The 72,089-nt window shown below is 42.6% G+C and overlaps 2 non-coding genes across 2 annotated transcripts; both read right to left on the minus strand.

Annotated features, from left to right (window-relative positions):
* Positions 1-28,804: 28,804 nt before the first annotated feature.
* TRNAR-UCU (transfer RNA arginine (anticodon UCU)) lies at positions 28,805-28,876 on the minus strand. Its single transcript has one exon. It is a non-coding gene; the product is annotated as a tRNA-Arg (tRNA).
* A 32,092-nt stretch (positions 28,877-60,968) lies between these two features.
* TRNAR-UCU (transfer RNA arginine (anticodon UCU)) lies at positions 60,969-61,040 on the minus strand. Its single transcript has one exon. It is a non-coding gene; the product is annotated as a tRNA-Arg (tRNA).
* Between the last annotated feature and the right edge of the window lie 11,049 nt (positions 61,041-72,089).

Here is a 72,089-nt window from a genome sequence, read left to right on the forward strand (position 1 = left end):
TATACAAAAAAATTGGGCTAACTTTACTGTTTGTTTTTTTTTTAAATTCATGAAAGTGTCCCTTTTCCCAAAAAATAGCGTTTAAAACACCGCTGCACAAATACCGTGTGATATAAAATATTGCAACAATCGCCATTTTATTCTCTAGATTCTCTGCTAAAAAATATAATGTTTGGGGGCTCTAAGTAATTTTCTAGCAAAAAATACGGATTTTATCTTGTAAACACCAAATGTCAAAAATAATCTTAGTCATGAAAGGGTTAAGGTTAAGTATAAAAAGGGAGAAAAAAATGCACTGGACTGCATCAAAAACACATCAAAAACATGCATGCAGAAAAGCACCTGGAACTCATCCGGACTGCGTTTCTCTGGTGTGAACCGGCCCCTAATGTACACGGGATGTTTGAAAACCTTGACAGATAGTAACCGACATTTAAAAAATGTCCCCTTTGCCGCACAAACACCTGTAAACGAATCGCAGCTAAACACAAGTTACCGCAATTACAAGCTGTTACAGGCATTTGGCGTTTCTAATAGCTCTGAACATCGCATTTTTTTTTGCTTTCCAAAAAATGCTTCAAAACTCAACTGCTTAGAAAGGACTATAAATGCCCCCCTCGTGTACATGTACTCATAAGATAACAGAGCAGAGTTCAGGGGCAGCTGAAAAAAACGCCCAACTGATCCTAAACGTCCGTTTGCCAGCAGCAGTGTACATGAAGACAGTCGTTTTTTTTTTTTTTTTTTATTTGAAATTTGTCAGTTAGAAGCAATCCCAGGTTATGTGACAGAACTCTTCTGTATAGCTAATGTAATAAAACCAAATATAGAAATACTGGGATAATTATTAATTAGCAGAATGATGATGGGAAGAATTACTTTGCTTTGGCATTTATAATTAAAACTGGTGATGGGACACAAGTGTTTGTCAGTTACATCAGGCAGCCAGTGAGATCTAGGCATTCCTCCCACACACCTGATTCATGTCTCCTGCTGCCCAACTGCCAGTTGAAGGAGTGAGCTGAGATTATATTTGAATAATAAAAATGTATCCAGTATAGAATTCTCTCCATTTTATTACATTATAATTGAATGAAATCCTATATACCTTCTGCGTGTCTCTGTCTGGGTTTTAGGTGAATGCAGACAGTGTTTAGAACTGCCCTGAACCCCCGCCTGATAGCCTTACACATCCCCCTACGAGGGGCTTTGGGCTGTGCGGGGGGCTGGTTTTCCGCTATTAAGGTTGCAACCATTTTCGATTGCATAATTGGGTCTCCTTTGATGATAAACAGAAGATCCGCTGACTTTATAGCACTTCTCTCGCTATGAAAACGCGCTATTATAAAATAATAAGCAACGTGTCTCAGAGCAACAGAACTCACGTCCTTTCCACACAAGAGAAATTCTGTGAGTGAGCCCAGCTCCTGCCAGAGCTCCTTATATCAGGACTCTCCCACTGTGACATCATCAAGTCACATGTGACATGCCCATATATGGGCATGTCACATGTGACATGCCCATATATGGGCATGTCACATGACCTTTTTCTAACTGACAAAGAATTAAAATTTGTAAACATGTTAACCCTTTGCTGCCCAGGACAATTTTGACATTTCTCACACACTTGTTAAAATGAACATGTTTTTTAGCTAGAAAAATGGCTTATAATAGCCAAACATAATATATTTTCTGAAAGCAGTGGCTCTGGAGAATTAAATGGTGGTTGTTGCCATATTTTATGTCACACGATTTTCACGCAGCTGTTTATTAAATGCAAATTTTCAGGGAAAAAAATACACTTGAATGCATTTTAGTGCACACAAACACCGTGTAATACCTATTTTATTTTTATAAAATAAAAAACATGAGGTTAAGATGAATAAATGCCCAAAAAGTCAAGATTTAATAATTTTTTCTATTTTTTTCTAACTGACAAAAAATTCAAATATGAATATGGTCATATCACATGACTTTTTTTTTTTTCTAACTGACAAAAAAATTCAAATTTGTAAACATGTTAACCCTTCACTGCCAGGGGCAATTTTGACATTTCTCACACACTTGTTAAAATAATCATGTTTTTTAGCAATAAAATGGCTTATAATACCCAAATATGATATATTTTCTGAAAATAGAGATTTGGAGATTTAAATGGTGGTTGTTGCCATATTTTATATCACACGATATTCGTGCAGCTGTTTATTAAATGCAAATTTTCAGGGAAAAATACACTTAAACGCATTTTAGTGCACACAAACACCATATAATACCTATTTTTTTTTTTATAAAATATAAAAAATTAGGTTACGATGAGTAAATAGATACCCAATAAGTCAAGATTTAATAATTGTGCACATCTGAGAAACAATTTATTTTTATTTTATTTCATTTAAATATATTTTTTTTACACGTTAAAAATATAATAATTTTTTATTCAACTTTATTAATATATAACAAAAAGAAAAAAAAAGTTTTGACCAGAGATGAACCTGTAATCAATAAAGTGTATCTCATAAAATTAGAATATAATCAAAAAGTTAATTTATTTTCAAAACTCAACTGCTTAGAAAGGACTATAAATGCCCCCCCTCATGTACATGTACTGATAAGATAACAGCAGAGTTCAGGGGCAGCTGAAAAAAACGCCCAACTGATCCTAAACGTCCGTTTACCAGCAGCAGTGTACATGAAGACAGTCGTTTTTTTTTTTTTTTAATTTGAAATTTGTCAGTTAGAAGCAATCCCAGGTTATGTGACAGAACTCTTCTGTATAGCTAATGTAATAAAACCAAATATAGAAATACTGGGATAATTATTAATTAGCAGAATGATGATGGGAAGAATTACTTTGTTTTGGCATTTATAATTAAAACTGGTGATGGGACACAAGTGTTTGTCAGTTACATCAGGCAGCCAATGAGATCTAGGCATTCCTCCCACACACCTGATTCATGTCTCCTGCTGCCCAACTGCCAGTTGAAGGAGTGAGCTGAGATTATATTTGAATAATAAAAATGTATCCAGTATAGAATTCTCTCCATTTTATTACATTATAATTGAATGAAATCCTACATACCTTCTGCGTGTCTCTGTCTGGGTTTTAGGTGAATGCAGACAGTGTTTAGAACTGCCCTGAACCCCCGCCTGATAGCCTTACACACCCCCCAACGAGGGGCTTTGGGCTGTGCGGGGGGCTGGTTTTCCGCTGTTAAGGTTGCAACCATTTTCGATTGCATAATTGGGTCTCCTTTGATGATAAACAGAAGATCCGCTGACTTTATCGCACTTCTCTCGCTATGAAAACGCGCTATTATAAAATAATAAGCAACGTGTCTCAGAGCAACAGAACTCACGTCCTTTCCACACAAGAGAAATTCTGAGAGTGAGCCCAGCTCCTGCCAGAGCTCCTTATATCAGGACTTTCCCACTGTGACATCATCAAGTCACATGTGACATGCCCATATATGGGCATGTCACATGTGACATGACCATATATGGGCATGTCACATGTGACATGCCCATATATGGGCATGTCACATGACCTTTTTCTAACTGACAAAGAATTCAAATTTGTAAACATGTTAACCCTTTGCTGCCCAGGACAATTTTGACATTTCTCACACACTTGTTAAAATGAACATGTTTTTTAGCTAGAAAATGGCTTATAATAGCCAAACATGATATATTTTCTGAAACCAGGGACACTGGAGAATTAAATGGTGGTTGTTGCCATATTTTATGTCACACAATATTCACGCAGCTATTTATTAAATGCAAATTTTCAGGGAAAAATACACTTGAATGCATTTTAGTACACACAAACACCGTGTAATACTTATTTTATTTTTAGAAAATATACAACATGAGGTTAAGATTTATAAATGCCCAAAAAGTCAAGATTTAATACGTTTTGACTTTTTTTTCTAACTGACAAAAAATTCAAATATGAATATGGTCATATCACATGACTTTTTTTTTTTCTAACTGACAAAAAAAATTCAAATTTGTAAACATGTTAACCCTTCACTGCCAGGGACAATTTTGACATTTCTCACACACTTGTTAAAATAATCATGTTTTTTAGCAATAAAATGGCTTATAATACCCAAACATGATATATTTTCTGAAAATAGAGATTTGGAGATTTAAATGGTGGTTGTTGCCATTTTTTATATCACACGATATTTGCGCAGCTGTTTATTAAATGCAAATTTTCAGGGAAAAATACACTTGAATGCATTTTAGTGCACACAAGCACCATATAATACCTATTTTTTTTTTTTTAATATAAAAAATTAGGTTACGATGAGTAATTAGATACCCAATAAGTCAAGATTGAATAATTGTGCACGTCTGAGAAACAATTTATTTTTATTTTATTTCATTTAAATATATTTTTTTACACTTTAAAAAAATAATAATTTTTTATTCAACTTTATTGATATATAACAAAAAGAAAAAAAAGTTTTGACCAGAGATGAACCCGTAATCAATAAAGTGTATCTCATAAAATTAGAATATAATCAAAAAGTTAATTTATTTCAGGGTCAATTTGGTTGTTTTTCAGGCAGGCTGGTACGTGTGCTTGGAAATATTTTGTTTGTGCAAAGCCTAGTTATAGGTTGGTGTGGTTGCCACTTTTTTGTACAATACAACGTAAATACCTGAAAAGGTTAGATGTACAAATTAATTAGCATTAATGCAACTAACATGAAAAAATATATCTTGTGCTGGCTGGGTGTGCTTTAATACAATAACAATTATAAGACCCCTTTTACACTGGGGCACTTTGCAGGCGCTGCAGCTTTAAAAAAAGCGCCTGCAAAGCGCCCTGAAACAGCCGCTGCTGTCTCTCCAATGTGAAAGCCCCGAGGGCTTTCACATTGGAGAGTTGCGCTGGCAGGACGCTAAAAAAAGTCCTGCTAGCAGTATCTTTGGAGCGGTGAAGGAGCTCCTGCCTATTGAAATCAATGGGGCAGCGCGGCTATACCGCCGGCATAGCGCTCAGTGAATCGCTCTCCTATAGAACACCCGTGTGGGCGTGCTCCCGAGTCCTGCTTCTGCCTCTATTGACACAGAAAGCAGGACTCTACCCCCCCCAATGGCTGCGCTGCTATCAATCTATCCAATCAGGACATGAGACACCAGCTAGAGCTGGTGTGCTTGTCCCCGGGGAGAAGAAAACCGGATTCAGGTAAGTAAAAGGGAGGCACTGGGGGGCTGCAGCACTGCAGAAGGTTTTTCACCTTAATGCATAGAACGCATTAAGGTGAAAATTCACCAGGGTTTACAACCCCTTTAAGGACAGGTGTGCCTGGAGATAGCCCACCCCCCACTTCTGACACTTTTTGTTTACAAGTTAAATTCAGTAAATTCAGCAAAAATCAGCAAATTTTGCTAGAAAATTACTTAGAACCTCCCAACATTATATATTTTTTGTTAGCAAAGACCCTAGAGAATAAAATGGCATTCAATGCAATTTTTTATATCACACAGTTTTTGCGCAGGGTTTTTTTTTAGGTGCCATTTTTAAAAAAAAGTACACTTTAACCACTTCAGCCCCGGAAGGATTTACCCCCTTAATGACCAGGCCATTGTTTTGCGATTCGGCACTGCATTGCTTTAACTGACACTTGCGCGGTCATGCGATGTTGTACCCAAACAAAATTGACATCCTTTTTTTCCCACATATGGAGCTTTCTTTTGGTGGTATTTGATCACCTCTGCGGTATTTATTTTTTGCGTTATAAACAAAAAAAGAGTGGCAATTTTGAAAAATAAAAAGCAATATTTTTTACTTTTTGCTGTAATAAATATCCCCAAAAAAAGATATAAAAAAAGACAAATTTCTTCCTCAGTTTAGGCCGATATGTATTCTTCTACATATTTTTGGTAAAAAAAATTACCAAAAAGCTATATTGATTGGTTTGCGCAAAAGTTATAGCATCTACAAAATAGGAGATAGATTTATGACATTTTTATTATTATTATTTTTTTTTTACTAGTAATGGTGGTGATCTGCGATTTTTAGACAGGACTGTGACATTGCGGTGGACAGATCGGACACTTTTGGCACTTTTTTGGGACCAGTGACATTTATACAGCAATCAGTGCTATAAAAATTCACTGATTACTGTATAAATGACACTGGCAGGGAAGGAGTTAACACTAGTGGTGATCAAGGGGTTAAATATGTTCCCTGGGAGGTGTTTCTAACTGTGGGGGAGTGTACTGACTGGGAGAGGAGAGAGATAGTTGTTCCTGATCACTAGGAACAGATGATCTCTCTCTACGCCCCTGTCAGAATGGGGATCTGTTTGTTTACATTTACAGATCCCCATTCTGGCTCTCTGTGGAGCGATCGCGAGTGGCCGGCGGACATCTCGGCCGCTGGTCACGCGCATCGGCTCTGGCGCCGCGGGCACGCGCGTGCCCATTGTGTCTATTACACAAACTGAAGAAAAATGATGGCAGCTGGTCGGCAAGTGGTTAAATAATCTAATTTCTTCATCAATTTAGGCCAATATGTATTCTGCTACATATTTTTGGTAAAAAAAAAAAAAAATCCCAGAAAGCGTATAGTGATTGGTTTGAGCAAAAGTTATAGCATCTACAAAATAGGGGATAGCTATATGGCTTTTTTTTATATATATATATATATCTATATATATATATATAGATATATATATATATATATATACAGTGCCTTGCAAAAGTATTCGGCCCCCATGAACTTTTCAACCTTTTGCCACATTTCAGGCTTCAAACATAAAGATGTAAAATTTTAATTTTTTGTGAAGAATCACCAACAAGTGGGACACAATTGTGAAGTGGAACGAAATCTATTGGATATTTTAAACTTTTTTAGCAAATAAAAAACTGAAAAGTGGTGCGTGCAAAATTATTCGGCCCCCTTTACTTTCAGTGCAGAAAACTCACTCCAGAAGTTCAGCGAGGATCTCTGAATGATCCAATGTTGTCCTAAATGACTGATGGTGATAAATAGAATCCACCTGTGTGTAATCAAGTCTCTTTATAAATGCACCTGCTCTGTGATAGTCTCAGGGTTCTGTTGAAAGCGCAGAGAGCATCATGAAGACCAAGGAACACACCAGGCAGGTCCGTAATACTGTTGTGGAGAAGTTTAAAGCCGGATTTGGATACAAAAAGATTTCCCAAGCTTTAAACATCCCAAGGAGCACTGTGCAAGCGATCATTTTGAAATGGAAGGAGTATCAGACCACTGCAAATCTACCAAGACCTGGCTGTCCCTCTAAACTTTCAGCTCAGACAAGGAGAAGACTGATCAGAGATGCAGCCAAGAGGCCCATGATCACTCTGGATGAACTGCAGAGAACTACAGCTGAGGTGGGAGAGTCTGTCCATAGGACAACAATCAGTCATACACTGCACAAATCTGGCCTTTATGGAAGAGTGGCAAGAAGAAAGCCATTTCTCAAAGATATCCATAAAAAGTCTCGTCTAAAGTTTGCCACAAGCCACCTGGGAGACACACCAAACATGTGGAAGAAGGTGCTCTGGTCCGATGAAACCAAAATCAAACTTTTTGGCCACAATGTAAAACGATATGTTTGGCGTAAAAGCAACACAGCTCATCACCCTCAACATACCATCCCCACTGTCAAACAAGGTGGTGGCAGCATCATGGTTTGGGCCTGCTTTTCTTCAGCAGGGACAGGGAAGATGGTTAAAATTGAGGGGAAGATGGATGCAGCCAAATACAGGACCATTCTGGATGAAAACCTGTTGGAGTCTGCAAAAGACCTGAAACTGGGACGGAGATTTATCTTCCAACAAGACAATGATCCCAAACATACAGCAAAATCTACAAAGGAATGGTTCAAAAATAAACGTATCCAGGTGTTAGAATGGCCAAGTCAAAGTCCAGACCTGAATCCAATCGAGAATCTGTGGAAAGAGCTGAAAACTGCTGTTCAAACGCTCTCCATCCAACCTCACTGAGCTCGAGCTGTTTTGCAAGGAAGAATGGGCAAGAATTTCAGTCTCTCGATGTGCAAAACTGATAGAGACATACCCCAAGCGACTTGCAGCTGTAATCGCAGCAAAAGGTGGCTCTACAAAGTATTAACGCAAGGGGGACGAATAATTTTGCACGCCCCACTTTTCATTTTTTTTATTAGTTAAAAAAGTTTCAACAATCCAATAGATTTTGTTCCACTTCACAATTGTGTCTCACTTGTTGGTGATTCTTCACAAAAAATAAAAATTTTATATCTTTATGTTTGAAGCCTGAAATGTGGCAAAAGGTTGAAAAGTTCAAGGGGGCCGAATACTTTCGCAAGGCACTGTAGATATATATATATATATATATATATCTATATATATAGATATATATATATATATATATATAGATATATATATATATATATATATATATTTGTATTTGTAATAGCAAGGGTAAGTGATTTTTAGCTGGACTGCGACATTGCGGTGGACAGATCGGACACCTAACTGACACTTTTTTTTGCTAAAAATATGAGCTGTCACCGTACAAATGACACTGGCAGGGAAGGGGTTAACATCAGGGGCAATCAAAGGGTTAACTGTGTTCCCTCAGTGTGTTTCTAACTGGGGAGGGCTCACTGCATGGACACTCTGATCCGTCTTCCTGATTAGCAGGAACACTAGGTCAGAGTGTCCATGCCTGTCTGCTTGTTTACATCTGGACAGAATCAGGGGGCCCGGTGGACATCACATCCGCCGGGCCTGCTGATTGGCTCCCCCTGTGGCCAAACAGCGCACGATCGCAGTTCCGGTGACGCACGCGCGCCCCCTAGTGGCTATTGTCAAAATCACGTACAAGTACGTGAATTTACGCACTAGAGCCGCTTGCCGCAGTATATGGTTGGCAGGTGGTTGGTAGTGGTTAACATGAACTTTAAGACCCCTTTCACACTGAGGTGCTTTTAAGGCGCTTTCACGCTAAAAAAAAGCGCCTGAAAGGCTCACGAAAACCTATTTTCATTAAAATCAATGAATGCTTTCACACTGGGGTAGTGCGCTGGCAGGTGTAGTGAAAAAACGCTCCTCTCCATTGAAATGAATGGAAAGCTCTTCAAAAGCGCTTGAAAAGCTCTTCAAAAGTGCACAGTGTTTTACTGGCAGTTTACAAGCGCCTCAGTGTGAAAGGGGCCTAACAAAAAGAAAAAAAAAGTTTTGACCAGAGATGAACCTGTAATCAATAAAGTGTATCTCATAAAATTAGAATATAATCAAAAAGTTAATTTATTTCAGTAAGACCCCTTTCACTCTGGGGCGTTTTTCAGGCGCTTTTGGGCTAAAAATAGCATCTGTAAAGTGCCTGAAAAACGGCTCCCCTGCAGTCTCAGTGGGAAAGCCTGAGGGCTTTCCCACTGAGGCGATGCACTGGCAGGACATTAACCACTTAACAACCGGCCCATAGCCGAATGACGGCTGCAGGGCGGTTGCTTAACCCCAGGAGGGCGTACTATGACGTCCTCCCAGAATTCCCCTCTCGCGCGCCCCCTGGGGCGCGCACCCGAACATATGCGTGACCAGGCCCGGCGCATCACGGATGCCGGTAAATGGGCGCTGATCGCGGCCGTTTACCATGTGATTGCGCCGTCAAATGACAGCGCGATCACATGTAAACAGACCGGCGTCATCTGATGACGCCGGTTCCTCTCCTCCCCCTCTCCTCCCCTCCTGTGTACCGATCGGTACACTGTGAGTGGAGAGGGGGATGGATGGATGGCTGCAGCGCTGTGGGCTGGATGTGTAGTGCCCACAGCGCTGCACAGTGACATCCAGCCATCCATCCATCCATGCTCAGCCATCCCCACTACTATGCAATGCTGTGCAATACTCTGCAATGCCCCACATTACCCTGGAATACCCCGCAATACCCAGCCATACCCCGCAATACCCCGCCATACCCCGCCATACTCCGCAATACCCCGCCATACTCCGCAATACCCCGCCATACTCCGCAATACCCCACCATACTCCGCAATACCCCGCCATACCCAGTCATACCCTGCCATACTGAGCCATACTCAGCTGTACTCGGCCTCTGTATGTGGCCAGGCTGTGGAAGTCTCACACATGTGGTATCGCCGTACTCAGGAGGAGTAGGAGAATCAATTTTGGGGTGTCATTTTTGTAATGTACATGTTATGTGGTAGAAATATTGTATATATGGACAACTTTGTGTTAAAAAAAAAATGCGTTTTAACCACTTCCCGCCCGCCCGCCGGCCGTCATACAACGTCCTTGACTTTGTGCGGGGATATCTGAATGATGGGTGCAGCTACAGGCATCATTCAGGTATCAGCTTTTTCAGCCGGCGATTCCCTACACCATAAGAATGATCATAGCGGCTGTTCCATTGCTTGATCTTTCTTACGGGAGGCGAGAGGGGATGTCCCCCCCTCCTGCGCTTCTACCGACTCACCGCTACGATCGAAGCCAGGATCGTTTTTTTTTTTTTTTTTATTATTTCAGGCTTCCCAGCCTAGAGGTGAGATGTGGGGTCTTATTGACCCCATATCTCACTGTAAAGAGGACCTGTCATGCCATATTCCTATTACAAGGGATGTTTACATTCCTTGTAATAGGAATAAAAGTGGTCAAAATTTTTTTTTTTTTGGAAAAAAGCATCAAACTAAAATAAATAAAGTAAAATGAACAATAAAAAAAAATAAAAATTTTTTAAATCGCCCCTGTCCCTGTGTGCTCGCATGCAGAAGCGAACGCATACGTAAGTCCCGCCCACATATGAAAACGGTGTTCAAACCACACATGTGATGTATCGCTGCGATCGGTAGAGTGAGAGCAATAATTTTGGCCCTAGACCTTCTCTATAACTCAAAACATGTAACCAGTAAAAAATTTTAAAGCTTCGCCTATGGGGATTTTTGAGTAGCAAAGTTTGGCGCCATTCCACAAGCGCATGCAATTTTGAAAGGTGACATGTTGGGTATCTATTTACTTGGCGTAACTTCATCTTTCACATTATGTAAAAACATTGGGCTAACTTTACTGTTTTGGTTTTTGTAAAGCACAAAACTGTTTTTTTCCAAAAAAAAAATGCGTTAAAAAAATTGCTGCGCAAATACCGTGCGAGATAAAAAGTTGAAACGACCGCCATTGTATTCTCTAGGGTCTTTGCTAAAAAAACATATATAATGTTTTGGGGTTCTATGCAATTTTCTAGCTAATAAATGATGATTTTTACATGTAGGAGAGAAATGTCAGAATTGGCCTGGGCACTCCAGAACGCCTGAAGGTGCTCCCCTGCATGTTGGGCCTCTGTATGTGGCCACGCTGTGTAAAAGTCTCACACATGTGATATCACCGTACTCAGGAGTAATAGCAAAATGTGTTTTGGGGTGTAAATTGTGGTATGCATATGCGGTGTGTGAGAAATAACCTGCTAATATGACAATTTTGTGGAAAAAAAAAAAAAGTAAAAAAAAACTTGATTTTGCAAAGAATTGTGGGAAAAAATGACAACTTCAAAAATCTCACCATGCATCTTTCTAAATACCTTGGAATGTCTTCTTTCCAAAAAGGGGTCATTTGGGGGGTATTTGTACTTTTCTGGCATGTTAGGGTCTCAAGAAATTAGATAGGCCGTCAGTACTTCAGGCGTGATGAATTTTCAGATATTCGCACCATAGATTTTGGACTCTATAACTTTCACAAAGACCAAATAATATCCACCGATTTGGGTTATTTTTGCCAAAGATATGTAGCGGTATAAATTTTGGCCAAAATATATGAAGAAAAATTATTAATTTGCAAAATATTATAACAGAAATTAAGAAAAATGTATTTTTTTACAGATTTTTCGGTCTTTTTTCTTTTATACCGCAAAAAATAAAGAACCCAGCGGTGATTAAATACCACCAAAAGAAAGCTCTATTTGTGTGAAAAAAAGGACAAAAATTTCATATAGATAGTGTTGCATGACTGAGTAATTGTCATTCAAAATGTGAGAGCACCAAAAGCTGAAAATTGGTCTGGTTAGGAAGGGGGTTTAAGTGCCCAGTTGTCAAGTGGTTAAAAAAACTCCTGCAAGCAGCATCTTTGGAGCGGTGTGTACACCGCTCCTCCACTGCTCCTGCCCATTGAAATGAATGGGCAGCGCGGCCAAACCGCTGCTAGCGCCCAAAAAAAGGGTTAAAACCACCCCGCTAGCGTCCGAATACCTCCGCAAAAACGACGGTAAAGCGTCGCAAAAAATAGCGTGAAAGCGGCCTAATTGCATTCAAAAAGTGATATATTTTATACAGATGTGTTACACACAGAGTGATATATATGGTTTACAGCTCAGAAAATTATAATATTACATATAAAACAATAAAAATATAAGACCAATAAAAAAAAGGATTTTTTAATACAGAAATGCTGGCTTAGTTAAAAGTCTGTCCATGTACAGTACAGTATAGTAAGTCCTAGCATGACCCCATAGACCTCTATGGAGGATTCTCAGTGTATGAACAACAAGTCCCAGCATGTCCCCATAGACCTCTATGGAGGATTCTCTGTGTATGAACTACAAGTCCCAGCATGTCCCCATAGACCTATATGGAGGATTCTCTATGTATGAACTACAAGTCCCAGCATGTCCCCATAGACCTCTATGGAGGATTCTCTGTGTATGAACTACAAGTCCCAGCATGTCCCAATAGACCTCTATGGAGGATTCTCTGTGTATGAACTACAAGTCCCAGCATGTCCCAATAGACCTCTATGGAGGATTCTCTGTGTATGAACTTCAAGTCCCAGCATGCCCCCATAGTTCTCTACGGAGGTCTCTCTGTATGAACTACAAGTCCCAACATGTCCCCATAGACCTCTATGGAGGATTCTCAGTGTGTGAGCAACAAGTCCCAGCATGCCAGCTCTCCTTGTAGTCTCCCTGGTGGGGTCTCTGTATTACACACACTGCTGACCCCAGAAACTGACTTCTGATTACTTTATATGAGAAGTATAGGTGATAGACTGGTGTTTCATCAGAATGTGTAACGGAAGTGATGTTCCATCGCCGCCATCTTGCTACACCCCACACTCGGCCACAGTACACATACAGTGAAAAAGCAGGAAGCGAACATCTTGTTACACCCAATGGAGTTATACATTTCACTGTTATTTTTAACAGTAAACTCAACTTATATCGTGAAATACAGTATTTACAATTCTGTCAGACTGTGTAGATGTTGATTTTTGAAAGCAGCAGTGTTCTGTCAAATTATAAAACCTGTGAGACCAGCAGGCTTGCCGGTGCTTTCAAAAATCAACATCTAAACAGTCAGACAGAATTGTAAATACTGTATTTTACTATATATGCTGAGTTTACTGTCAAAAAATAACAGTGAAATGTATAACTCCGTTAGGTGTAACAAGATGTCCGCTTCCCGCCTTCTCGCTGTATGTTTACTGTGGCTGAGTGTGGGGTGTAGCAAGATGGCGGCAACGGAACATCACTTCCGTTAAGCATTCTGACGGGTCACCGATTCTCACGAAACACCGGCTATTGCCTTCAACAAAGATGGCGCCGGAAGAACGATGACATCACTTCCTTTCCAGGAATCATAGTTAGTAAGGTTGAATAAAGACACCAGTCCATCCAGTTCAACCTGAGTGAGTGTGTCTACAATCATTCCTATTTTTATTTAAGGTACCCATATAGCGCCGCCAATTCACGCAGCACTCGTACTGCGTACACCCACATCGGTCCCTACCCTCAAGGAGCCTACAATCCAAGGTCCCCAACTCACATTCATATACTAGGGCCAATTTTGAACAGAAGCCAATTAACCTACCAGCATGTCTTTGGAGTGTGGGAGGAAACCGGAGTACCCGGAGGAAACCCACGCAAACACAGGGAGAACATGCAAACTCCAGGCAGGTAGTGTCATGGTAGGGATACGAACCAGCTACCCTTTTTACTGCTAGGCAAGAGTGCTAACCACTACACCACTGTGAAGTCAGTGTTTCTCAACTCTAGTCCTCAAGGTGCCCCAACAGGTCATGTTTTTCAGGCTTCCCATTATTTTCCACAGATGATTTGATCAGTTTCACTGCTATAGTAATTACCACAGCCGTTTCATCTGAGGGAGATCTTGAAAACATGACCTGTTGGGGTGCTTTGAGGACTGAAGTTGGGAAACACTGCTCTAAGTTGTAAACAAGGAAGTGAAGGGAGAGGAATGGAGGCGGGGCTGTGAGCAGACATCCAATCATGGCTCAGCAAGGAGGAGCGATCTCTTCTTCCGGGACCAGTGGGAGATGAGTGGGGGGGGGGTTCAGTGTTGGGCCAGATGTTAAGAGGGTTACAGTGGTGGGAATGATGAGCAGGGGGGTTCAGTGTTGAGACAGATGAGAAGGGGGTTCAGGGATGGGACAGAAGAGCAGGGGGGTACAGCGGTGGGGCAAATGTGAAAGGAGGTGCATTGGTGGGACAGATGAGCAGGGGGTTACAGTAGTGGGGCAGAAGAGCAGGGGGAACAGAGGTGGGACAGATGTGCAGGAGGTACAGTGTTGGGGCAGATGAGAAAGGGGGTTACAGTGGTGGGGCAGATGATCAGGGGGTACAGAGGTGGGGCAGATGTACAGGGGGAACAGTGAAAGGGCAAAGGAGAAAGGAGGTAAATTGGTGGGACAGATGAACAGGGGGTTGCAGTAGTGGGGCAGAAGAGCAGGGGGAACAGAGGTGGGACAGATGTGCAGGAGGTACAGTGCTGGGGCAGATGAGAAGTCTATCACATAAAATCCCAATAAAATGCATTTATGTTTTTGGTTGTAACATGACAAAATGTGGAAAATGTAATGGGGTATGAATACTTTTCAATGCAATGTATCAAGCTTATGATCTACCACAACCTCCAAATCCTTCTCTACTATGGATCCCCCCACATAGCCAGGAAGGGAATCACATGGTTCCTATGATAGGTTCATAGTGATCTTTGACCAGGACATAACCATGCAGGGACCACATGGCCCCTATAGTAGGTTCATGGTAATCTACAACCAGGACATAGCCAGAAAGGGATCACATGGCCCCTATGATAAGTTCATAGTGATCTCCGACCAGGGCATAGACAGGAAAGACAACAAGTGGAGAGGCGCCTCTGGGTGCAGTCGTTTTTATGAATAAAATTACTTTTAATAAAACAAAGGTAAACTCACATTTAAGTAGTTAAAACAAGCATAATAGTATATGTCAAGGATGGCGCCGGTCCTGTGCCTGTAGACAGTCTCTGCCGTGGTGTAGACAGCTCTTCCGGGTATAATAAGCCAGCTTCATACACAGAGGAGCGGCCTCAGAACGAGGCTTGGAGCACACGAGACCTCTGGCTGCAGGGGGGTGACGTCATCAGCAGTGGACGCGCTTCCTGGGCATGCACGCTTGGATGGTTAGCAAGCCGCGCCCCTTTTTCAACAGACAAGTTTACTGGCCATGCTGAGAGGTTTACATAGGGAGAGGGGGAGGAGACTGGGCGGGGACAAGAACTGAGGGACGGAGAACCAGGGATGTGTGAGAGGGAGAGTGGGAGGAGACTGGGCGGGGACAAGAGCTGGGGGATGGAGAACCAGGGATGTGTGAACAGCCCAATGCAGTGGGGGATGATAGTGACTTAAGTGGGCGGTGCAGTAACGGAAGAAACAAAGGGGGACTGGAGGTGTCACCAGGGGAACTATGTGACCTGGAGGTAAAAGAACGATGTGGGGGAGGGTGAAAGAGAAAGAAGAAAGGGGAAAAAAAGTGAAAAGTCCCTAGAAAAGGGAAAAAAATGAAACAGCAGGAGGAAGGGTGAGGAGGGGGAAGAGAGAGGGGGAGGAGAGGGGACGGAGGAGGGGAAAATGGGTGAAGACTGTGAAACGTCTATCTCACATGTCTGGAGATCAGTACCTATATAAAAATCTAAAAAGTGAAATATATCCTAAAGGATCCTAAAAAATATATGTACACACTAAATGTGTACATATGTGACATGCATATAAAAAACACTATAATATATAGATGAAACAAATAGTTAGAAATACCTTACAAGACATATGAAAGCTGAACATAATGATCAAATAAAAAGAATACATGTATACTAAAAATTCATGTATACAAAAAATTGCACTAATGTGGACAATATGAAGATTATAATGTATGACTAGTAATGAAAGTAAAAGAAAGGACCGTCATTCACGGAACCCATGGATAGTGGATGTCAATATTATAGGAAGTCCATGGTAATAGAAAAATGGAAAAATTTACATGTATACATAAAAATAGAAATAACATTAATATGGAAATAACAGTGTATTATTAATAAGTGGATATCAGATGATATGAGTGGCTGAATAGGCATTGAAACAATATTGGAAAAAAAGGGAAGGACCATGAATTACGGAACCCGTGGATAATGGATACCTGTGTAGTTGGAAGTCCATATACTATGTTCTCAACAGTGATGAGACTGGGAGAGGAAAGAGTACCAAGTGTTACAGTACGGTGGAAATTTCCATTCCTTTGTTTATACCCCCAGGTGAAAGAACATCTAACTGATAAATCCAGAATGTTTCGCGGGCACATAGTTTCTTGAAACGTTCTGCAGCTGGTAGAGAGTTAGGAATTTGTTCAATAACCCACACTTTGAGCCCTATGGTGGATTTTTGGTGGGCATGGAAGAAATGTTTGGGCACGCTATGTGCAACCTTCAGGGGATCAATCCCGCCCTCAATAGATCTCCGATGTTCACCAAACCTAGTCCTAAATGCTCTTATTGTGCAGCCTACATACAGTAGGCCACAGGGGCAAGATAATCCATAGATCACAAAGTCGGAGGAGCAGTTGTAAAAATCTTTCAACGTGTAGGTGACCCCTTTAGTGGTGAATGATTTCTGACCATGGTGAACAAACCTACAGGTTTTCCACAAAGGTTTACGACACTGAAACATCCCAACTAATGGGATAAGTACAGGTTTGTTGGGAGAGCAGTGTCTAGACCGAGTTTTACTGGGGGCTATTTTCATCTTGAGGTTGGGAGCTCTACGATATGTGACCTTGGGTTTTTCAGAAAGGTATGGTTTTAACAGTGGATCTTGTAATAAGATATTCCAATGATCCGCTAGGATTTTTTCCATTTTTCTAAATTGATAATGGAAAGTGGAGGTGAACCGCACTGTGTGATGATCGGGGTCCCGGGATGGTTTCGGAGGTTTGCCTTTTAAATAGTGCTTGAAAGCCTGATCGGTAAGGGCTGGAGGGTAGTCTTTGTCTTTGAACTTGTTTTTTAGCAGAATACTCTGGTCAACATAGTCACATTCCGGCAGAACTGTCCCTTTGGAATGTTGTTGATCCACTGTGGGAGGTGACAACTTTTATAGTGTAGAAAAGAGTTTCCCGCGGTTGGTTTGACATAATTTTTGGAAACAATAGTGGATGTGGTCACATCAGCACTAAGCTCCAAATCAAGGAATGGCAGCATGTCAGGACTGGCAACGGAGGTGAAAGAAAGGCCATATTGTCGTTGCAGTATTTTACAAAATCGTCAATCACGTCGACATCATCATCCCAAATGATGACGATGTCGTCGATATAGCGACCAAAAAACACTATATGACGTGCATATGGGTTATTGTGGAGAATGTGTAGATTCTCCCAATAGCCCATAGCCAAGTTGGCATAGGAGGGCGCAAAATTAGCCCCCATGGCTGTTCCCTGTATCTGGACATAAAATTCTTCATCATATTGGAAGTAATTGTGTGTTAGACAATACGAAGTAGCTTCCAAAATGAATGCTGCCTGGCGGGGATTAATGAGGGGGTCTTCTGCTAAGAAGTGCTGAAGTGCCATTAGGCCAAAGGCATGGGGGATCGATGTGTACAGTGAGTTCACATCAAGTGAGAGCCAAGAGTAAGATGGCTCCCATTTGTATGCCGAAAGAAGTTCCATCAAGTGAGTCCCATCTCGGATATAGGATTGTAGTGTTCGAACAATAGGCTGGAGGAAATGGTCAATGTATAAGCTAAGACCCGTAGTGACGCTGTCCATAGCTGCCACTATGGGTCTGCCGGGAGGGTTGTCTAAGCTTTTGTGGACTTTGGGGAGGTGATAAAAATAGGGGATTTGGTAAAAATCTTTGAGAAGAAAGGACTTGTCAACTTTGTTGAGGATATCATTCTGAAAGGCCTCGGAGACCAAACTATTGACCTCTTGGCATACTCAGAGGTTGGGTCTTTATTAATTTTATGATAAGTGGAAGTGTCGGAGAGCAGCCTTCTGGCCTCTGTGACATAATCTATCTGGTCTTGCAGAACAATTCCACCATCCTTGTCCGCTGATTTAATAACCAAATCCTTTGCTTCCATTAGCGATTTTAGTGCATTAATCTCTACAGGTGACAATTTGTGAGTGTTGGTGGCTTTGGAGGATTGGCAAAGCTTCTGAAATTCTGAAAATACAACCCTATAAAAACTCTCAATGTATGGGCCCTTGGCTTGTGGAGGATAAAAGATAGATTTTGGCTTGAGAGTGGTATGGATGATGGGAGGGGAGGTGGCAGGGTGTTGGGTGAGAAGATAAAGCAACTGGTCATCAACCATTTCATCAACAGGTGAGGTATTCTCCATGTCATCCACTGGACCGACATCAAATGAAAAAGTGTCCAATGAGGGGGAGGGGGATGATGTGGGTAGAATAGAATTAGCCTGTATATTCTTATTCTCTTTTGAGTGGTAGTAGCGTTTTACCCCCTTCCTGACCAGAGCACTTTTTACAATTTGGCACTGCGTCGCTTTAACTGCTAATTGCGCGGTTATGCAATGCTGTACCCAAACAAAATTTGCGTCCTTTTCTTCCCACAAATAGAGCTTTCTTTTGATGGTATTTGATCACCTCTGCCGTTTTTATTTTTTGCGCTATAAACGGAAAAAGACCGAAAATTTTGAAAAAAAATGATATTTTCTACTTTTTGTTATAAAAAAAATCCAACTAAATTTTAGTCATACATTTAGGCCAAAATGTATTCGGGCCACATGTCTTTGGTAAAAAAAATGTCAATAAGTTTATATTTATTGGTTTGCGCAAAAATTATAGCGCAAAAGTTATAGCGCCTACAAACTAGGGTACATTTTCTGGAATTTACACAGCCTTTAATTTATGACTGCCTATGTCATTTCTTGAGGTGCTAAAATGGCAGGGCAGTACAAAACTCCCACAAATGACCCCATTTTGGAAAGTAGACACCCCAAGGAAATTGCTGAGAGGCATGTTGAGCCCATTGAATATTAATTTTTTTTGTCCCAAGTGATTGAATAATGACAAAAAAAAAAATTACAAAAAGTTGTCACTAAATGATATATTGCTCACACAGGCCATGGGCATATGTGGAATTGCACCCCAAAATATATTCAGCTGCTTCTCCTGAGTACAGGGACACAACATGTGTGGGACTTTTTGGGAGCCTAGCCACGTACGGGGCCCCGAAAACCAATCACTGCCTTTAGGATTTCTAAGGGCATAAATTTTTGATTTTACTCCTCACTACCTATCACAGTTTTGAAGGCCATAAAATGCCCAGATGGCATAAACCCCCCCCAATGACCCCATTTTGGAAAGTAGACACCCCAAGCTATTTGCTTTGAGGCATGTTACATAGTTACATAGTTACATAGTAGGTGAGGTTGAAAAAAGACACAAGTCCATCAAGTCCAACCTATGTGTGTGGTTATGTGTCAGTATTGCATTGTATATCCCTGTATGTTGTGGTCATTCAGGTGCTTATCTAATAGTTTCTTGAAGCTATCAATGCTCCCCGCTGAGACCACCGCCTGTGGAAGGGAATTCCACATCCTTGCCGCTCTTACAGTAAAGAACCCTCTACGTAGTATAAGGTTAAACCTCTTTTCTTCTAATTTTAATGAGTGGCCACGAGTCTTGGTAAACTCTCTTCTGCGAAAAAGTTTTATCCCTATTGTGGGGTCACCAGTCCGGTATTTGTAAATTGAAATCATATCCCCTCTCAAGCATCTCTTCTCCAGAGAGAATAAGTTCAGTGCTCGCAACCTTTCCTCATAACTAAGATCCTCCAGACCCTTTATTAGCTTTGTTGCCCTTCTTTGTACTCGCTCCATTTCCAGTACATCCTTCCTGAGGACTGGTGCCCAGAACTGGACCGCATACTCTAGGTGCGGCCGGACCAGAGTCTTGTAGAGCGGGAGAATTATCGTTTTATCTCTGGAGTTGATCCCCCTTTTAATGCATGCCAATATTCTGTTTGCTTTGTTAGCAGCAGCTTGGCATTGCCTGCCATTGCTGAGCCTATCATCTACTAGGACCCCCAGGTCCTTTTCCATCCTAGATTCCCCCAGAGGTTCTCCCCCCAGTGTATAGATTGCATTCATATTTTTGCCACCCAAATGCATTATTTTACATTTTTCTTCATTGAACCTCATTTGCCATGTAGTCGCCCACCCCATTAATTTGTTCAGGTCTTTTTGCAAGGTTTCCACGTCCTGCGGAGAAGTTATTGCCCTGCTTAGCTTAGTATCGTCTGCAAATACAGAGATTGAACTGTTTATCCCATCCTCCAGATCGTTTATGAACAAATTAAATAGGATTGGTCCCAGCACAGAACCCTGGGGAACCCCACTACCCACCCCTGACCATTCTGAGTACTCCCCATTTATCACCACCCTCTGAACTCGCCCTTGTAGCCAGTTTTCAATCCATGTACTCACCCTATGGTCCATGCCAACGAACCTTATTTTGTACAGTAAACGTTTATGAGGAACTGTGTCAAATGCATTTGCAAAATCCAGATACACCACGTCTACAGGCCTTCCTTTATGTAGATGGCAACTCACCTCCTCATAGAAGGTTAATAGATTGGTTTGGCAAGAACGATTCTTCATGAATCCATGCTGATTACTGCTAATGATATCGTTTGTATTACTAAAATCCTGTATATAGTCCCTTATCATCCCCTCCAAGAGTTTACATGCTATCGATGTTAGGTTAACTGGTCTGTAATTCCCAGGGATGTATTTTGGGCCCTTTTTAAATATAGGTGCTACATTGGCTTTTCTCCAATCAGCTGGTACCATTCCAGTCAGTAGACTATCTGTAAAAATTAGGAACAACGGTCTGGCAATCACTTGACTGAGTTCCCTAAGTACCCTCGGATGCAAGCCATCTGGTCTCGGTGATTTATTAATGTTAAGTTTCTCAAGTCTAATTTTAATTCCGTCCTCTGTTAACCATGGAAGTGCTTCCTGTGTTGTGTCATGAGGATAAACACTGCAGTTTTGGTTATTGAAGCCCCCCGATTCACTAGTGAAGACTGAGGAGAAGAATAAATTCAATACCTTCGCCATCTCCCCATCCTTTGTAACCAGATGTCCTTCCTCATTCTTTATGGGGCCAATATGGTCTGTCCTCCCTTTTTTACTGTTTACATATTTAAAGAATTTCTTGGGATTTTTTTTGCTCTCCTCCGCTATGTGTCTTTCATGTTCTATCTTAGCTGTCCTAATTGCACCTTTACATTTCCTGTTGCATTCTTTATAAAGTCTGAATGCTGAGGATGATCCCTCAACCTTGTATTTTTTGAAGGCCTTCTCCTTTGCTTTTATATGCATTTTTACATTGGAGTTAAGCCATCCAGGACTTTTGTTCGCTCTTTTAAATTTATTACCCAATGGGATACATTGGCTAATGCCCTTATTTAATATGCTCTTAAAGCAAACCCATCTCTCCTCCGTATTCTTTGTTCCTAATATTTTATCCCAGTTTATGCCTTTTAGCAAGGTTTGTAGTTTAGGGAAGTTGGCTCTTTTGAAATTCAGTGTCTTTGTATTCCCTTTATGTTTCCTATTTGTGTGATTTATACTGAAACTAATTGACCTGTGATCGCTGTTACCTAAATTGCCCCGCATTTCCACATCTGTGATCAGGTCTGTGTTGTTGGTAATCAGTAGTTGAGTCCATGGAATATTTTATATTTTGACACAAAATGCGGGAAAGTGACAATTTTTAAAAATTTTTTTTTTTGCACAAAGTTGTCACTAAATGATATATTGCTCACACAGGCCATGGGCATATGTGGAATTGCACCCCAAAATACATTTAGCTTCTTCTCCTGAGTTTGGGGATACCACATGTGTGGGACTTTTTAGGAGCCTAGCCGCGTACGGGGCCCCGGAAACCAATCACCGCCTTCAGGATTTCTAAGGGTGTAAATTTTTAATTTCACTATTCACTGCCTATCACAGTTTCGGAGGCCATGGAATGCCCAGGTGGCACAACCCCCCCCCCAAATGACCCCATTTTGGAAAGTAGACACCCCAAGCTATTTGCTGAGAGGCATGGTGAGTATTTTGCAGCTCTCATTTGTTTTTGAAAATGAAGAAAGACAAGAAAAAAAATTTTTTTTTTCTTTTTTCAATTTTCAAAACTTTGTGACAAATGTGAGGTCTGCAAAATACTCACTATACCTCCCAGCAAATAGCTTGGAGTGTCTACTTTCCAAAATGGGGTCATTTGGGGGGGTTTTGTGCCACCTGGGCATTCCATGGCCTCCGAAACTGTGATAGGCAGTGAAGAGTGAAATGAAAAATTTACGCCCTTAGAAAGCCTGAAGGCGGTGCTTGGTTTTCGGGTTCCCGTACGAGGCTAGGCTGAAAAAAAGTCTCACACATGTGGTATCCCCATACTCAGGAGAAGCAACAAAATGTATTTAAGGGGTGTCATTTCACATATTGCCATGGCATGTTTGAGCAATATATCATTTAGTGACAACTTTGTGCAAAAAAAAAAAAAAAAAAATTTGTCTCTTTCCCGCAACTTGTGTCACAATATAAAATATTCCATGGACTCGACATGCCTCTCAGCAAATAGCTTGGGGTGTCTACTTTCCAAAATGGGGTCATTTGGGGGGTTTTGAACTGTCCTGGCATTTTATGCACAACATTTAGAAGCTTATGTCACACATCACCCACTCTTCTAACCACTTGAAAACAAAGCCCTTTCTGACACTTTTTGTTTACATGAAAAAATTATTTTTTTTTTAAAGAAAATTACTTTGAACCCCCAAACATTATTATATTGTTTTAAAGCAAATGCTCTACAGATTCAAATGGTGGGTGTTTCATTTTTTTTTCACACAGTATTTGCGCAGCGATTTTTCAAACGCATTTTTTGGGGAAAAAACACACTTTTTAAAATTTGAATGCACTAAAACACACTATATTGCCCAAATGTTTGATGAAATAAAAAAGATGATCTTAGGCCGAGTACATGGATACCAAACATGACATGCTTTAAAATTGCGCACAAACGCGCAGTGGCAACAAAATAAATACATTTTTAAAAGCCTTTACAGGTTACCACTTTAGATTTACAGAGGAGGTCTACTGCTAAAATTACTGCCCTTGATCTGACCTTCGCGGTGATACCTCACATGCATGGTGCAATTGCTGTTTACATTTGACGCCAGACCGACGCTTGCGTTCGCCTTAGCGCGAGAACAGGGGGGGGCAGGGGTGCTTTTTTTTTGTTTTTTTTTTCTTTATTATTTTTTTTCTTTTTTATCTTATTTTTAAACTTTTCCTTTCATTTTTTTTTAAATCATTTTTATTGTTATCTCAGGGAATGTAAATATCCCCTATGATAGCAATAGGTAATGACAGGTACTCTTTTTTGAAAAAATTGGGGTCTATTAGACCCTAGATTTCTCCTCTTCCCTCAAAGCATCTGACCACACCAAGATCGGTGTGATAAAATGCTTCCCCAATTTCCCAATGGCGCTGTTTACATCCGGCGAAATCTAAGTCATAAAATGCTCGTAGCTTCCAGTTTCTTAGGCCATAGAGATGTTTGGAGCCACTCTGGTCTCTGATCAGCTCTATGGTCAGCTGGCTGAATCACCGGCTGCATTCTCAGGTTCCCTGTTGAGACAGGAGAGCCAGAGAAAAACACGGAAGACGGTAGGGGAGGGGGGACATTCCCTCCCACTGCTTGTAAAAGCAGTCTAGAGGCTAATTAGCTGACAGGATTGCTTTTACATGAAAGCCGACCGCTGGCTGAAAAGAATGATACCAAGATGATACCTAAACCTGCAGGCATCATTCTGGTATAACTACTCAAAGTCGTGAATGGCGTACCTGAAGACAAAAAAATGGTTAACAATAAAGCAGAGTAAATGGTAAAGTATAAAAAATTGCATACCTGAAAAGCAAACATGATAAAACATAATAACAATAAAACATTGCAGAATAGAATACAGTAAAAAGGAGCAGAACAATAGAGAGAGAACAGAGAGAGAGAGAACAATAAAACAACAACTATTTTTTTTTATTTTATATTTTTGTTTGTGTTTTTTTTTTTTTTTTTTTACACTCTTTTTTGTAACTAACTTTTATAACTGTAACCGGTTCCAGGTTCGGGTCTCTCAAAATGCGATGGCATCTTGGGAGACCCTGTGAAAGTGTGCCTAGTCTGTGCAATGCTGTACCCTACGCTAATACTCAACTAGTGTATGGTAGCGTTCAAAACATTCACCAATGCAAAAACCAGGATTGTCAGGACAGGAGGGACAATAATAGCGGGTGTCACACCTATATCCGCGCTTGCTGCAGACACAACATCTTTTTTGGGGGGGGTTCGTTGGGTAGGGGTACTCGGGAGGACATAAAAATGCCTCTCATGCAGCCGACTGCATTTGGTTCGGGATGTGAATGGGGGAAGTACGGGCGCTGCAGAAGCGGTGGGTTCCCAATTAGGATTGGCGAATGCAGCAGGAAGGGCATTATGGGCATGACGGCCTGTTTGTCTTCTTCTTGGTGGCAGCGGGACACTACTTGTGCTTGCCACCTCGCCAGCTTGAACTGCACTTATGGGACTCGCCACGTCACCAAGTGTTACTGCAGTGCTGGTTTGACTACGACCGGGGTGTACTAGGCCGCTGGTGCTTGCCAGTTCACCAAAACGCTACCAAAAAAAACTGTTAGCGATTGCAGGGATCAGGCCTGACTCTGCAAACGCTGCAGTTATGTGGTTAGTGTTTTGTAAGTGACAGTGATCGATCGATACTGCACTTGGGTGGGCTGGGCCGGGCGGAGGGGCAAAATGTAGGTGCTAGCAGGTATTTGGGCTGATCCCGCTAACGCTGCGTTTTTGGGAACCCTAAACTGCTGGGGATGCTAGTATAGATCTGATCGGATCAGATATTGATCCGTTCAGATACTATACCACTAAGGGAGGCGTACGCTGCGTGCGTGGGTGTTAGCGGTACTGGCGCTAACCTGACGCTGCCTGGGGCTGGTGCTTGCCAGTTCACCAAAACGCTACCAAAAAAACTGTTAGCGATCGCAGGGATCAGGCCTGACTCTGCGAACGCTGCAGTTATGCGTTTAGTGTTTTGTAAGTGACAGTGATCGATCGATACTGCACTTAGGTGGGCTGGGCTGGGCCGGGCGGAGGGGCAAAATGCAGGTGCTAGCAGGCATCTGGGCTGATCACGCTAACACTGCGTTTTTGGGAACCCTAAACTGCTGGGAACGCTAGTATAGATCTGATCAGATCAGATATTGATCCGTTCAGATACTATACCACTAAGGGAGGTGTACGGTGCGTGCGTGGGTGTTAGCGGTACTGGCGCTAACCTGACGCTGCTTGGGGCTAGTGTTTGCCAGTTCACCAAAACGCTACAAAAAAAACTGTTAGCGATCGCTGAGATCAGGCCTGACTCTGCGAACGCTGCAGTTATGTGTTTAGTGTTTTGTAAGTGACAGTGATCGATCAATACTGCACTTGGGTGGGCTGGGGTGGGCCGGGCGGAGGGGCAAAACGCAGGTGCTAGCAGGTATCTGGGCTGATCCAGCTAACACTGCGATTTTGGGAACCCTAAACTGCTGGGGACGCTATTATAGATCTGATTGGATCAGATATTGATCCGTACAGATACTATACCACTAAGGGAGGCGTATGCTGCGTGCGTGGGTGTTGCGGTACTGGCGCTAATCTGACGCTGCTTGAGGCGATGCATATCACCGCCGGGCGATCAGGGGGCTAAACCTTTATTCGGTAATAAACGGCGGGTGCCCTGACACTATAAAAAATAAACGAACTAACCAGCGTCACCCGTAACACTTATACGGTGATCAGTGGTGAAAGGGTTAACTAGGGGGCAATCAATGGGGTTAAAACATTTATTAGATAGTATATGGGGGTCCCTGTCGCTATAAAACGCTGACGGCGAACCTAAATATTTAGCTCCCTAACTAGCGTCACCAGCGACACTAATACAGCGATCAGAAAAATGATCGCTTAGTGACACTGGCGACAGGGGGTGATCAAGGGGTTAAAACTTTATTAGGGGGCTTAGGGGGGTATCCTAGACCTAAAGGGGGCTAACCCTAACTGTCCTACCACAGTAACTGTCACAAATTGACACCATGCAGTAGTGTGACAGGGGGGGGGAGGGGTGATTGGGGGGCGATCGGGGGTGTAATGTATGCCTGGCATGTTCTACTGAGTGTGTTTGTGTTTTACACTCACAGTGATGTTTTCTCTCCTTGGCGCCGGAACGGAAAATACCGAGCCGAGGAGAGATTACATAATTTCCTTTGCTGCTGTTTAGCATACAGCAGCAAAGGAAGATTCTCATTCGCTGGGAGCGATCGCGAGGGGGGGGCTACGAACGGATGGTCTCCCCCTCACCTCTCATCGCTCCCAGTCACAAGCCGACCGCCTCGGGCACCGGGGGGGTCCGATCGGACCCCCCGCCCGCGGGAGGCAGATCACGTATGGGTACGTGATTCTGCCTGCCCGTGCCATTCTGCCGACGTATATCGGCGTGAGGCGGTCAGCAAGTGGTTAAAGTAAGATTCTGAACGTATCTATTGAGGTCTTTAAATAATAAAAAAGGGTTAGGTTTGTTGAGGGGTGCAAAATTCAAGCCTCTACTTAACAATAAAGTATCAGCTTTGGATAAAGCATAAGAAGATAAGTTAAAAATCTTCACAGTTTCCTTATTTTCAGTGCGTTGGGACTTCCTCTTGCTGCGTCCCCCTCTGCAGCCTCTCCGATGAGCTTTCTTTTCCTGGAGGCTGCCAGAAGAGGACTGAGCACCAAAAAAGGAGGGGATGAAGTAACCGGGGGAAGAGAGCAATCCATATGTTTGCTGGAACAAGGAAGATTCGGAACAGAGGAAACTGTAGCCTCTGTACCTACGGAAGAAATTTCCATTGCTGCCAAAATGGGGGGGGGGGGGGTGATTGGTTGAAACATGAATGGGTGCTGTCGAGAGTGGTCTATTATAAAATTGATTCAAAGCAGAAATGAGACTGGAATTGATGGATGTGTTATTCGAGTGAGTGTCTCTTTTGTTCTTGTTGTTGGGCTGTTTTCTAGCCTGAACAAGGGGATCAAGATGACACGAACCTCTGGTGGGCTTCCTTTTATGAGACCAGGTGGGAGGAGCCACAGAAAGACTCATTAAAGGTCATGGGGAGCCAGTCTGAATGGGTGGACAGGGAGGGGGAAGGGTGGGGACTGGAGAAGATTGGGAGATGTAATTATGTTCTAAGGAGACTGGCCGTTCAGAGTTGGGATGCATTCTCCACCTGTCATAGTTATAATCATCCAAATCGCGTCTGAATTTACCTAACTTCATGCGCAATAAGGAATCTTCATCTGCTTTTGTATTTTTCTTAAGGGTATTTAGCCATGAGAGAGGGATGGTCGTATTGTAGCCGATAATGTCTTGAATAAGTGTAAGTACATCCTGTTTGAGTTTGTCAAATCTGGATGTTCTATGTAGGATGAGAATGCTCATCCACTTGGATGTACAAAAGGCAGAAATGTCGGCCCATTCCATTTTGTGGTCATTTTCAAGAAAAGAACATTCTTTCATGACCCTAAGGCCCCTCGGGGAGATCTTGGTATCAATATATTTGGTTAGAAAGAATTTGTCCCACCATTGTTGATTGGTGGTTTCAATGACTCTTTCTAATTGTTGAAATTTCCCACATAGAACCTGTCGTATTTTACTAGTATTACTCGAGAATATGGTTTCTTTCTCATCATGATGGCAGCCCTGCTTGCTCCTTCTGGACGTTTTTACCCTTCCACGCCATTTTTAGTAATACATAGACCATTGGTCTGTGCTTGCCATATGGATTGTCATTTCTTTCTTTTTATTCATTGAATGACTTTTGATACATTATTTGTGTAGAACTGATCCCGTGGATTTTCTGAGTTATTGCGCATACACTTGCTCTCATAGACAGGAAAGGATCACATGGCCCCTATGGTAGGTTCATAGTGATCTCCAACCAGGACATAGCCAGGAAGGAATCACATGGCCCCTTTGGTTACAGCATTTGTTCACACCTGGCTAAAACTTTTGCACAGTACTGTAGAGGGAACATTGTATATACAGCTATTATGAGGGGGGGTAACACTTACCAGGTGAGGCAGTCATCTTGTGAGATTGCGTTGGCCGGGAATCGAACCCGAGTCAGCTGCTTGGAAATCAGCTATGCTTACCACTGCACCACCAACGCGAGGTAGCATGTCTTTAGGGTGTGGGAGGAAACCGGAGTACCCGGAGGAAACCCACGCAAACACAGGGAGAACATGCAGACTCCATACAGACAATGTCCTGGTCAGGATATGAACCAAACACCCCAGTGCTGCAAGGCAGAAGTACTAACTACTAAGCCTCTGTGCTGCCCAATCTTAAAGCAGAACTTCACCTATAAAGGGAGGTTCCGCTTTTCATCCTCTTCCTCATTCGTTGGCCGGGAATCAAACCCGGGTCAGCTGCTTAGAAAGCAGCTATGCTTACCACTGCATCACCAACGCGAGGTAGCATGTCTTTGGAGTGTGGGAGGAAACCGGAGTACCCGGAGGAAACCCACGCAAACACAGGGAGAACATGCAGACTCCATGCAGACAGTGTCCTGGTCAGGATATGAACCAAACACCCCAGTGCTGTAAGGCAGAAGTACTAACTACTAAGCCTCTGTGTTGCCCAATCTTAAAGCAGAACTTCACCTATAAAGGGAAGTTCTGCTTTTCATCCTCTTCCTCATTCGGCTTTAAATTTTCTAAAGGAACTGGAGATACAGGTCCATATTGTAGTGTTATGAATCTTTCATATTCTGTCCTGTAGGGAGGGCCTTTGAATGAGGTAAGTGTGCATTTTTTAAAAGTTAGCAGCTGCAGTATTTGTAGCTGCTGACTTTTAAAAAAATATTTTGGCGGAACTCCGCTTTAAGTGACCTAGAGCTGCAGATCCTTTTTGTAGAGTGAATTAGAGCTACAGAGTCCTTCAGCTGTTGTAGTGGTCACTTCTCCAATATTGGTGATGTCCTTCGTGTGGAATGGGACAAATACATGTCCTCTGGTCTGTATAGTGTCTCTACTCCATGGATAAGCTCCGTCTTATATAAGAGGACATGAGCTAGCCATGAGTGTAACCTGAAATGTAGACAGGCAGGGACAGGACAACTCACTTGAATGTGTAAGCCTGGCTCTTCATAGATGGTAGAGAGTCCATTCCCAGTATGGTGGATTGGGCAACAAGGATGCCCTGATAGTCCATCATCATTGTCTATGATTGCCTGTCTGTGGAGCTGCTACCACTAGTAGCTCCACCTACTGTGCTCAGGTCTGCTGGCCGGCCTCTGCTGTTTTTATTGGCGTCTGAATGGTGACCACTTGAATGGGGCACCAGCGCTACTTCTTTGACGCTCACCTAAAAGGTATTTCCACTTTTGCAGCCATATTGGGATAATGCCTACTTTTATATCTGTTACATGTTCTCATTCACAGAATAAAACTTAATAAAAATTGTAAAGTTTGCTGCTCACCTTTAAAGAGGGAATCACGTGTGAAAAATGACAAACAAAACATGGCTCCTACAAATCTGATACCAGAACCCCAGCCGAACATGCAGCCTGGCAGGTCAGGAAAGGGGGGGATGAGCGTGCACCCCCTCCACTCCTGAGCCATACCAGGCCACGTGCCCTCAACATGGGTAGTGGACCTTGAAAAGGGGGACCCCCCTCCCCCCTGACAAGGCACCTCTTCATTTTGAGGTCATGTGGTCTGGTATGGGCGAGGAGAGGAGGGCGTGGCGTATGCCCACCCCCCTCCCCCCCTTTCCTGGCCTGTCAGGATGTGTGCTTAGGAGGGGGTCTAGATTTTGGGAGGCCATGCTTTTTTTTTTTCCATGGGGTTCCGGCTTTAATTGTGATCAGCAATTTTTTCAATGTTCTTAAAATTATGCTATGTGAATGGGAACAAGTAAAAAATATAAAGTAGGTGTAAAATATGTGGCTGAAAAATTGGAATAACCTTTTAGGTGATCTCAGTAGAAGCGTTGGTGCAGAGATCTGTCTTGGTACAGTCGTACCTGGTCCCTGGGAGGGCCAATTACCATTTCCTCAAGATAGCTGAGATGGCAGATGCCAAAAGGTCATGGATGTTTCTTCGAGCCACACCTGGTCCCTGGGAGGGCTGATGGGAAGATCCTCTGTTTACTGAAGTGGCAGCTGCCACCGGTGTGGGGACCTGTGTCGGTACAGAGGTACTGGGTTCCTGGGAGGGCTGATGGGAAGACTCTTCGGTTGCTGGAGTGGCAGCCGCCACCAGTGTAGGAACCTGTATTGGTGCAGCCGTGCCTGGTCCCTGGGAGGGTTCCATAGACTTTTTGTTGAGTCTTCTTGATTCAGAAGCTGCAGAAAGGGAAATAGAGGGCTGATGGGAATCCCCTCTGGTTACTGGAGTTGCAGCCGCAACCAGTGTAGGAATCTGTGTTGGTAAAGCCGTACCTGGTCCCTGGGAGGGTTCCTCAGACTTTCCACTGAGTCTTCTAACACTATCCCCACACACAAAACTTGAACTATGCAGAAGAGATAATGTGGCACTCTTGTTGGTAAAGATAGCTGGTGGTATTGCTCTCTTGAAGAAAGGAGCTGATGAGAATCTTTCAAGACAGTGATGACGTAGTGGACTCCGGTGATGATGGCTTGACTTGAAGATCTTCTCCCTCCATGTTCACTAGCAAATCATCTTCTGATCCCTCCTCCTCATCTCCTAGTTTAAAATTTCTTCCAACGTTTTGGCCATCTTCACTCCCAAAAAAGCTGCACCCCTCCTATTTAGGTGCAATCCATCAATGCTATAAAGACGGTAACCGACTGAAAAGTCAGCCCAGTTCGCCATGAAGCCAAACCCCTCCTCTCTGCAATAGTTCCTCAGCCACATGTTAAGCTCCCTAAGCTCCTGCTGCCTCTCTGGTGTGGCTCGAGGTACAGGCAGTATTTCTGAAAATACTGCCTTGGAGGTCCTTTTCTTCAATATAGTCCCTAAGTCCCTGAAATCATTTTTTAGGGAGTCCCATCTTCCTCTAACATTGTCGTTGGTTCCAATATGTATCATGACAGCTGGGTTTTCCCCAGCCCCATCCAACAATTTGTCCATTCGATGTGCAATGTCCCGAACACAAGCACCCGGTAAACAGCATACTGTTCGGTAACAAGAGTCTTTGTGACAGATGTCCCTCTCTGTCCATCTAATTATTGAGTCCCCTACCACCAGTATCTTCCTGTTCTTTGCTGTAACTTTGCGCTCATCTTCACTGGAAGAGATGTTCCCAATGTTCCTCTGGCATTTTGGTGGAGTCTCACATTCTGGTGGGTTCTCAATATGAGCTTCACATTCTGGTGGAGCATCAACCTGAATTTCTTCTAGCTTTTTGGTCACCTTCTCTCCCAATAGAGCGGCACCCTGCTCATTTAAGTGCAGTCCGTCCCTGCTATAGAGCCGGTAATTTCCCGAAAAGTCAGTCCAGTTCTCCATGAAACCAAACCCCTCCTCGCTGCACCAGTTCCTCAGCCATTTGTTAAGTACCATAAGCTCCTGCTGCCTCTCTGGTGTGGCTCGAGGTACAGGCAGTATTTCTGAAAATATTGCCTTGGGGGACCTTTTCTTCAATATAGCCCCTAAGTCCCTGAAATCATTTTGTAGGGCGCTCCATCTTTCTCGAACTTTGTCATTGGTACCGATATATACCATGACAGCTGGGTCCACTCCAGCCCCATCCAACAGTCTGTCCATGCAATCTACAATGTTCCGAACCCGAGCGCCCGGTAAACAACATACAGTTCGGCGATTCCGATCTTTGTGACAGATCGCCCTCTGTATCCTTCCAATAACTGAATCCCCTACCACTAATATCCGCCTATCTTTTCTTGTAACCTTGCCCCTATCTTCACTGGAGACATTCCCCTGGAATTTTGGTGGAGTCTCAACGTGAACGTTGCATGCTGGTGGATTCTCCATGTGGAAGTCGCACTCTGGTGGAGTGGCCATGTCACGGTTGCACTCTGGTGGAGTGGCCATGTCACGGTCGCACTCTGGTGGAGTGGCCATGTCACGGTCGCACTCTGGTGGAGTGGCCATGTCACGGTCGCACTCTGGTGGAGTGATCATGTCACGGTAGCACTCTGGTGGAGTGGCCATGTCTAGGTAGAACTCTGGTGGCGTGGCCATGTCTAGGTCACACTCTGGTGGAGTGGCCATGTCATGGTCACACTCTGGTGGAGTGGTCATGTCACGGTCGCACTCTGGTGGAGTGGCCATGTCTAGGTAGAACTCTGGTGGCGTGGCCATGTCTAGGTCACACTCTGGTGGAGTGGCCATGTCACGGTCACACTCTGGTGGAGTGGCCATGTCACGGTCACACTCTGGTGGAGTGGCCATGTCACGGTCGCACTCTGGTGGAGTGGCCATGTCACGGTCGCACTCTGGTGGAGTGGCCATGTCACGGTCGCACTCTGGTGGAGTGGCCATGTCACGGTCGCACTCTGGTGGCGTGGCCATGTCTAGGTCACACTCTGGTGGAGTGGCCATGTCACGGTCACACTCTAGTGGAGTGGCCATGTCACGGTCACACTCTGGTGGAGTGGCCATGTCACGGTCGCTCTCTGGTGGAGTGGCCATGTCACGGTCGCTCTCTGGTGGAGTGGCCATGTCACGGTCGCACTCTGGTGGAGTGGCCATGTCACGGTCGCACTCTGGTGGAGTGGCCATGTCACGGTCGCACTCTGGTGGAGTGGCCATGTCGAGGTCGCACTCTGGTGGAGTGGCCATGTCGAGGTCGCACTCTGGTGGAGTGGCCATGTCACGGTCGCACTCTGGTGCAGTCTCAATTTGAATGTCACTTTTTGGCGGCGTCCCAATGTGATGATCGACAGGCCTGCCGTGTGAGCCTTGTCTGCAGTAAATACTGCAAACATCTTAAAAAAAAAAAAAAAAAAGAGAGGAATTTAGATTTAGCACTTTCAACTACATTTCATATATTTTTCTTTATACATCAAATTATAGAGAGAAAAGTTCAAAACGCTTGTGCCAGAGACAATGAATAAACTCGACATGATAGGGACACAAGGATGACTCTTGTTGGCCTTCGTATAAAAATGCTTGTTGCCTGCCACTCATCCCAAATTTAAAGTGTCACCTATGGAGATTTTTAGGTACCGTAGTTTGTCGCCATTCCACAAGTGCGTGCAATTATAAAGCGTGACATGTTTGGTATCTATTTACCAACATCATCTTTCACATTATACAAAAAAATTGGGCTAACTTTACTGTTTGTTTTTTTTTTAAATTCATGAAAGTGTCCCTTTTCCCAAAAAATAGCGTTTAAAACACCGCTGCACAAATACCGTGTGATATAAAATATTGCAACAATCGCCATTTTATTCTCTAGATTCTCTGCTAAAAAATATAATGTTTGGGGGCTCTAAGTAATTTTCTAGCAAAAAATACGGATTTTATCTTGTAAACACCAAATGTCAAAAATAATCTTAGTCATGAAAGGGTTAAGGTTAAGTATAAAAAGGGAGAAAAAAATGCACTGGACTGCATCAAAAACACATCAAAAACATGCATGCAGAAAAGCACCTGGAACTCATCCGGACTGCGTTTCTCTGGTGTGAACCGGCCCCTAATGTACACGGGATGTTTGAAAACCTTGACAGATAGTAACCGACATTTAAAAAATGTCCCCTTTGCCGCACAAACACCTGTAAACGAATCGCAGCTAAACACAAGTTACCGCAATTACAAGCTGTTACAGGCATTTGGCGTTTCTAATAGCTCTGAACATCGCATTTTTTTTTGCTTTCCAAAAAATGCTTCAAAACTCAACTGCTTAGAAAGGACTATAAATGCCCCCCTCGTGTACATGTACTCATAAGATAACAGAGCAGAGTTCAGGGGCAGCTGAAAAAAACGCCCAACTGATCCTAAACGTCCGTTTGCCAGCAGCAGTGTACATGAAGACAGTCGTTTTTTTTTTTTTTTTTTTATTTGAAATTTGTCAGTTAGAAGCAATCCCAGGTTATGTGACAGAACTCTTCTGTATAGCTAATGTAATAAAACCAAATATAGAAATACTGGGATAATTATTAATTAGCAGAATGATGATGGGAAGAATTACTTTGCTTTGGCATTTATAATTAAAACTGGTGATGGGACACAAGTGTTTGTCAGTTACATCAGGCAGCCAATGAGATCTAGGCATTCCTCCCACACACCTGATTCATGTCTCCTGCTGCCCAACTGCCAGTTGAAGGAGTGAGCTGAGATTATATTTGAATAATAAAAATGTATCCAGTATAGAATTCTCTCCATTTTATTACATTATAATTGAATGAAATCCTATATACCTTCTGCGTGTCTCTGTCTGGGTTTTAGGTGAATGCAGACAGTGTTTAGAACTGCCCTGAACCCCCGCCTGATAGCCTTACACACCCCCCTACGAGGGGCTTTGGGCTGTGCGGGGGGCTGGTTTTCCGCTATTAAGGTTGCAACCATTTTCGATTGCATAATTGGGTCTCCTTTGATGATAAACAGAAGATCCGCTGACTTTATCGCACTTCTCTCGCTATGAAAACGCGCTATTATAAAATAATAAGCAACGTGTCTCAGAGCAACAGAACTCACGTCCTTTCCACACAAGAGAAATTCTGAGAGTGAGCCCAGCTCCTGCCAGAGCTCCTTATATCAGGACTCTCCCACTGTGACATCATCATGTCACATGTGACATGCCCATATATGGGCATGTCACATGACCTTTTTCTAACTGACAAAGAATTAAAATTTGTAAACATGTTAACCCTTTGCTGCCCAGGACAATTTTGACATTTCTCACACACTTGTTAAAATGAACATGTTTTTTAGCTAGAAAAATGGCTTATAATAGCCAAACATAATATATTTTCTGAAAGCAGTGGCCCTGGAGAATTAAATGGTGGTTGTTGCCATATTTTATGTCACACGATTTTCACGCAGCTGTTTATTAAATGCAAATTTTCAGGGAAAAAAACATGAGGTTAAGATGAATAAATGCCCAAAAAGTCAAGATTTAATAATATTTTCTATTTTTTTCTAACTGACAAAAAATTCAAATATGAATATGGTCATATCACATGACTTTTTTTTTTTTCTAACTGACAAAAAAATTCAAATTTGTAAACAAGTTAACCCTTCACTGCCAGGGGCAATTTTGACATTTCTCACACACTTGTTAAAATAATCATGTTTTTTAGCAATAAAATGGCTTATAATACCCAAACATGATATATTTTCTGAAAATAGAGATTTGGAGATTTAAATGGTGGTTGTTGCCATATTTTATATCACACAATATTCGTGCAGCTGTTTATTAAATGCAAATTTTCAGGGAAAAATACACTTAAATGCATTTTAGTGCACACAAACACCATATAATACCTATTTTTTTTTTTATAAAATATAAAAAATTAGGTTACGATGAGTAAATAGATACCCAATAAGTCAAGATTTAATAATTGTGCACATCTGAGAAACAATTTATTTTTATTTTATTTCATTTAAATATATTTTTTTTACACGTTAAAAATATAATAATTTTTTATTCAACTTTATTAATATATAACAAAAAGAAAAAAAAAGTTTTGACCAGAGATGAACCTGTAATCAATAAAGTGTATCTCATAAAATTAGAATATAATCAAAAAGTTAATTTATTTTCAAAACTCAACTGCTTAGAAAGGACTATAAATGCCCCCCCTCATGTACATGTACTGATAAGATAACAGCAGAGTTCAGGGGCAGCTGAAAAAAACGCCCAACTGATCCTAAACGTCCGTTTACCAGCAGCAGTGTACATGAAGACAGTCGTTTTTTTTTTTTTTAATTTGAAATTTGTCAGTTAGAAGCAATCCCAGGTTATGTGACAGAACTCTTCTGTATAGCTAATGTAATAAAACCAAATATAGAAATACTGGGATAATTATTAATTAGCAGAATGATGATGGGAAGAATTACTTTGTTTTGGCATTTATAATTAAAACTGGTGATGGGACACAAGTGTTTGTCAGTTACATCAGGCAGCCAATGAGATCTAGGCATTCCTCCCACACACCTGATTCATGTCTCCTGCTGCCCAACTGCCAGTTGAAGGAGTGAGCTGAGATTATATTTGAATAATAAAAATGTATCCAGTATAGAATTCTCTCCATTTTATTACATTATAATTGAATGAAATCCTACATACCTTCTGCGTGTCCCTGTCTGGGTTTTAGGTGAATGCAGACAGTGTTTAGAACTGCCCTGAACCCCCGCCTGATAGCCTTACACACCCCCCTACGAGGGGCTTTGGGCTGTGCGGGGGGCTGGTTTTCCGCTGTTAAGGTTGCAACCATTTTCGATTGCATAATTGGGTCTCCTTTGATGATAAACAGAAGATCCGCTGACTTTATCGCACTTCTCTCGCTATGAAAACGCGCTATTATAAAATAATAAGCAACGTGTTTTAGAGCAACAGAACTCACGTCCTTTCCACACAAGAGAAATTCTGAGAGTGAGCCCAGCTCCTGCCAGAGCTCCTTATATCAGGACTTTCCCACTGTGACATCATCAAGTCACATGTGACATGCCCATATATGGGCATGTCACATGTGACATGCCCATATATGGGCATGTCACATGTGACATGCCCATATATGGGCATGTCACATGACCTTTTTCTAACTGACAAAGAATTAAAATTTGTAAACATGTTAACCCTTTGCTGCCCAGGAAATTTTGACATTTCTCACACACTTGTTAAAATGAACATGTTTTTTAGCTAGAAAATGGCTTATAATAGCCAAACATGATATATTTTCTGAAAGCAGGGACCCTGGAGAATTAAATGGTGGTTGTTGCCATATTTTATGTCACACGATATTCACGCAGCTATTTATTAAATGCAAATTTTCAGGGAAAAATACACTTGAATGCATTTTAGTACACACAAACACCGTGTAATACTTATTTTATTTTTAGAAAATATACAACATGAGGTTAAGGCTCGGTTCACATAGGGGCGACTTGTCAGGCGACCTAGTCGCCTGACAAGTCGCCTCCCGTTCTGTGCTACGGAACCGTTCTAATAGGAGCGACGCAAGTCGCTCCGACTTAGAAAAAGGTTCCTGTACTACTTTGGGGGCGACTTGCATAGACTTCTATGCAGAAGTCGTTTTGCAAGTCGCCTCGGAAGTCGTTTGCAGGTCGCCTCGCTGAGGCGACCTGCAAGTCGTGCCGCTCCTGTGTGAACCGGCACTAAGATTTATAAATGCCCAAAAAGTCAAGATTTAATACGTTTTGACTTTTTTTTCTAACTGACAAAAAATTCAAATATGAATATGGTCATATCACATGACTTTTTTTTTTTTCTAACTGACAAAAAAAATTCAAATTTGTAAACATGTTAACCCTTCACTGCCAGGGACAATTTTGACATTTCTCACACACTTGTTAAAATAATCATGTTTTTTAGCAATAAAATGGCTTATAATACCCAAACATGATATATTTTCTGAAAATAGAGATTTGGAGATTTAAATGGTGGTTGTTGCCATATTTTATATCACACGATATTTGCGCAGCTGTTTATTAAATGCAAATTTTCAGGGAAAAATACACTTGAATGCATTTTAGTGCACACAAGCACCATATAATACCTATTTTTTTTTTTTTAATATAAAAAATTAGGTTACGATGAGTAATTAGATACCCAATAAGTCAAGATTGAATAATTGTGCACGTCTGAGAAACAATTTATTTTTATTTTATTTCATTTAAATATATTTTTTTACACTTTAAAAAAATAATAATTTTTTATTCAACTTTATTGATATATAACAAAAAGAAAAAAAAAGTTTTGACCAGAGATGAACCCGTAATCAATAAAGTGTATCTCATAAAATTAGAATATAATCAAAAAGTTAATTTATTTCAGGGTCAATTTGGTTGTTTTTCAGGCAGGCTGGTACGTGTGCTTGGAAATATTTTGTTTGTGCAAAGCCTAGTTATAGGTTGGTGTGATTGCCACTTTTTTGTACAATACAACGTAAATACCTGAAAAGGTTAGATGTACAAATTAATTAGCATTAATGCAACTAACATGAAAAAATATATCTGGTGCTGGCTGGGTGTGCTTTAATACAATAACAATTATAAGACCCCTTTTACACTGGGGCACTTTGCAGGCGCTGCAGCTTTAAAAAAAGCGCCTGCAAAGCGCCCTGAAACAGCCGCTGCTGTCTCTCCAATGTGAAAGCGCCGAGGGCTTTCACATTGGAGAGTTGCGCTGGCAGGACGCTAAAAAAAGTCCTGCTAGCAGTATCTTTGGAGCGGTGAAGGAGCTCCTGCCTATTGAAATCAATGGGGCAGCGCGGCTATACCGCCGGCATAGCGCTCAGTGAATCGCTCTCCTATAGAACACCCGTGTGGGCGTGCTCCCGAGTCCTGCTTCTGCCTCTATTGACACAGAAAGCAGGACTCTACCCCCCCCAATGGCTGCGCTGCTATCAATCTATCCAATCAGGACATGAGACACCAGCTAGAGCTGGTGTGCTTGTCCCCGGGGAGAAGAAAACCGGGTTCAGGTAAGTAAAAGGGAGGCACTGGGGGGCTGCAGCACTGCAGAAGGTTTTTCACCTTAATGCATAGAACGCATTAAGGTGAAAATTCACCAGGGTTTACAACCCCTTTAAGGACAGGTGTGCCTGGAGATAGCCCACCCCCCACTTCTGACACTTTTTGTTTACAAGTTAAATTCAGTAAATTCAGCAAAAATCAGCAAATTTTGCTAGAAAATTACTTAGAACCTCCCAACATTATATATTTTTTGTTAGCAAAGACCCTAGAGAATAAAATGGCATTCAATGCAATTTTTTATGTCACACAGTATTTGCGCAGCGTTTTTTTTTAGGTGCCATTTTTAAAAAAAAGTACACTTTAACCACTTCAGCCCCGGAAGGATTTACCCCCTTAATGACCAGGCCATTGTTTTGCGATTCGGCACTGCATTGCTTTAACTGACACTTGCGCGGTCATGCGATGTTGTACCCAAACAAAATTGACATCCTTTTTTTCCCACATATGGAGCTTTCTTTTGGTGGTATTTGATCACCTCTGCGGTATTTATTTTTTGCATTATAAACAAAAAAAGAGTGGCAATTTTGAAAAATAAAAAGCAATATTTTTTACTTTTTGCTGTAATAAATATCCCCAAAAAAAGATATAAAAAAAGACAAATTTCTTCCTCAGTTTAGGCCGATATGTATTCTTCTACATATTTTTGGTAAAAAAAATTACCAAAAAGCTATATTGATTGGTTTGCGCAAAAGTTATAGCATCTACAAAATAGGAGATAGATTTATGACATTTTTATTATTATTATTTTTTTTTTACTAGTAATGGTGGTGATCTGCGATTTTTAGACAGGACTGTGACATTGCGGTGGACAGATCGGACACTTTTGGCACTTTTTTGGGACCAGTGACATTTATACAGCAATCAGTGCTATAAAAATTCACTGATTACTGTATAAATGACACTGGCAGGGAAGGAGTTAACACTAGTGGTGATCAAGGGGTTAAATATGTTCCCTGGGAGGTGTTTCTAACTGTGGGGGAGTGTACTGACTGGGAGAGGAGAGAGATAGTTGTTCCTGATTACTAGGAACAGATGATCTCTCTCTACGCCCCTGTCAGAATGGGGATCTGTTTGTTTACATTTACAGATCCCCATTCTGGCTCTCTGTGGAGCGATCGCGAGTGGCCGGCGGACATCTCGGCCGCTGGTCACGCGCATCGGCTCTGGCGCCGCGGGCACGCGCGTGCCCATTGTGTCTATTACACAAACTGAAGAAAAATGATGGCAGCTGGTCGGCAAGTGGTTAAATAATCTAATTTCTTCATCAATTTAGGCCAATATGTATTCTGCTACATATTTTTGGTAAAAAAAAAAAAAAATCCCAGAAAGTGTATAGTGATTGGTTTGAGCAAAAGTTATAGCATCTACAAAATAGGGGATAGCTATATGGCTTTTTTTTATATATATATATATCTATATATATATCTATATATATATATATAGATATATATATAGATATATATATATATATATTTGTATTTGTAATAGCAAGGGTAAGTGATTTTTAGCTGGACTGCGACATTGCGGTGGACAGATCGGACACCTAACTGACACTTTTTTTTGCTAAAAATATGAGCTGTCACCGTACAAATGACACTGGCAGGGAAGGGGTTAACATCAGGGGCAATCAAAGGGTTAACTGTGTTCCCTCAGTGTGTTTCTAACTGGGGAGGGCTCACTGCATGGACACTCTGATCCGTGTTCCTGATTAGCAGGAACACTAGGTCAGAGTGTCCATGCCTGTCTGCTTGTTTACATCTGGACAGAATCAGGGGGCCCGGTGGACATCACATCCGCCGGGCCTGCTGATTGGCTCCCCCTGTGGCCAAACAGCGCACGATCGCAGTTCCGGTGACGCACGCGCGCCCCCTAGTGGCTATTGTCAAAATCACGTACAAGTACGTGAATTTACGCACTAGAGCCGCTTGCCGCAGTATATGGTTGGCAGGTGGTTGGTAGTGGTTAACATGAACTTTAAGACCCCTTTCACACTGAGGTGCTTTTAAGGCGCTTTCACGCTAAAAAAAAGCGCCTGAAAGGCTCACGAAAACCTATTTTCATTAAAATCAATGAATGCTTTCACACTGGGGTAGTGCGCTGGCAGGTGTAGTGAAAAAACGCTCCTCTCCATTGAAATGAATGGAAAGCTCTTCAAAAGCGCTTGAAAAGCTCTTCAAAAGTGCACAGTGTTTTACTGGCAGTTTACAAGCGCCTCAGTGTGAAAGGGGCCTAACAAAAAGAAAAAAAAAGTTTTGACCAGAGATGAACCTGTAATCAATAAAGTGTATCTCATAAAATTAGAATATAATCAAAAAGTTAATTTATTTCAGTAAGACCCCTTTCACTCTGGGGCGTTTTTCAGGCGCTTTTGGGCTAAAAATAGCATCTGTAAAGTGCCTGAAAAACGGCTCCCCTGCAGTCTCAGTGGGAAAGCCTGAGGGCTTTCCCACTGAGGCGATGCACTGGCAGGACATTAACCACTTAACAACCGGCCCATAGCCGAATGACGGCTGCAGGGCGGTTGCTTAACCCCAGGAGGGCGTACTATGACGTCCTCCCAGAATTCCCCTCTCGCGCGCCCCCTGGGGCGCGCACCCGAACATATGCGTGACCAGGCCCGGCGCATCACGGATGCCGGTAAATGGGCGCTGATCGCGGCCGTTTACCATGTGATTGCGCCGTCAAATGACAGCGCGATCACATGTAAACAGACCGGCGTCATCTGATGACGCCGGTTCCTCTCCTCCCCCTCTCCTCCCCTCCTGTGTACCGATCGGTACACTGTGAGTGGAGAGGGGGATGGATGGATGGCTGCAGCGCTGTGGGCTGGATGTGTAGTGCCCACAGCGCTGCACAGTGACATCCAGCCATCCATCCATCCATGCTCAGCCATCCCCACTACTATGCAATGCTGTGCAATACTCTGCAATGCCCCACATTACCCTGGAATACCCCGCAATACCCAGCCATACCCCGCAATACCCCGCCATACCCCGCCATACTCCGCAATACCCCGCCATACTCCGCAATACCCCGCCATACTCCGCAATACCCCACCATACTCCGCAATACCCCGCCATACCCAGTCATACCCTGCCATACTGAGCCATACTCAGCTGTACTCGGCCTCTGTATGTGGCCAGGCTGTGGAAGTCTCACACATGTGGTATCGCCGTACTCAGGAGGAGTAGGAGAATCAATTTTGGGGTGTCATTTTTGTAATGTACATGTTATGTGGTAGAAATATTGTATATATGGACAACTTTGTGTTAAAAAAAAAATGCGTTTTAACCACTTCCCGCCCGCCCGCCGGCCGTCATACAACGTCCTTGACTTTGTGCGGGGATATCTGAATGATGGGTGCAGCTACAGGCATCATTCAGGTATCAGCTTTTTCAGCCGGCGATTCCCTACACCATAAGAATGATCATAGCGGCTGTTCCATTGCTTGATCTTTCTTACGGGAGGCGAGAGGGGATGTCCCCCCCTCCTGCGCTTCTACCGACTCACCGCTACGATCGAAGCCAGGATCGTTTTTTTTTTTTTTTTTTTTATTTCAGGCTTCCCAGCCTAGAGGTGAGATGTGGGGTCTTATTGACCCCATATCTCACTGTAAAGAGGACCTGTCATGCCATATTCCTATTACAAGGGATGTTTACATTTCTTGTAATAGGAATAAAAGTGGTCAAAATTTTTTTTTTTTGGGAAAAAAGCATCAAACTAAAATAAATAAAGTAAAATGAACAATAAAAAAAAATAAAAATTTTTTAAAGCGCCCCTGTCCCTGTGTGCTCGCATGCAGAAGCGAACGCATACGTAAGTCCCGCCCACATATGAAAACGGTGTTCAAACCACACATGTGATGTATTGCTGCGATCGGTAGAGTGAGAGCAATAATTTTGGCCCTAGACCTTCTCTATAACTCAAAACATGTAACCAGTAAAAAATTTTAAAGCTTCGCCTATGGGGATTTTTGAGTAGCAAAGTTTGGCGCCATTCCACAAGCGCATGCAATTTTGAAAGGTGACATGTTGGGTATCTATTTACTTGGCGTAACTTCATCTTTCACATTATGTAAAAACATTGGGCTAACTTTACTGTTTTGGTTTTTGTAAAGCACAAAACTGTTTTTTTCCAAAAAAAAAATGCGTTAAAAAAATTGCTGCGCAAATACCGTGCGAGATAAAAAGTTGAAACGACCGCCATTGTATTCTCTAGGGTCTTTGCTAAAAAACATATATAATGTTTTGGGGTTCTATGCAATTTTCTAGCTAATAAATGATGATTTTTACATGTAGGAGAGAAATGTCAGAATTGGCCTGGGCACTCCAGAACGCCTGAAGGTGCTCCCCTGCATGTTGGGCCTCTGTATGTGGCCACGCTGTGTAAAAGGCTCACACATGTGGTATCGCCGTACTCAGGAGTAATAGCAGAATGTGTTTTGGGGTGTAAATTGTGGTATGCATATGCGGTGTGTGAGAAATAACCTGCTAATATGACAATTTTGTGGAAAAAAAAAAAAAGTAAAAAAAAACTTGATTTTGCAAAGAATTGTGGGAAAAAATGACAACTTCAAAAATCTCACCATGCATCTTTCTAAATACCTTGGAATGTCTTCTTTCCAAAAAGGGGTCATTTGGGGGGTATTTGTACTTTTCTGGCATGTTAGGGTCTCAAGAAATTAGATAGGCCGTCAGTACTTCAGGCGTGATCAATTTTCAGATATTCGCACCATAGATTTTGGACTCTATAACTTTCACAAAGACCAAATAATATCCACCGATTTGGGTTATTTTTGCCAAAGATATGTAGCGGTATAAATTTTGGCCAAAATATATGAAGAAAAATTATTAATTTGCAAAATATTATAACAGAAATTAAGAAAAATGTATTTTTTTACAGATTTTTCGGTCTTTTTTCTTTTATACCGCAAAAAATAAAGAACCCAGCGGTGATTAAATACCACCAAAAGAAAGCTCTATTTGTGTGAAAAAAAGGACAAAAATTTCATATAGATAGTGTTGCATGACTGAGTAATTGTCATTCAAAATGTGAGAGCACCAAAAGCTGAAAATTGGTCTGGTTAGGAAGGGGGTTTAAGTGCCCAGTTGTCAAGTGGTTAAAAAAACTCCTGCAAGCAGCATCTTTGGAGCGGTGTGTACACCGCTCCTCCACTGCTCCTGCCCATTGAAATGAATGGGCAGCGCGGCCAAACCGCTGCTAGCGGCCAAAAAAAGGGTTAAAACCACCCCGCTAGCGTCCGAATACCTCCGCAAAAACGACGGTAAAGCGTCGCAAAAAATAGCGTGAAAGCGGCCTAATTGCATTCAAAAAGTGATATATTTTATACAGATGTGTTACACACAGAGTGATATATATGGTTTACAGCTCAGAAAATTATAATATTACATATAAAACAATAAAAATATAAGACCAATAAAAAAAGGATTTTTTAATACAGAAATGCTGGCTTAGTTAAAAGTCTGTCCATGTACAGTATAGTATAGTAAGTCCTAGCATGACCCCATAGACCTCTATGGAGGATTCTCAGTGTATGAACAACAAGTCCCAGCATGTCCCCATAGACCTCTATGGAGGATTCTCTGTGTATGAACTACAAGTCCCAGCATGTCCCCATAGACCTATATGGAGGATTCTCTATGTATGAACTACAAGTCCCAGCATGTCCCCATAGACCTCTATGGAGGATTCTCTGTGTATGAACTACAAGTCCCAGCATGTCCCAATAGACCTCTATGGAGGATTCTCTGTGTATGAACTACAAGTCCCAGCATGTCCCAATAGACCTCTATGGAGGATTCTCTGTGTATGAACTTCAAGTCCCAGCATGTCCCCATAGTTCTCTACGGAGGTCTCTCTGTATGAACTACAAGTCCCAGCATGCCCCCATAGTTCTCTACGGAGGTCTCTCTGTATGAACTACAAGTCCCAACATGTCCCCATAGACCTCTATGGAGGATTCTCAGTGTGTGAGCAACAAGTCCCAGCATGCCAGCTCTCCTTGTAGTCTCCCTGGTGGGGTCTCTGTATTACACACACTGCTGACCCCAGAAACTGACTTCTGATTACTTTATATGAGAAGTATAGGTGATAGACCGGTGTTTCATCAGAATGTGTAACGGAAGTGATGTTCCATCGCCGCCATCTTGCTACACCCCACACTCGGCCACAGTACACATACAGTGAAAAAGCAGGAAGCGAACATCTTGTTACACCCAATGGAGTTATACATTTCACTGTTATTTTTAACAGTAAACTCAAATTATATCGTGAAATACTGTATTTACAATTCTGTCAGACTGTGTAGATGTTGATTTTTGAAAGCAGCAGTGTTCTGTCAAATTATAAAACCTGTGAGACCAGCAGCCTTGCCGGTGCTTTCAAAAATCAACATCTAAACAGTCAGACAGAATTGTAAATACTGTATTTTACTATATATGCTGAGTTTACTGTCAAAAAATAACAGTGAAATGTATAACTCCGTTAGGTGTAACAAGATGTCCGCTTCCCGCCTTCTCGCTGTATGTTTAACTGTGGCTGAGTGTGGGGTGTAGCAAGATGGCGGCGACGGAACATCACTTCCGTTACACATTCTGACGGGTCACCGATTCTCACGAAACACCGGCTATTGCCTTCAACAAAGATGGCGCCGGAAGAACGATGACATCACTTCCTTTCCAGGAATCATAGTTAGTAAGGTTGAATAAAGACACCAGTCCATCCAGTTCAACCTGAGTGAGTGTGTCTACAATCATTCCTATTTTTATTTAAGGTACCCATATAGCGCCGCCAATTCACGCAGCACTCGTACTGCGTACACCCACATCGGTCCCTACCCTCAAGGAGCCTACAATCCAAGGTCCCCAACTCACATTCATATACTAGGGCCAATTTTGAACAGAAGCCAATTAACCTACCAGCATGTCTTTGGAGTGTGGGAGGAAACCGGAGTACCCGGAGGAAACCCACGCAAACACAGGGAGAACATGCAAACTCCAGGCAGGTAGTGTCATGGTAGGGATACGAACCAGCTACCCTTTTTACTGCTAGGCAAGAGTGCTAACCACTACACCACTGTGAAGTCAGTGTTTCTCAACTCTAGTCCTCAAGGTGCCCCAACAGGTCATGTTTTTCAGGCTTCCCATTATTTTCCACAGATGATTTGATCAGTTTCACTGCTATAGTAATTACCACAGCCGTTTCATCTGAGGGAGATCTTGAAAACATGACCTGTTGGGGTGCTTTGAGGACTGAAGTTGAGAAACACTGCTCTAAGTTGTAAACAAGGAAGTGAAGGGAGAGGAATGGAGGCGGGGCTGTGAGCAGACATCCAATCATGGCTCAGCAAGGAGGAGCGATCTCTTCTTCCGGGACCAGTGGGAGATGAGTGGGGGGGGTTCAGTGTTGGGCCAGATGTTAAGAGGGTTACAGTGGTGGGAATGATGAGCAGGGGGGTTCAGTGTTGAGACAGATGAGAAGGGGGTTCAGGGATGGGACAGAAGAGCAGGGGGGTACAGCGGTGGGGCAAATGTGAAAGGAGGTGCATTGGTGGGACAGATGAGCAGGGGGTTACAGTAGTGGGGCAGAAGAGCAGGGGGAACAGAGGTGGGACAGATGTGCAGGAGGTACAGTGTTGGGGCAGATGAGAAAGGGGGTTACAGTGGTGGGGCAGATGATCAGGGGGTACAGAGGTGGGGCAGATGTACAGGGGGAACAGTGAAAGGGCAAAGGAGAAAGGAGGTAAATTGGTGGGACAGATGAACAGGGGGTTGCAGTAGTGGGGCAGAAGAGCAGGGGGAACAGAGGTGGGGCAGATGTGCAGGAGGTACAGTGCTGGGGCAGATGAGAAGTCTATCACATAAAATCCCAATAAAATGCATTTATGTTTTTGGTTGTAACATGACAAAATGTGGAAAATGTAATGGGGTATGAATACTTTTCAATGCAATGTATCAAGCTTATGATCTACCACAACCTCCAAATCCTTCTCTACTATGGATCCCCCCACATAGCCAGGAAGGGAATCACATGGTTCCTATGATAGGTTCATAGTGATCTTTGACCAGGACATAACCATGCAGGGACCACATGGCCCCTATAGTAGGTTCATGGTAATCTACAACCAGGACATAGCCAGAAAGGGATCACATGGCCCCTATGATAAGTTCATAGTGATCTCCGACCAGGGCATAGACAGGAAAGACAACAAGTGGAGAGGCGCCTCTGGGTGCAGTCGTTTTTATGAATAAAATTACTTTTAATAAAACAAAGGTAAACTCACATTTAAGTAGTTAAAACAAGCATAATAGTATATGTCAAGGATGGCGCCGGTCCTGTGCCTGTAGACAGTCTCTGCCGTGGTGTAGACAGCTCTTCCGGGTATAATAAGCCAGCTTCATACACAGAGGAGCGGCCTCAGAACGAGGCTTGGAGCACACGAGACCTCTGGCTGCAGGGGGGTGACGTCATCAGCAGTGGACGCGCTTCCTGGGCATGCACGCTTGGATGGTTAGCAAGCCGCGCCCCTTTTTCAACAGACAAGTTTACTGGCCATGCTGAGAGGTTTACATAGGGAGAGGGGGAGGAGACTGGGCGGGGACAAGAACTGAGGGACGGAGAACCAGGGATGTGTGAGAGGGAGAGTGGGAGGAGACTGGGCGGGGACAAGAGCTGGGGGATGGAGAACCAGGGATGTGTGAACAGCCCAATGCAGTGGGGGATGATAGTGACTTAAGTGGGCGGTGCAGTAACGGAAGAAACGAAGGGGGACTGGAGGTGTCACCAGGGGAACTATGTGACCTGGAGGTAAAAGAACGATGTGGGGGAGGGTGAAAGAGAAAGAAGAAAGGGGAAAAAAAGTGAAAAGTCCCTAGAAAAGGGAAAAAAATGAAACAGCAGGAGGAAGGGTGAGGAGGGGGAAGAGAGAGGGGGAGGAGAGGGGACGGAGGAGGGGAAAATGGGTGAAGACTGTGAAACGTCTATCTCACATGTCTGGAGATCAGTACCTATATAAAAATCTAAAAAGTGAAATATATCCTAAAGGATCCTAAAAAATATATGTACACACTAAATGTGTACATATGTGACATGCATATAAAAAACACTATAATATATAGATGAAACAAATAGTTAGAAATACCTTACAAGACATATGAAAGCTGAACATAATGATCAAATAAAAAGAATACATGTATACTAAAAATTCATGTATACAAAAAATTGCACGAATGTGGACAATATGAAGATTATAATGTATGACTAGTAATGAAAGTAAAAGAAAGGACCGTCATTCACGGAACCCATGGATAGTGGATGTCAATATTATAGGAAGTCCATGGTAATAGAAAAATGGAAAAATTTACATGTATACATAAAAATAGAAATAACATTAATATGGAAATAACAGTGTATTATTAATAAGTGGATATCAGATGATATGAGTGGCTGAATAGGCATTGAAACAATATTGGAAAAAAAGGGAAGGACCATGAATTACGGAACCCGTGGATAATGGATACCTGTGTAGTTGGAAGTCCATATACTATATTCTCAACAGTGATGAGACTGGGAGAGGAAAGAGTACCAAGTGTTACAGTACGGTGGAAATTTCCATTCCTTTGTTTATACCCCCAGGTGAAAGAACATCTAACTGATAAATCCAGAATGTTTCGCGGGCACATAGTTTCTTGAAACGTTCTGCAGCTGGTAGAGAGTTAGGAATTTGTTCAATAACCCACACTTTGAGCCCTATGGTGGATTTTTGGTGGGCATGGAAGAAATGTTTGGGCACGCTATGTGCAACCTTCAGGGGATCAATCCCGCCCTCAATAGATCTCCGATGTTCACCAAACCTAGTCCTAAGTGCTCTTATTGTGCAGCCTACATACAGTAGGCCACAGGGGCAAGATAATCCATAGATCACAAAGTCGGAGGAGCAGTTGTAAAAATCTTTCAACGTGTAGGTGACCCCTTTAGTGGTGAATGATTTCTGACCATGGTGAACAAACCTACAGGTTTTCCACAAAGGTTTACGACACTGAAACATCCCAACTAATGGGATAAGTACAGGTTTGTTGGGAGAGCAGTGTCTAGACCGAGTTTTACTGGGGGCTATTTTCATCTTGAGGTTGGGAGCTCTACGATATGTGACCTTGGGTTTTTCAGAAAGGTATGGTTTTAACAGTGGATCTTGTAATAAGATATTCCAATGATCCGCTAGGATTTTTTCCATTTTTCTAAATTGATAATGGAAAGTGGAGGTGAACCGCACTGTGTGATGATCGGGGTCCCGGGATGGTTTCGGAGGTTTGCCTTTTAAATAGTGCTTGAAAGCCTGATCGGTAAGGGCTGGAGGGTAGTCTTTGTCTTTGAACTTGTTTTTTAGCAGAATACTCTGGTCAACATAGTCACATTCCGGCAGAACTGTCCCTTTGGAATGTTGTTGATCCACTGTGGGAGGTGACAACTTTTATAGTGTAGAAAAGAGTTTCCCGCGGTTGGTTTGACATAATTTTTGGAAACAATAGTGGATGTGGTCACATCAGCACTAAGCTCCAAATCAAGGAATGGCAGCATGTCAGGACTGGCAACGGAGGTGAAAGAAAGGCCATATTGATTGTCGTTGCAGTATTTTACAAAATCGTCAATCACGTCGACATCATCATCCCAAATGATGACGATGTCGTCGATATAGCGACCAAAAAACACTATATGACGTGCATATGGGTTATTGTGGAGAATGTGTAGATTCTCCCAATAGCCCATAGCCAAGTTGGCATAGGAGGGCGCAAAATTAGCCCCCATGGCTGTTCCCTGTATCTGGACATAAAATTCTTCATCATATTGGAAGTAATTGTGTGTTAGACAATACGAAGTAGCTTCCAAAATGAATGCTGCCTGGCGGGGATTAATGAGGGGGTCTTCTGCTAAGAAGTGCTGAAGTGCCATTAGGCCAAAGGCATGGGGGATCGATGTGTACAGTGAGTTCACATCAAGTGAGAGCCAAGAGTAAGATGGCTCCCATTTGTATGCCGAAAGAAGTTCCATCAAGTGAGTCCCATCTCGGATATAGGATTGTAGTGTTCGAACAATAGGCTGGAGGAAATGGTCAATGTATAAGCTAAGACCCGTAGTGGCGCTGTCCATAGCTGCCACTATGGGTCTGCCGGGAGGGTTGTCTAATCTTTTGTGGACTTTGGGGAGGTGATAAAAATAGGGGATTTGGTAAAAATCTTTGAAAAGAAAGGACTTGTCAACTTTGTTGAGGATATCATTCTGAAAGGCCTCGGAGACCAAACTATTGACCTCTTGGCATACTCAGAGGTTGGGTCTTTATTAATTTTATGATAAGTGGAAGTGTCGGAGAGCAGCCTTCTGGCCTCTGTGACATAATCTATCTGGTCTTGCAGAACAATTCCACCATCCTTGTCCGCTGATTTAATAACCAAATCCTTTGCTTCCATTAGCGATTTTAGTGCATTAATCTCTACAGGTGACAATTTGTGAGTGTTGGTGGCTTTGGAGGATTGGCAAAGCTTCTGAAATTCTGAAAATACAACCCTATAAAAACTCTCAATGTATGGGCCCTTGGCTTGTGGAGGATAAAAGATAGATTTTGGCTTGAGAGTGGTATGGATGATGGGAGGGGAGGTGGCAGGGTGTTGGGTGAGAAGATAAAGCAACTGGTCATCAACCATTTCATCAACAGGTGAGGTATTCTCCATGTCATCCACTGGACCGACATCAAATGAAAAAGTGTCCAATGAGGGGGAGGGGGATGATGTGGGTAGAATAGAATTAGCCTGTATATTCTTATTCTCTTTTGAGTGGTAGTAGCGTTTTACCCCCTTCCTGACCAGAGCACTTTTTACAATTTGGCACTGCGTCGCTTTAACTGCTAATTGCGCGGTTATGCAATGCTGTACCCAAACAAAATTTGCGTCCTTTTCTTCCCACAAATAGAGCTTTCTTTTGATGGTATTTGATCACCTCTACCGTTTTTATTTTTTGCGCTATAAACGGAAAAAGACCGAAAATTTTGAAAAAAAATGATATTTTCTACTTTTTGTTATAAAAAAAATCCAACTAAATTTTAGTCATACATTTAGGCCAAAATGTATTCGGGCCACATGTCTTTGGTAAAAAAAATGTCAATAAGTGTATATTTATTGGTTTGCGCAAAAATTATAGCGCAAAAGTTATAGCGCCTACAAACTAGGGTACATTTTCTGGAATTTACACAGCCTTTAATTTATGACTGCCTATGTCATTTCTTGAGGTGCTAAAATGGCAGGGCAGTACAAAACTCCCACAAATGACCCCATTTTGGAAAGTAGACACCCCAAGGAAATTGCTGAGAGGCATGTTGAGCCCATTGAATATTAATTTTTTTTGTCCCAAGTGATTGAATAATGACAAAAAAAAAAATTACAAAAAGTTGTCACTAAATGATATATTGCTCACACAGGCCATGGGCATATGTGGAATTGCACCCCAAAATATATTCAGCTGCTTCTCCTGAGTACAGGGACACAACATGTGTGGGACTTTTTGGGAGCCTAGCCACGTACGGGGCCCCGAAAACCAATCACTGCCTTTAGGATTTCTAAGGGCATAAATTTTTGATTTTACTCCTCACTACCTATCACAGTTTTGAAGGCCATAAAATGCCCAGATGGCATAAACCCCCCCCAAATGACCCCATTTTGGAAAGTAAACACCCCAAGCTATTTGCTTTGAGGCATGTTACATAGTTACATAGTTACATAGTAGGTGAGGTTGAAAAAAGACACAAGTCCATCAAGTCCAACCTATGTGTGTGGTTATGTGTCAGTATTGCATTGTATATCCCTGTATGTTGTGGTCATTCAGGTGCTTATCTAATAGTTTCTTGAAGCTATCAATGCTCCCCGCTGAGACCACCGCCTGTGGAAGGGAATTCCACATCCTTGCCGCTCTTACAGTAAAGAACCCTCTACGTAGTATAAGGTTAAACCTCTTTTCTTCTAATTTTAATGAGTGGCCACGAGTCTTGGTAAACTCTCTTCTGCGAAAAAGTTTTATCCCTATTGTGGGGTCACCAGTCCGGTATTTGTAAATTGAAATCATATCCCCTCTCAAGCATCTCTTCTCCAGAGAGAATAAGTTCAGTGCTCGCAACCTTTCCTCATAACTAAGATCCTCCAGACCCTTTATTAGCTTTGTTGCCCTTCTTTGTACTCGCTCCATTTCCAGTACATCCTTCCTGAGGACTGGTGCCCAGAACTGGACCGCATACTCTAGGTGCGGCCGGACCAGAGTCTTGTAGAGCGGGAGAATTATCGTTTTATCTCTGGAGTTGATCCCCCTTTTAATGCATGCCAATATTCTGTTTGCTTTGTTAGCAGCAGCTTGGCATTGCCTGCCATTGCTGAGCCTATCATCTACTAGGACCCCCAGGTCCTTTTCCATCCTAGATTCCCCCAGAGGTTCTCCCCCCAGTGTATAGATTGCATTCATATTTTTGCCACCCAAATGCATTATTTTACATTTTTCTTCATTGAACCTCATTTGCCATGTAGTCGCCCACCCCATTAATTTGTTCAGGTCTTTTTGCAAGGTTTCCACGTCCTGCGGAGAAGTTATTGCCCTGCTTAGCTTAGTATCGTCTGCAAATACAGAGATTGAACTGTTTATCCCATCCTCCAGATCGTTTATGAACAAATTAAATAGGATTGGTCCCAGCACAGAACCCTGGGGAACCCCACTACCCACCCCTGACCATTCTGAGTACTCCCCATTTATCACCACCCTCTGAACTCGCCCTTGTAGCCAGTTTTCAATCCATGTACTCACCCTATGGTCCATGCCAACGAACCTTATTTTGTACAGTAAACGTTTATGAGGAACTGTGTCAAATGCATTTGCAAAATCCAGATACACCACGTCTACAGGCCTTCCTTTATGTAGATGGCAACTCACCTCCTCATAGAAGGTTAATAGATTGGTTTGGCAAGAACGATTCTTCATGAATCCATGCTGATTACTGCTAATGATATCGTTCGTATTACTAAAATCCTGTATATAGTCCCTTATCATCCCCTCCAAGAGTTTACATGCTATCGATGTTAGGCTAACTGGTCTGTAATTCCCAGGGATGTATTTTGGGCCCTTTTTAAATATAGGTGCTACATTGGCTTTTCTCCAATCAGCTGGTACCATTCCAGTCAGTAGACTATCTGTAAAAATTAGGAACAACGGTCTGGCAATCACTTGACTGAGTTCCCTAAGTACCCTCGGATGCAAGCCATCTGGTCTCGGTGATTTATTAATGTTAAGTTTCTCAAGTCTAATTTTAATTCCGTCCTCTGTTAACCATGGAAGTGCTTCCTGTGTTGTGTCATGAGGATAAACACTGCAGTTTTGGTTACTGAAGCCCCCCGATTCACTAGTGAAGACTGAGGAGAAGAATAAATTCAATACCTTCGCCATCTCCCCATCCTTTGTAACCAGATGTCCTTCCTCATTCTTTATGGGGCCAATATGGTCTGTCCTCCCTTTTTTACTGTTTACATATTTAAAGAATTTCTTGGGATTTTTTTTGCTCTCCTCCGCTATGTGTCTTTCATGTTCTATCTTAGCTGTCCTAATTGCACCTTTACATTTCCTGTTGCATTCTTTATAAAGTCTGAATGCTGAGGATGATCCCTCAACCTTGTATTTTTTGAAGGCCTTCTCCTTTGCTTTTATATGCATTTTTACATTGGAGTTAAGCCATCCAGGACTTTTGTTCGCTCTTTTAAATTTATTACCCAATGGGATACATTGGCTAATGCCCTTATTTAATATGCTCTTAAAGCAAACCCATCTCTCCTCCGTATTCTTTGTTCCTAATATTTTATCCCAGTTTATGCCTTTTAGCAAGGTTTGTAGTTTAGGGAAGTTGGCTCTTTTGAAATTCAGTGTCTTTGTATTCCCTTTATGTTTCCTATTTGTGTGATTTATACTGAAACTAATTGACCTGTGATCGCTGTTACCTAAATTGCCCCGCATTTCCACATCTGTGATCAGGTCTGTGTTGTTGGTAATCAGTAGTTGAGTCCATGGAATATTTTATATTTTGACACAAAATGCGGGAAAGTGACAATTTTTAAAAATTTTTTTTTTTGCACAAAGTTGTCACTAAATGATATATTGCTCACACAGGCCATGGGCATATGTGGAATTGCACCCCAAAATACATTTAGCTTCTTCTCCTGAGTTTGGGGATACCACATGTGTGGGACTTTTTAGGAGCCTAGCCGCGTACGGGGCCCCGGAAACCAATCACCGCCTTCAGGATTTCTAAGGGTGTAAATTTTTAATTTCACTCTTCACTGCCTATCACAGTTTCGGAGGCCATGGAATGCCCAGGTGGCACAACCCCCCCCCCAAATGACCCCATTTTGGAAAGTAGACACCCCAAGCTATTTGCTGAGAGGCATGGTGAGTATTTTGCAGCTCTCATTTGTTTTTGAAAATGAAGAAAGACAAGAAAAAAAATGTTTTTTTTCTTTTTTCAATTTTCAAAACTTTGTGACAAATGTGAGGTCTGCAAAATACTCACTATACCTCCCAGCAAATAGCTTGGAGTGTCTACTTTCCAAAATGGGGTCATTTGGGGGGGTTTTGTGCCACCTGGGCATTCCATGGCCTCCGAAACTGTGATAGGCAGTGAAGAGTGAAATGAAAAATTTACGCCCTTAGAAAGCCTGAAGGCGGTGCTTGGTTTTCGGGTTCCCGTACGAGGCTAGGCTGAAAAAAAGTCTCACACATGTGGTATCCCCATACTCAGGAGAAGCAACAAAATGTATTTTGGGGTGTCATTTCACATATTGCCATGGCATGTTTGAGCAATATATCATTTAGTGACAACTTTGTGCAAAAAAAAAAAAAAAAAAATTTGTCTCTTTCCCGCAACTTGTGTCACAATATAAAATATTCCATGGACTCGACATGCCTCTCAGCAAATAGCTTGGGGTGTCTACTTTCCAAAATGGGGTCATTTGGGGGGTTTGGAACTGTCCTGGCATTTTATGCACAACATTTAGAAGCTTATGTCACACATCACCCACTCTTCTAACCACTTGAAAACAAAGCCTTTTCTGACACTTTTTGTTTACATGAAAAAATTATTTTTTTTTTAAAGAAAATTACTTTGAACCCCCAAACATTATTATATTGTTTTAAAGCAAATGCTCTACAGATTCAAATGGTGGGTCTTTCATTTTTTTTTCACACAGTATTTGCGCAGCGATTTTTCAAACGCATTTTTTGGGGAAAAAACACACTTTTTAAAATTTGAATGCACTAAAACACACTATATTGCCCAAATGTTTGATGAAATAAAAAAGATGATCTTAGGCCGAGTACATGGATACCAAACATGACATGCTTTAAAATTGCGCACAAACGCGCAGTGGCAACAAAATAAATACATTTTTAAAAGCCTTTACAGGTTACCAATTTAGATTTACAGAGGAGGTCTACTGCTAAAATTACTGCCCTCGATCTGACCTTCGCGGTGATACCTCACATGCATGGTGCAATTGCTGTTTACATTTGACGCCAGACCGACGCTTGCGTTCGCCTTAGCGCAAGAACAGGGGGGGGCAGGGGTGCTTTTTTTTTGTTTTTTTTTTCTTTATTATTTTTTTTCTTTTTTATCTTATTTTTAAACTTTTCCTTTCATTTTTTTTTAAATCATTTTTATTGTTATTTCAGGGAATGTAAATATCCCCTATGATAGCAATAGGTAATGACAGGTACTCTTTTTTGAAAAAATTGGGGTCTATTAGACCCTAGATTTCTCCTCTGCCCTCAAAGCATCTGACCACACCAAGATCGGTGTGATAAAATGCTTCCCCAATTTCCCAATGGCGCTGTTTACATCCGGCGAAATCTAAGTCATAAAATGCTCGTAGCTTCCAGTTTCTTAGGCCATAGAGATGTTTGGAGCCACTCTGGTCTCTGATCAGCTCTATGGTCAGCTGGCTGAATCACCGGCTGCATTCTCAGGTTCCCTGTTGAGACAGGAGAGCCAGAGAAAAACACGGAAGACGGTAGGGGAGGGGGGACATTCCCTCCCACTGCTTGTAAAAGCAGTCTAGAGGCTAATTAGCTGACAGGATTGCTTTTACATGAAAGCCGACCGTTGGCTGAAAAGAATGATACCAAGATGATACCTAAACCTGCAGGCATCATTCTGGTATAACTACTCAAAGTCGTGAATGGCGTACCTGAAGACAAAAAAATGGTTAACAATAAAGCAGAGTAAATGGTAAAGTATAAAAAATTGCATACCTGAAAAGCAAACATGATAAAACATAATAACAATAAAACATTGCAGAATAGAATACAGTAAAAAGGAGCAGAACAATAGAGAGAATAGAGAGAGAGAGAATAGAGAGAGAACAATAAAACGACAACTATTTTTTTTTATTTTATATTTTTGTTTGTGTTTTTTTTTTTTTTTTTTTTACACTCTTTTTTGTAACTAACTTTTATAACTGTAACCGGTTCCAGGTTCGGGTCTCTCAAAATGCGATGGCATCTTGGGAGACCCTGTGAAAGTGTGCCTAGTCTGTGCAATGCTGTACCCTACGCTAATACTCAACTAGTGTATGGTAGCGTTCAAAACATTCACCAATGCAAAAACCAGGATTGTCAGGACAGGAGGGACAATAATAGCGGGTGTCACACCTATATCCGCGCTTGCTGCAGACACAACATCTTTTTTGGGGGGGGTTCGTTGGGTAGGGGTACTCGGGAGGACATAAAAATGCCTCTCATGCAGCCGACTGCATTTGGTTCGGGATGTGAATGGGGGAAGTACGGGCGCTGCAGAAGCGGTGGGTTCCCAATTAGGATTGGCGAATGCAGCAGGAAGGGCATTATGGGCACGACGGCCTGTTTGTCTTCTTCTTGGTGGCAGCGGGACACTACTTGTGCTTGCCACCTCGCCAGCTTGAACTGCACTTATGGGACTCGCCACGTCACCAAGTGTTACTGCAGTGCTGGTTTGACTACGACCGGGGTGTACTAGGCCGCTGGTGCTTGCCAGTTCACCAAAACGCTACCAAAAAAAACTGTTAGCGATTGCAGGGATCAGGCCTGACTCTGCAAACGCTGCAGTTATGTGGTTAGTGTTTTGTAAGTGACAGTGATCGATCGATACTGCACTTGGGTGGGCTGGGCCGGGCGGAGGGGCAAAACGTAGGTGCTAGCAGGTATTTGGGCTGATCCCGCTAACGCTGCGTTTTTGGGAACCCTAAACTGCTGGGGATGCTAGTATAGATCTGATCGGATCAGATATTGATCCGTTCAGATACTATACCACTAAGGGAGGCGTACGCTGCGTGCGTGGGTGTTAGCGGTACTGGCGCTAACCTGACGCTGCCTGGGGCTGGTGCTTGCCAGTTCACCAAAACGCTACCAAAAAAACTGTTAGCGATCGCAGGGATCAGGCCTGACTCTGCGAACGCTGCAGTTATGCGTTTAGTGTTTTGTAAGTGACAGTGATCGATCGATACTGCACTTAGGTGGGCTGGGCTGGGCCGGGCGGAGGGGCAAAATGCAGGTGCTAGCAGGCATCTGGGCTGATCACGCTAACACTGCGTTTTTGGGAACCCTAAACTGCTGGGAACGCTAGTATAGATCTGATCGGATCAGATATTGATCCGTTCAGATACTATACCACTAAGGGAGGTGTACGGTGCGTGCGTGGGTGTTAGCGGTACTGGCGCTAACCTGACGCTGCTTGGGGCTAGTGTTTGCCAGTTCACCAAAACGCTACAAAAAAAACTGTTAGCGATCGCTGAGATCAGGCCTGACTCTGCGAACGCTGCAGTTATGTGTTTAGTGTTTTGTAAGTGACAGTGATCGATCAATACTGCACTTGGGTGGGCTGGGGTGGGCCGGGCGGAGGGGCAAAACGCAGGTGCTAGCAGGTATCTGGGCTGATCCAGCTAACACTGCGATTTTGGGAACCCTAAACTGCTGGGGACGCTATTATAGATCTGATTGGATCAGATATTGATCCGTACAGATACTATACCACTAAGGGAGGCGTATGCTGCGTGCGTGGGTGTTGCGGTACTGGCGCTAATCTGACGCTGCTTGAGGCGATGCATATCACCGCCGGGCGATCAGGGGGCTAAACCTTTATTCGGTAATAAACGGCGGGTGCCCTGACACTATAAAAAATAAACGAACTAACCAGCGTCACCCGTAACACTTATACGGTGATCAGTGGTGAAAGGGTTAACTAGGGGGCAATCAATGGGGTTAAAACATTTATTAGATAGTATATGGGGGTCCCTGTCGCTATAAAACGCTGACGGCGAACCTAAATATTTAGCTCCCTAACTAGCGTCACCAGCGACACTAATACAGCGATCAGAAAAATGATCGCTTAGTGACACTGGCGACAGGGGGTGATCAAGGGGTTAAAACTTTATTAGGGGGCTTAGGGGGGTATCCTAGACCTAAAGGGGGCTAACCCTAACTGTCCTACCACAGTAACTGTCACAAATTGACACCATGCAGTAGTGTGACGGGGGGGGGGAGGGGTGATTGGGGGGCGATCGGGGGTGTAATGTGTGCCTGGCATGTTCTACTGAGTGTGTTTGTGTTTTACACTCACAGTGATGTTTTCTCTCCTTGGCGCCGGAACGGAAAATACCGAGCCGAGGAGAGATTACATAATTTCCTTTGCTGCTGTTTAGCATACAGCAGCAAAGGAAGATTCTCATTCGCTGGGAGCGATCGCGAGGGGGGGGCTACGAACGGATGGTCTCCCCCTCACCTCTCATCGCTCCCAGTCACAAGCCGACCGCCTCGGGCACCGGGGGGGTCCGATCGGACCCCCCGCCCGCGGGAGGCAGATCACGTATGGGTACGTGATTCTGCCTGCCCGTGCCATTCTGCCGACGTATATCGGCGTGAGGCGGTCAGCAAGTGGTTAAAGTAAGATTCTGAACGTATCTATTGAGGTCTTTAAATAATAAAAAAGGGTTAGGTTTGTTGAGGGGTGCAAAATTCAAGCCTCTACTTAACAATAAAGTATCAGCTTTGGATAAAGCATAAGAAGATAAGTTAAAAATCTTCACAGTTTCCTTATTTTCAGTGCGTTGGGACTTCCTCTTGCTGCGTCCCCCTCTGCAGCCTCTCCGATGAGCTTTCTTTTCCTGGAGGCTGCCAGAAGAGGACTGAGCACCAAAAAAGGAGGGGATGAAGTAACCGGGGGAAGAGAGCAATCCATATGTTTGCTGGAACAAGGAAGATTCGGAACAGAGGAAACTGTAGCCTCTGTACCTACGGAAGAAATTTCCATTGCTGCCAAAATGGGGGGGGGGGGTGATTGGTTGAAACATGAATGGGTGCTGTCGAGAGTGGTCTATTATAAAATTGATTCAAAGCAGAAATGAGACTGGAATTGATGGATGTGTTATTCGAGTGAGTGTCTCTTTTGTTCTTGTTGTTGGGCTGTTTTCTAGCCTGAACAAGGGGATCAAGATGACACGAACCTCTGGTGGGCTTCCTTTTATGAGACCAGGTGGGAGGAGCCACAGAAAGACTCATTAAAGGTCGTGGGGAGCCAGTCTGAATGGGTGGACAGGGAGGGGGAAGGGTGGGGACTGGAGAAGATTGGGAGATGTAATTATGTTCTAAGGAGACTGGCCGTTCAGAGTTGGGATGCATTCTCCACCTGTCATAGTTATAATCATCCAAATCGCGTCTGAATTTACCTAACTTCATGCGCAATAAGGAATCTTCATCTGCTTTTGTATTTTTCTTAAGGGTATTTAGCCATGAGAGAGGGATGGTCGTATTGTAGCCGATAATGTCTTGAATAAGTTTAAGTACATCCTGTTTGAGTTTGTCAAATCTGGATGTTCTATGTAGGATGAGAATGCTCATCCACTTGGATGTACAAAAGGCAGAAATGTCGGCCCATTCCATTTTGTGGTCATTTTCAAGAAAAGAACATTCTTTCATGACCCTAAGGCCCCTCGGGGAGATCTTGGTATCAATATATTTGGTTAGAAAGAATTTGTCCCACCATTGTTGATTGGTGGTCTCAATGACTCTTTCTAATTGTTGAAATTTCCCACATAGAACCTGTCGTATTTTACTAGTATTACTCGAGAATATGGTTTCTTTCTCATCATGATGGCAGCCCTGCTTGCTCCTTCTGGACGTTTTTACCCTTCCACGCCATTTTTAGTAATACATAGACCATTGGTCTGTGCTTGCCATATGGATTGTCATTTCTTTCTTTTTATTCATTGAATGACTTTTGATACATTATTTGTGTAGAACTGATCCCGTGGATTTTCTGAGTTATTGCGCATACACTTGCTCTCATAGACAGGAAAGGATCACATGGCCCCTATGGTAGGTTCATAGTGATCTCCAACCAGGACATAGCCAGGAAGGAATCACATGGCCCCTTTGGTTACAGCATTTGTTCACACCTGGCTAAAACTTTTGCACAGTACTGTAGAGGGAACATTGTATATACAGCTATTATGAGGGGGGTAACACTTACCAGGTGAGGCAGTCATCTTGTGAGATTGCGTTGGCCGGGAATCGAACCCGAGTCAGCTGCTTGGAAATCAGCTATGCTTACCACTGCACCACCAACGCGAGGTAGCATGTCTTTAGGGTGTGGGAGGAAACCGGAGTACCCGGAGGAAACCCACGCAAACACAGGGAGAACATGCAGACTCCATACAGACAATGTCCTGGTCAGGATATGAACCAAACACCCCAGTGCTGCAAGGCAGAAGTACTAACTACTAAGCCTCTGTGCTGCCCAATCTTAAAGCAGAACTTCACCTATAAAGGGAGGTTCCGCTTTTCATCCTCTTCCTCATTCGTTGGCCGGGAATCAAACCCGGGTCAGCTGCTTAGAAAGCAGCTATGCTTACCACTGCATCACCAACGCGAGGTAGCATGTCTTTGGAGTGTGGGAGGAAACCGGAGTACCCGGAGGAAACCCACGCAAACACAGGGAGAACATGCAGACTCCATGCAGACAGTGTCCTGGTCAGGATATGAACCAAACACCCCAGTGCTGCAAGGCAGAAGTACTAACTACTAAGCCTCTGTGCTGCCCAATCTTAAAGCAGAACTTCACCTATAAAGGGAAGTTCTGCTTTTCATCCTCTTCCTCATTCGGCTTTAAATTTTCTAAAGGAACTGGAGATACAGGTCCATATTGTAGTGTTATGAATCTTTCATATTCTGTCCTGTAGGGAGGGCCTTTGAATGAGGTAAGTGTGCATTTTTTAAAAGTTAGCAGCTGCAGTATTTGTAGCTGCTGACTTTTAAAAAAATATTTTGGCGGAACTCCGCTTTAAGTGACCTAGAGCTGCAGATCCTTTTTGTAGAGTGAATTAGAGCTACAGAGTCCTTCAGCTGTTGTAGTGGTCACTTCTCCAATATTGGTGATGTCCTTCGTGTGGAATGGGACAAATACATGTCCTCTGGTCTGTATAGTGTCTCTACTCCATGGATAAGCTCCGTCTTATATAAGAGGACATGAGCTAGCCATGAGTGTAACCTGAAATGTAGACAGGCAGGGACAGGACAACTCACTTGAATGTGTAAGCCTGGCTCTTCATAGATGGTAGAGAGTCCATTCCCAGTATGGTGGATTGGGCAACAAGGATGCCCTGATAGTCCATCATCATTGTCTATGATTGCCTGTCTGTGGAGCTGCTACCACTAGTAGCTCCACCTACTGTGCTCAGGTCTGCTGGCCGGCCTCTGCTGTTTTTATTGGCGTCTGAATGGTGACCACTTGAATGGGGCACCAGCGCTACTTCTTTGACGCTCACCTAAAAGGTATTTCCACTTTTGCAGCCATATTGGGATAATGCCTACTTTTATATCTGTTACATGTTCTCATTCACAGAATAAAACTTAATAAAAATTGTAAAGTTTGCTGCTCACCTTTAAAGAGGGAATCACGTGTGAAAAATGACAAACAAAACATGGCTCCTACAAATCTGATACCAGAACCCCAGCCGAACATGCAGCCTGGCAGGTCAGGAAAGGGGGGGATGAGCATGCACCCCCTCCACTCCTGAGCCATACCAGGCCACGTGCCCTCAACATGGGTAGTGGACCTTGAAAAGGGGGACCCCCCTCCCCCCTGACAAGGCACCTCTTTATTTTGAGGTCATGTGGTCTGGTATGGGCGAGGAGAGGAGGGCGTGGCGTATGCCCACCCCCCTCCCCCCCTTTCCTGGCCTGTCAGGATGTGTGCTTAGGAGGGGGTCTAGATTTTGGGAGGCCATGCTTTTTTTTTTTCCATGGGGTTCCGGCTTTAATTGTGATCAGCAATTTTTTCAATGTTCTTAAAATTATGCTATGTGAATGGGAACAAGTAAAAAATATAAAGTAGGTGTAAGATATGTGGCTGAAAAATTGGAATAACCTTTTAGGTGATCTCAGTAGAAGCGTTGGTGCAGAGATCTGTCTTGGTACAGTCGTACCTGGTCCCTGGGAGGGCCAATTACCATTTCCTCAAGATAGCTGAGATGGCAGATGCCAAAAGGTCATGGATGTTTCTTCGAGCCACACCTGGTCCCTGGGAGGGCTGATGGGAAGATCCTCTGTTTACTGAAGTGGCAGCTGCCACCGGTGTGGGGACCTGTGTCGGTACAGAGGTACTGGGTTCCTGGGAGGGCTGATGGGAAGACTCTTCGGTTGCTGGAGTGGCAGCCGCCACCAGTGTAGGAACCTGTATTGGTGCAGCCGTGCCTGGTCCCTGGGAGGGTTCCATAGACTTTTTGTTGAGTCTTCTTGATTCAGAAGCTGCAGAAAGGGAAATAGAGGGCTGATGGGAATCCCCTCTGGTTACTGGAGTTGCAGCCGCAACCAGTGTAGGAACCTGTGTTGGTAAAGCCGTACCTGGTCCCTGGGAGGGTTCCTCAGACTTTCCACTGAGTCTTCTAACACTATCCCCACACACAAAACTTGAACTATGCAGAAGAGATAATGTGGCACTCTTGTTGGTAAAGATAGCTGGTGGTATTGCTCTCTTGAAGAAAGGAGCTGATGAGAATCTTTCAAGACAGTGATGACGTAGTGGACTCCGGTGATGATGGCTTGACTTGAAGATCTTCTCCCTCCATGTTCACTAGCAAATCATCTTCTGATCCCTCCTCCTCATCTCCTAGTTTAAAATTTCTTCCAACGTTTTGGCCATCTTCACTCCCAAAAAAGCTGCACCCCTCCTATTTAGGTGCAATCCATCAATGCTATAAAGACGGTAACCGACTGAAAAGTCAGCCCAGTTCGCCATGAAGCCAAACCCCTCCTCTCTGCAATAGTTCCTCAGCCACATGTTAAGCTCCCTAAGCTCCTGCTGCCTCTCTGGTGTGGCTCGAGGTACAGGCAGTATTTCTGAAAATACTGCCTTGGAGGTCCTTTTCTTCAATATAGTCCCTAAGTCCCTGAAATCATTTTTTAGGGAGTCCCATCTTCCTCTAACATTGTCGTTGGTTCCAATATGTATCATGACAGCTGGGTTTTCCCCAGCCCCATCCAACAATTTGTCCATTCGATGTGCAATGTCCCGAACACAAGCACCCGGTAAACAGCATACTGTTCGGTAACAAGAGTCTTTGTGACAGATGTCCCTCTCTGTCCATCTAATTATTGAGTCCCCTACCACCAGTATCTTCCTGTTCTTTGCTGTAACTTTGCGCTCATCTTCACTGGAAGAGATGTTCCCAATGTTCCTCTGGCATTTTGGTGGAGTCTCACATTCTGGTGGGTTCTCAATATGAGCTTCACATTCTGGTGGAGCATCAACCTGAATTTCTTCTAGCTTTTTGGTCACCTTCTCTCCCAATAGAGCGGCACCCTGCTCATTTAAGTGCAGTCCGTCCCTGCTATAGAGCCGGTAATTTCCCGAAAAGTCAGTCCAGTTCTCCATGAAACCAAACCCCTCCTCGCTGCACCAGTTCCTCAGCCATTTGTTAAGTACCATAAGCTCCTGCTGCCTCTCTGGTGTGGCTCGAGGTACAGGCAGTATTTCTGAAAATATTGCCTTGGGGGACCTTTTCTTCAATATAGCCCCTAAGTCCCTGAAATCATTTTGTAGGGCGCTCCATCTTTCTCGAACTTTGTCATTGGTACCGATATATACCATGACAGCTGGGTCCACTCCAGCCCCATCCAACAGTCTGTCCATGCAATCTACAATGTTCCGAACCCGAGCGCCCGGTAAACAACATACAGTTCGGCGATTCCGATCTTTGTGACAGATCGCCCTCTGTATCCTTCCAATAACTGAATCCCCTACCACTAATATCCGCCTATCTTTTCTTGTAACCTTGCCCCTATCTTCACTGGAGACATTCCCCTGGAATTTTGGTGGAGTCTCAACGTGAACGTTGCATGCTGGTGGATTCTCCATGTGGAAGTCGCACTCTGGTGGAGTGGCCATGTCACGGTTGCACTCTGGTGGAGTGGCCATGTCACGGTCGCACTCTGGTGGAGTGGCCATGTCACGGTCGCACTCTGGTGGAGTGGCCATGTCACGGTCGCACTCTGGTGGAGTGATCATGTCACGGTAGCACTCTGGTGGAGTGGCCATGTCTAGGTAGAACTCTGGTGGCGTGGCCATGTCTAGGTCACACTCTGGTGGAGTGGCCATGTCATGGTCACACTCTGGTGGAGTGGCCATGTCTAGGTAGAACTCTGGTGGCGTGGCCATGTCTAGGTCACACTCTGGTGGAGTGGCCATGTCACGGTCACACTCTGGTGGAGTGGCCATGTCACGGTCACACTCTGGTGGAGTGGCCATGTCACGGTCACACTCTGGTGGAGTGGCCATGTCACGGTCGCACTCTGGTGGAGTGGCCATGTCACGGTCGCACTCTGGTGGAGTGGCCATGTCACGGTCGCACTCTGGTGGCGTGGCCATGTCTAGGTCACACTCTGGTGGAGTGGCCATGTCACGGTCACACTCTGGTGGAGTGGCCATGTCACGGTCACACTCTAGTGGAGTGGCCATGTCACGGTCACACTCTGGTGGAGTGGCCATGTCACGGTCGCTCTCTGGTGGAGTGGCCATGTCACGGTCGCTCTCTGGTGGAGTGGCCATGTCACGGTCGCACTCTGGTGGAGTGGCCATGTCACGGTCGCACTCTGGTGGAGTGGCCATGTCACGGTCGCACTCTGGTGGAGTGGCCATGTCACGGTCGCACTCTGGTGGAGTGGCCATGTCGAGGTCGCACTCTGGTGGAGTGGCCATGTCACGGTCGCACTCTGGTGCAGTCTCAATTTGAATGTCACTTTTTGGCGGCGTCCCAATGTGATGATCGACAGGCCTGCCGTGTGAGCCTTGTCTGCAGTAAATACTGCAAACATCTTAAAAAAAAAAAAAAAAGAGAGGAATTTAGATTTAGCACTTTCAACTACATTTCATATATTTTTCTTTATACATCAAATTATAGAGAGAAAAGTTCAAAACGCTTGTGCCAGAGACAATGAATAAACTCGACATGATAGGGACACAAGGATGACTCTTGTTGGCCTTCGTATAAAAATGCTTGTTGCCTGCCACTCATCCCAAATTTAAAGTGTCACCTATGGAGATTTTTAGGTACCGTAGTTTGTCGCCATTCCACAAGTGCGTGCAATTATAAAGCGTGACATGTTTGGTATCTATTTACCAACATCATCTTTCACATTATACAAAAAAATTGGGCTAACTTTACTGTTTGTTTTTTTTTTAAATTCATGAAAGTGTCCCTTTTCCCAAAAAATAGCGTTTAAAACACCGCTGCACAAATACCGTGTGATATAAAATATTGCAACAATCGCCATTTTATTCTCTAGATTCTCTGCTAAAAAATATAATGTTTGGGGGCTCTAAGTAATTTTCTAGCAAAAAATACGGATTTTATCTTGTAAACACCAAATGTCAAAAATAATCTTAGTCATGAAAGGGTTAAGGTTAAGTATAAAAAGGGAGAAAAAAATGCACTGGACTGCATCAAAAACACATCAAAAACATGCATGCAGAAAAGCACCTGGAACTCATCCGGACTGCGTTTCTCTGGTGTGAACCGGCCCCTAATGTACACGGGATGTTTGAAAACCTTGACAGATAGTAACCGACATTTAAAAAATGTCCCCTTTGCCGCACAAACACCTGTAAACGAATCGCAGCTAAACACAAGTTACCGCAATTACAAGCTGTTACAGGCATTTGGCGTTTCTAATAGCTCTGAACATCGCATTTTTTTTTGCTTTCCAAAAAATGCTTCAAAACTCAACTGCTTAGAAAGGACTATAAATGCCCCCCCTCATGTACATGTACTGATAAGATAACAGAGCAGAGTTCAGGGGCAGCTGAAAAAAACGCCCAACTGATCCTAAACGTCCGTTTGCCAGCAGCAGTGTACATGAAGACAGTCGTTTTTTTTTTTTTTTTTTTTATTTGAAATTTGTCAGTTAGAAGCAATCCCAGGTTATGTGACAGAACTCTTCTGTATAGCTAATGTAATAAAACCAAATATAGAAATACTGGGATAATTATTAATTAGCAGAATGATGATGGGAAGAATTACTTTGCTTTGGCATTTATAATTAAAACTGGTGATGGGACACAAGTGTTTGTCAGTTACATCAGGCAGCCAATGAGATCTAGGCATTCCTCCCACACACCTGATTCATGTCTCCTGCTGCCCAACTGCCAGTTGAAGGAGTGAGCTGAGATTATATTTGAATAATAAAAATGTATCCAGTATAGAATTCTCTCCATTTTATTACATTATAATTGAATGAAATCCTATATACCTTCTGCGTGTCTCTGTCTGGGTTTTAGGTGAATGCAGACAGTGTTTAGAACTGCCCTGAACCCCCGCCTGATAGCCTTACACATCCCCCTACGAGGGGCTTTGGGCTGTGCGGGGGGCTGGTTTTCCGCTATTAAGGTTGCAACCATTTTCGATTGCATAATTGGGTCTCCTTTGATGATAAACAGAAGATCCGCTGACTTTATCGCACTTCTCTCGCTATGAAAACGCGCTATTATAAAATAATAAGCAACGTGTCTCAGAGCAACAGAACTCACGTCCTTTCCACACAAGAGAAATTCTGAGAGTGAGCCCAGCTCCTGCCAGAGCTCCTTATATCAGGACTCTCCCACTGTGACATCATCAAGTCACATGTGACATGCCCATATATGGGCATGTCACATGTGACATGCCCATATATGGGCATGTCACATGACCTTTTTCTAACTGACAAAGAATTAAAATTTGTAAACATGTTAACCCTTTGCTGCCCAGGACAATTTTGACATTTCTCACACACTTGTTAAAATGAACATGTTTTTTAGCTAGAAAAATGGCTTATAATAGCCAAACATAATATATTTTCTGAAAGCAGTGGCCCTGGAGAATTAAATGGTGGTTGTTGCCATATTTTATGTCACACGATTTTCACGCAGCTGTTTATTAAATGCAAATTTTCAGGGAAAAAAATACACTTGAATGCATTTTAGTGCACACAAACACCGTGTAATACCTATTTTATTTTTATAAAATAAAAAACATGAGGTTAAGATGAATAAATGCCCAAAAAGTCAAGATTTAATAATTTTTTCTATTTTTTTCTAACTGACAAAAAATTCAAATATGAATATGGTCATATCACATGACTTTTTTTTTTTTCTAACTGACAAAAAAATTCAAATTTGTAAACATGTTAACCCTTCACTGCCAGGGGCAATTTTGACATTTCTCACACACTTGTTAAAATAATCATGTTTTTTAGCAATAAAATGGCTTATAATACCCAAACATGATATATTTTCTGAAAATAGAGATTTGGAGATTTAAATGGTGGTTGTTGCCATATTTTATATCACACGATATTCGTGCAGCTGTTTATTAAATGCAAATTTTCAGGGAAAAATACACTTAAATGCATTTTAGTGCACACAAACACCATATAATACCTATTTTTTTTTTTTATAAAATATAAAAAATTAGGTTACGATGAGTAAATAGATACCCAATAAGTCAAGATTTAATAATTGTGCACATCTGAGAAACAATTTATTTTTATTTTATTTCATTTAAATATATTTTTTTTACACGTTAAAAATATAATAATTTTTTATTCAACTTTATTAATATATAACAAAAAGAAAAAAAAAGTTTTGACCAGAGATGAACCTGTAATCAATAAAGTGTATCTCATAAAATTAGAATATAATCAAAAAGTTAATTTATTTTCAAAACTCAACTGCTTAGAAAGGACTATAAATGCCCCCCTCGTGTACATGTACTGATAAGATAACAGAGCAGAGTTCAGGGGCAGCTGAAAAAAACGCCCAACTGATCCTAAACGTCCGTTTACCAGCAGCAGTGTACATGAAGACAGTCGTTTTTTTTTTTTTTTATTTGAAATTTGTCAGTTAGAAGCAATCCCAGGTTATGTGACAGAACTCTTCTGTATAGCTAATGTAATAAAACCAAATATAGAAATACTGGGATAATTATTAATTAGCAGAATGATGATGGGAAGAATTACTTTGTTTTGGCATTTATAATTAAAACTGGTGATGGGACACAAGTGTTTGTCAGTTACATCAGGCAGCCAATGAGATCTAGGCATTCCTCCCACACACCTGATTCATGTCTCCTGCTGCCCAACTGCCAGTTGAAGGAGTGAGCTGAGATTATATTTGAATAATAAAAATGTATCCAGTATAGAATTCTCTCCATTTTATTACATTCTAATTGAATGAAATCCTACATACCTTCTGCGTGTCGCTGTCTGGGTTTTAGGTGAATGCAGACAGTGTTTAGAACTGCCCTGAACCCCCGCCTGATAGCCTTACACACCCCCCTACGAGGGGCTTTGGGCTGTGCGGGGGGCTGGTTTTCCGCTATTAAGGTTGCAACCATTTTCGATTGCATAATTGGGTCTCCTTTGATGATAAACAGAAGATCCGCTGACTTTATCACACTTCTCTCGCTAAGAAAACGCGCTATTATAAAATAATAAGCAACGTGTCTCAGAGCAACAGAACTCACGTCCTTTCCACACAAGAGAAATTCTGAGAGTGAGCCCAGCTCCTGCCAGAGCTCCTTATATCAGGACTCTCCCACTGTGACATCATCAAGTCACATGTGACATGACCATATATGGGCATGTCACATGTGACATGCCCATATATGGGCATGTCACATGACCTTTTTCTAACTGACAAAGAATTCAAATTTGTAAACATGTTAACCCTTTGCTGCCCAGGACAATTTTGACATTTCTCACACACTTGTTAAAATGAACATGTTTTTTAGCTAGAAAAATGGCTTATAATAGCCAAACATAATATATTTTCTGAAAGAAGCGACCCTGGAGAATTAAATGGTGGTTGTTTCCATATTTTATGTCACACGATATTCATGCAGCTGTTTATTAAATTCAAATTTTCAAGGAAAAAATACACTTGAATGCATTTTAGTGCACACAAACACCGTGTAATACCTATTTTATTTTTATAAAATATAAAACATGAGGTTAAGATGAATAAATAGATGCCCAAAAAGTTAATATTTATTAATTTTTTAAATTTTTTTCTAACTGACAAAAAAATTCAAATATGAATATGGTCATATCACATGACTTGTTTTTTCTTTTTCTAACTGACAAAAAAAATTCAAATTTGTAAACATGTTAACCCTTCACTGCCAGGGACAATTTTGACATTTCTCACACACTTGTTAAAATAATCATGTTTTTTAGCAATAAAATGGCTTATAATACCCAAACATGATATATTTTCTGAAAATAGAGATTTGGAGATTTAAATGGTGGTTGTTGCCAAATTTTTTTTATCACACGATATTCGCGCAGCTGTTTATTAAATGCAAATTTTCAGGGAAAAATACACTTAAATGCATTTTAGTGCACACAAACACCATATAATACCTATTTTTTTTTTTTTATAAAATATAAAAAATTAGGTTACGATGAGTAGATACCCAATATGTCAAGATTTAATAATTGTGCACGTCTGAGAAACAATTTATTTTTATTTTATTTCATTAAAATTTTTTTTTACACTTTAAAAAATAATAATTTTTTATTCAACTTTATTGATAAAAAAGAAAAAAAAAAGTTTTGACCAGAGATGAACCTGTAATCAATAAAGTGTATCTCATACAATTAGAATATAATCAAAAAGTTAATTTATTTCAGGGTCAATTAGGTTTTTTTGCAGGCAGGCTGGTAAGTGTGCTTGGAAATATTTTGTTTGTGATGTGTGTTGCTCTTACATGTATACCTTACTGCAAAGCCTAGTTATAGGCTGATGTGGTTGCCACTTTTTTGTACAATACAACGTAAATACCTGGAAAGGTTAGACCTACAAATAAATTAGCATTAATGCAACCAACATGAAAAAATATATCTGGTGCTGGCCGGAATACAATAACAATTATAAGACCCCTTTCACACTGGGGCACTTTGCAGGCGCCGTAGCGCTAAAAATAGCGCCTGCAAAGCGCCCTGAAACAGCCGCTGCTGTCTCTCCGCCCCGAGGGCTTTCACACTGGAGAGTTGCGCTGGCAGGATGCTAAAAAAAGTCCTGCTAGCAGCATCTTTGGAGCGGTGAAGAAGTGCCGCTCCTACCTATTGAAATCAATGGGGCAGCATGGCTATACCGCCGGCATAGTGCTGCTGCAGCGGCGCTTTGCGGGCGGTTTTAACCCTTTTTCGGCCACTAGCGGGGGTTAAAACCGCCCCGCTAGCGGCCGAATAGCGGCGCTAAAATTACTGTATTTACCGCCGATGCCCCCGCCCCAGTATGAAAGGGGCCAGCTTGCAAGAGATACATCACAATATGTGCTTGCTGCAAATGTATTATACTTTACCTTTAATGCTTTGCAATGTATTTTGAGTCCCTATGATTATGACACAGTGGGGGAAGGTAAACACTATAATTATGTAAATATAAAGTTAGCACATCTCCCTGTTAATAACGCTTACCTCTATGCCGTCAGCCGCACCTTCTACAGCCATTTAAAATGACCCCAGGGGAGCTGTTTATCCTGGAGATATTGTTGCTTGGAATATAGGGCAGGGGTATAAACATCATTGGTGCAGTGTCCCCAGAGGGCCCAATAACACAGGTCTTGCTGAGCAATACATGTCAAAACACTGCAACACAAGTCACACAAGACGAGGTATATTGTCACTTTATATTATTTTCAGGGTTGGCCATTGTTCTTCTTCCCATGTGCTGAAAATTTTAAAATTCTAGCAGCTGAAACTAAACCCCCCCTACCTAAAATACTATATGAAAAAAAAAAAGAGGGGGGAATGGGAAAAGTTAGATAATGCTTAACTTTCCCCAGCTTCCTCCCACGGTGCCTAGGTGAGGGTCATCATCCTTCCAGCCAGATCTTGAGTAGCCCATATCTCACGAGAAGATATTCTTGCAGAAGGTCTTCTTATTCGAGGTGCTCCCCTTCAACCTAAAACGCCGGATGGAAATGCAAAAGATAAACCTGTGGGAGGATTAAGTTGAATAATTTACTTAACTTTCCCCAGCTTCCTCCTGCTGTGATAAGGTGACGTCATTCTTCCAGACAGATCTCGTAGAATGTTGAGCAGCCCAAATCTCACAAAAAGACGATCTTGCAAAAGTTCTGCTTTTTGAGATGCTCCCCTTCTGCTCCCTAAAATACTGGATGAAAGTGCAAAGAACACTCATATTGCCCATATCTCCACTCTACATTTGTTTAAGGGTCCTCCATAGTGGATGCTATTGGAAGTCTCAGATTCCTCTCCTTTTGCTATCACTTGCCTTCCCTTTCCTGGCTTCCTAACCACGTGCACTCCCCTTTACTTAGTCCTATATTATCTTAAAGGTTAGGGACTCCTTAAATTTCCTAGTTCCCTAACCTGAGCAAACCCCCCCTTGACCACCCTTTTGGGTAATCCCATGTTGTTG

The sequence above is a fragment of the Aquarana catesbeiana genome, linkage group LG07, assembly GCF_042186555.1.
Source record: "Aquarana catesbeiana isolate 2022-GZ linkage group LG07, ASM4218655v1, whole genome shotgun sequence".
Classification (NCBI taxonomy): domain Eukaryota; kingdom Metazoa; phylum Chordata; class Amphibia; order Anura; family Ranidae; genus Aquarana; species Aquarana catesbeiana.